The following is a 59,692-nucleotide window of genomic DNA, read 5'->3' as shown; positions in this document are numbered from 1 at the left end:
AGCCAAAAAATTATTTGTAGAAAACAGAAACAATTCACTAAGCCTACCATACCATAACTGTGAAAATTTAACAAAATTTCCAGCACTAGAATCCCTGTAAATTTGATTGTGCATTTGAATTTCCATCTTTCTCATGACAGGTGTCTCAGTGTCAAAAAGTTGTCAGTAAATATAAGTTCTAATAAATAAGAATGATCTGAAATAATTTCAGTAAAGATCTGAAGACAGAATCAATGTAAAAATACTCACTGTCTTGTTTGCAATCTGCAATGCTCAGGCTTGGCAGGAAGTCCTCGCTGCCTGTCTTGTTGTGTTCACACCATGGAAACTGACTCCGCCTGCTTCATTAAAGCCCACCAATCAAAGTCAGCCTCACTAGGTGGGCGAAGACTGTCCGTCTACTGGCACTGATGCTATTCAGCCGTTCCTGTGTGCTTCTGTAGTTCAACTGAGGTCTTTAACAGGCTGTTTGGAACTCTATTTGATTAGAAACCATGAAAATTAAAAAAACAAACAAAAAGATCACCAGTTCCCAAGATACCATGGAGGAGATAAGCTGTTGATAGCCAGCTTGGAGTAATGAAAACAATGTGTGCCCCTCGTTTTCAGCACACTACCATTGTGCCTCTTTTTTTTTTTTTTAAAAGAAGTATTTACTTAAATTTAATTATTATTTATTTGGCTGCCTTGGGTCTTAGTTGTGGCATGTGGGATCTAGTTCCTTGACCAAGGATTGAACCTAGGCCCCCTGCATTGGACCACCCGGGAAGTCCCTGCTATTGGTTTTTGTTTGTTTGCTTGCTTAATTGTTGGATAATTGCTTTACAGTGTTGTGCTGGTTTCTGCCATACAACAATGTGAATCAGCTATAAGTATACTTATATCCCCTCCCTCTTGAGCCACCCTTATCCCACCCTTCTAGGTCATCACAGAGCACCAAGCTGAGTTCCCTGTGCTATACAGCTGCTGCTATTGTGTTTTAATTCATCTCTTACCAATTCTCCCACCCCAGCTAAGCTCAACATACAGAGTAGACGCACAGTGACTTCAAGTTTGAGCTGGCCAGTTTGCCACTCTCTTACAGATATACTGCTTATGGGTGACCCCCAGTTCAGGATGCTGTGATTTGATCCTTTTCTATCTCCCTCCAATTTGAAAGAAGATAATAACAAGCCTATATAAATTTTACTCTTAGTGCTTTAGGGTCTATTTACAAGTTTAATCATGTGGAGCAGGTACAATTATGATTCCTACTTTACAGAAGAGCAAACTAAGGCCACAGTAATCAAGTAACTCTCCTAAAGTTACAAAGCCAGTCGTTGGACAACTCAGTAGTTTGGCTGCAGTAGCCATGTTCTTATCTATTCTGCCAATGAATATTCAGGACTGATTTCCTTTAGGATTGACTGATTTGATCTCTTTGCTGTCCAAGGGACTCTCCAACACTGCATTTTGAAAGCATCAAAGTCGCTTGCCAAGATAAATCAAAGTCGCATGCAAAAGCAAGTGAAGTTTAAGCTTTCCCCACCTGGGAAACAATGCAGTTCCAGTCTCAAATCAATATTGGGAAAGAGACAACACAAGGAGATAGAATGGTGATATGGGAGCTGGGTGTGGCAGGAAGGAAATTAACTCTTTGTTAAATGCTTTTGTGCATCAGATCTTGTTCTAGGAGTTTTATGGATATTATTAATCCTAATGCCAAGTCTGAAATATAGGTAGTTTCCAAGCAAGGAAACTGAGGCTTAGAGACCATAAGCCTACTTAGACCAGGTCTGTCTACTTCCTGTTGGGAGCTGAGTGTGAGAACATTAATCAGACTCAGTACCTAGTGGTGTTATTGTCAGAATCTAGGTCTCTGGGAAGTTCTGGCGTTCCTTGCACTCAGGTCTGGGAGGGTGAGAGTCAGGGTTCATTTGTGAATTCTGGATCACATGTTCCCTTCCTCCTATAACCAGCTTGTAGGAGCTTTCATGGCTGTCCCTAGTAGTGCAGTGGTTAAATAATCTGCCTGCCAATGTAGGAGATTTGGGTTTGATCCTTAGGTTAGGAAGATCCCCTGGAGGAGGGCATGGCAACCTACTCCAGGATTCTTGCCTGGGGAATTCCATGGACAGAGGAGCCTGGCAAGCTGCAGTCCATGGGGTCACAAAACAGTCAGCATGACTGAGTGATTAAGCACACACATGTATTCTAGGAGCTTTCCTGGGGTCTCTTTGTTAGGGAGCAGGAACTTGGTTGACATCTGGGACCATCCCTAGAATCAAGAAGAGAAGGATGTGCTGGGTCTAGGATTCCAGCTTTTCTGCTGATCAGCATAAGCTGGAAATGTGTGCCAATCCAGGGTGAGATTTATGAAAGCTTGTTCTAGGGAGACAAGATTTGCAGACTGGCTTTGTTTTCTCTAAGGTGCTAATTTGCCATCGTGTATCCTTCAGAGACCACCTTCAGAGACACAGCTGTAGTTCTGCTCTCAGCCTCTCCTGTTTCTGCACAACTTGTATGTGGGTCTTTGTAGCTTCATCATATGCTGACTTTTGTATGGACTTCACTTCCACTGAGTAGCCTTTGTCCAGACAGTTCATCTTCCCTGTCACCTCCTGTAGGCCTGCCTCAGGCTCAATTCCCTTAAGGAAGTCTCTCCCATTTGCTCGTAAAGGCCCAGGGTGTCTAAAGAGGCATTGCATGATGCCTTGTTGGGTTCCCTAAACCCTGCTCTTACTTTTAGAAACAGTCACTTTATCAAACACCCATCAAATAAACGAGTTTGAGGATGATACATACTTCTTGTCAGGATCCAGATCAGAAGGACAAGATTCTACAAGTAAAAGCAATACCCCAGCATGGAGGCCAGAATGACTGTGTATAAAGTGAAAGACCTAAATGAAAAGGAGTTTGAGGCCAGATCCTAGAAGGCCACAAACGCCACATCAGGACATCTGGACCTCATTTCTCCCTGTGCACAATAGAAACCATTGACAGTTTCTGAATGGGGAAGTAAGATGATTACAAGTCCAACATTTTTAGAGAAGTAATTTTGTCACAAGGTGGTATAATGTCTTCTGGGGTGAGGGCACCCATAGAAGAAGGAGAAAGTTAGAAGGCTTTAAAAATGCATATACTTTGAGAAAATGTATTGCTAGGGATTCATCACAAAGAAATCATTAAAAACATGTACAAAATTTAACTTTAAGAATGTGCACAGAAGTGTTATTTCAAAAACTATGAATTATAAATAACCTAGTTTTCTAATAAAAAGGTATTAAACTGTGGTGTTGGAGAAGACTCTTGAGAGTCCCTTGGACTGCAGGGAGATCCAGCCAGTCCATTCTGAAGGAGATCAACCCTGGGATTTCTTTGGAAGGAATGATGGTAAAGCTGAAACTCCAATACTTTGGCCACCTCATGCCAAGAGTTGACTCATTGGAAAAGACTTTGATGCTGGGAGGGATTGGGGGCAGGAGAAGAAGGGGACGACCAAGGATGAGATGGCTGGATGGCATCACTGACTCGATGGCTGTGAGTCTGAGTGAACTCCAGGAGTTGGTGATGGAGAGGGAGGCTTGGCGTGCTGTGATTCATGGGGTTGCAAAGAGTCGGACATGACTGAGCGACTGAACTGAACTGAAACACTATACACCCTTTTTAAATGATATTGTATATGTGTATTTATTAGCTTGCTAAAAAGTTAGTATTATACTGTTGTTGTTTAGTTGCTAAGTCATGTCTGACTCTTTTGTGACCCCATAGACTGTAGCCCACCAGGTTCCTCTGTCCATGGGATTTCCCAGTTAAGTGTACTGGAGTGGGTTGTCTTTTCCTCCTTCAGGGGATCTTCCAACCCATGGAACCCACATCTCCTGCATTGAAAGGCAGATTCTTTACCACTGAGCTACCAGAGAAGACCTAGTATTATACTGCTAAGTTAAAATAGAATATTAGAAAAATGATCAATAATGTAGTTTATATGTATTATTTGTTTTATGACAAAAAGCTTAAAAGAATATACATTGAATTTAGATTAGTTGAATGAGTGCCTATAACTCAAGCAAACAAAAGAGACTTTTTGTAATTGCCAAGGACAGAGATTTTAAGGACTTGATTAGGGTGGTAGCTGTGGAAATGGGAAGGAGAAATTGATGACACTGTAAGTGCAGAATCAGATAACTTGGCAGCTGGATAAGAGAGTCAAGTGACTATGAATCATAGTGTCACTGAGAGAAACCAGGTGTCTTGGACTTAGTACAAAGCCTCCTACATCTTGACTGAGTTTAGTAGGGGTGTTATCAATGACTGGAGCAAGCAAAAAAGTCCTGGAGACCGGTTTGGCAAATCAGAGTATATTTACTGAATGGATACAAACAAGTCAGTTGTAATATCCACAGTTCCAAGAGTCCATAAATCAGTCAAGTCTACAGAAGGTATTAAGACACTGCCAAGGAGGAAGGATGGCTAAGCCTGGCATTGGATCATGACTTTGGAAATTGGCTAAAATACTGAATAAAAAATTCTTTGTCTTCTCTCCACTTTTGAAATTTAGAGGCATGGGTGTCTGAGACCTGGTGTCTTCTGGAAGTGCATCACCTCTGAAGTACTGAGCTTCAAATTCCATTCTCTTACTGCAACCTTCTGCCTTCCCATTTCTGTCACTCAGCCTCAGGGTAGGTTCCTCCAACCCACTGAAATGACCAATGTTTTTCAGTTTTTCCTGGTTATCCATGTTATTCCTGGTATGTGTGTAGGCATGCAGATAAGAATTCTTTTTCCTAAAGCTGTATATGTGTGTTTGTGTGTGTGTGTGTAGTGTGGTCATATAGATATGAATTCTCTTTCCCTTAGATGCATGTGTATACATACATATGTGTATACAGATGTATAGATATCTAGGCATACATCTAAATATCAAGTGCTCACTATGCTTGCAAAATATTGTTCAATGCAATTTACATGCATTATCTCTTTTAATAGTCATTGAACTCCTGTGATATAGATGTTATTATTATTCCTATTTCACAGATTAGGAAGTGAAAGTGAAGTGAAAGTCACTCAGTTGTGTCCAACTCTTTGCAACTCCATAGACTATACAATCCATGGAATTCTCCAGGCCAGAATACTGGAGTGGGTAGCCTTTCCCTTCTCCATGGGATCTTCCCAACCCAGGGATGGAACCCAGGTCTCTGGCATGACAGGCAGTTTCTTTGCCAGCTGAGCCACAAGGGAAAATATGGAATATGAGGGTTCCCTCATAACCCCAACCTCATTAGGTAATTATTTAACAATTATTTAACCCCTCAGTTACAGGGGTTACAAGTCTGTAAATTGCCCTAGGCCTTAGAGCTAATAAAGGTAGAAGTGATTGGAGCCCAGGTCTGTCTGACACAGCCCTCTTAATTACTGCATTTACCTCTGGAAAGATATCTGAAAAATATGCACCACATTGTTAAATAATTACCTAATGAGGTTGGGGTTATGAAGGAACCCTCATATTTGATATTTTCTCCTTTGTTTTGTTTAGATCTCTATCTAAAAATTCCGTATTTCTCCATTAACATCAACCCCTTCCTTTCTTCACTGCCTCTGGCTAATTTGCTCTCCCAGGTCCAGGCCCATGTAATCCTTCTCTCTGGCCTAGTTTCTAGTCTGGCAAACTTTCCTTGGAAAAGTTCAACAGACTGACTCCATGGCTAAGGAGTGGATTCCAGTCACCTCAGGGCTCAGAAAACTTCCAGCGTCCTCGGGCAGATCTCCTGACCATCCCCCAGATTTTCACTCTCCTCATTTTTGCTTTCACTCACACTGTCGCCATATGTCTTTTCTTTTGTTTTCCATTAACTGTCTTAAAAGTCTACACATATTATCTTCGTGTCCTCATCTCTTTACCTTACTGACCCCTGCCTTCACTGCTCTATTATACTCAAGTTGATTTAAGGGTTAACAAGACCTTCCTAAATGGGAAATCTCATAGCCCTTGCTTTAGTCCGTTCTGTTTAATCAACCATGTCAATCATATTTTTAAAACTCCTTTCTCTCTCGACTTCTGCAAAGCTTCTCTTTCCCATTTTCTATCCTCACTTTGACCAACCTCTCATTTTCATTCACCACCTTCTCTTCCTCCTATCTTCTTCCATGAATGTGATGCTACTGGGAATTTTATCTTCTGCTTCTGTTCTGTGTAAACCCTCTGTGCCAATTCCTTGCATATTCTCAGTACTTTTATCTCCTAATAAATGACTTCTGCCCAGGTCTCTACAATTGAGCTTCAGACCAGTATAGCTAGCCACTCAGAGGTGTGCTGGCTCTCTAGAGGGGACAAAGATCACATTCTGTAGTGTTTGCTAATTCCTATAACATGAGGTTCTCACTGTGATGAGTTCAAGCCATCCATGTGAAATCACTGCAGATAGAGTTGGAAAATGTGCACTCTCTCCAGCAGGGATAAGTTTTAATTTTAAATTTAAGTAATTTAACTTTTTTTTTTTCTTCTACATTCTGTTATCTTCTACGGGACTCAAAGATTTCCAAGTTTCCAGTTATACACTTTCAGTTTTATTGAATCCCATTGTTCCCTCCAGTTTCGTTGCTTTAATCAGGATGGGTTAGTTTCTAGGCCAAGGCACAGCCATCACCCAGGGACTTCCCTCCTCGGCTTATCTGTATCACAGTCTCTTTTCCGTGGACCCTGTGCAGTAAGGATACCTTTCACTTCCCACCCCTTCCAAGAAGAATTAAAAACTCACTTCTCAGAAACCTCACAGTCCTGGACTTACCTACATAGGCTGGCTCACTAAGGTGTCATTTCCTTAGCCTCCAGGGCTAGTCATCCTTGAAATGGTACCTAATATACAGTTTGCCCTCAATAAACACTGTTTGAAAACACTACTGAGTACATTATTACTATTTATTCCAATATCTTGATTGAAGATACAGTCATCAGAGTTAAGAAGCACTGCTATGTTAATGCGGAGAAGGCAATGGCACCCCACTCCAGTACTCTTGCCTGGAAAATCCCATGGGCAGAGGAGCCTGGTGGGCTGCAGTCCATGGGGTCGCTAAGAGTCAGACATGACCGAGCGACTTCACATTCACTTTTCACTTTCATGCATTGGAGAAGGATATGGCAACCCACTCCAGTGTTCTTGCCTGGAGAATCCCAGGGACGGGGGAGCCTGGTGGGCTGCCGTCTGTGGGATCGCACAGAGTCTGACACGACTGAAGCGACTTAGCAGCAGTAGCAGCAGCTATGTTAATGAGAAACGGAAGTAAGAATGAAAAGGTAAGACATGGCAAAACAGCTCGAAACAGAATCAATTTATAAACAGAAGTGAATTTTTTCACCACATCAAAACAAAAATAAGGGACTTCCCTGGGGGTCTAGCAACCCACTCTAGTATTCTTACCTGAGGAATCCAAGGACAAGGATCCTGGAAGGCTATAGTCCATAGGGTCACACAGAGTTGGACACTACTGACTTAGCATGGCATGGCATGGCTAGGGGCTGGTGCACTGCAGGGGGTGAGGGTTCAATCCTGGGTTGGGGAACTAAGATCTTGCATGCCTCATAGCATGGCCAAAAAAAATTATTTTTTTAATTCTTTGAGCTCTTATATTAAAAACAAAAACAAAACCCTTATCAGACCCACCTTATAATCTGTATGTCTATGTTGACTTGCCATCCTTTTGGAATCTGAGGCTTATTTATTCATTTCACTGGACTAGGGTTGCCAGAAAAAGTATAGGAAGCCTAGTTAAATTTGAATTTCAAACAAATAACACATAACTTTGAGTATAAGTAGGTTTCAAATATTGCATGCAATCGACTTATACTAAAACCTTTTTGTGGTTTGTCTGAAATTCAAATTTAACGGGGTGTCCTGTGTTTCATTTACTGAATCTGGCACCCCTACGTTGGAAACCTTCTTAGGATGTTAGCCTGCTAAATGCTAGCCACTTTAACATCCTCAGAGAGTGTGATCTGATTACAATGAGAGAAGGCATAGAGCTGGCATTGAACAAAGAAATAAATTATTTCATACTAGCCTTCAAGACCTGCTTTCAAAGCCCACCACCTTTTTAGGTGGGATGATGAATCTTCTGATTTTGTCTTCTAAATCTTCACCCAGTCTTCAGGGCAAAGGGAGGAGGTCCTGAGAGACCTCTTGAGTAGGGTATCATGTTCCCTTTTAGATTAATATTCTGGGGCAGTTTGTATCATAGGAGTTTATTCCAGAAGTACAGGAAATTGTCACTAGGCTGAGATAGGTTAATTTAAATTTGCATCTATTGTTAGATTTAAGTGTCACAACTTCTTTAAAGATAATACTGTTAAATACCAGTGTGAATGCTTCTCCCATGCCAGGTTCTGTCCTAAGTATTTCATGTATATTTCCATTTCATTTTCACAAGGTGCCTCTGACTAATGTATTTTGATTAGCTCCACTTTACTGATGAGGAAACTGAGAAGCAAATAGGATAAATAACATGCTGAAATTCACGGCCACTAATAAGCATGAGAAAAGAACTATAATCCATGCCTTCTTATCCAGTGTGTGTGTACTACATCAATTCAGTCGTGTCCCACTCTTCCACACTATGGATGGTAGCCTGCCAGGCTCCTCTGTCCATGGGATTTTTCAGGTAAGAATACTGGAGTGGGTTGCCGTTTCTTTCTCCAGGGGATCTTCCTGATCCAGGGACCGAACCCATCTTATTCAGAGTCCTCCTAAAATAAAAAAGAAAATAAATTTCATCTACAGACCTGTCAACCTTGCCAAAAATAAAAAATACAAAGAATTAACTGCTCATGAATTTCAAATTATTTTTTCTCTGCGTCTCTCATTGAAGCTTTAAATGAATAGTATTAAGTTAGAAAGTGGATTGAGAAAGCATTGAAAGGAAGGGATTTCAGTTAAACCCCATGAACTGGGATGGCTCCTTTTAACACCGTTTCCCCCAGTAAAAGCTCTTACTGATTGCCCTTCACTGTATTTACACAGAGAAATGAAACTAACTCAGGGGCGGGTCTTCCAAGCCGAAGCATCTTCCACATAATTTCTGAGTTGGCGTCCAATACGGTAATACTGCCGAGCGGAAAGCGGGATACGCGGGCCATTGCGGATCGCAGATGGAAAGAGCAGCCAGGGATTCAGTGAAATAAACAAAACAAGGAGTTAATGAAACTTGGAAAGGTCTGATCAGAATAGAGGCTGAGAATAGGAAGTGGGGATGCAACACCTGCCCTCTACACGTGGGGGTAGGTCCCCGGGTGGGGGTAGCGGGTAGAGGGATAAATTAATCCGTGGGTCCAGCTTGCGGACTCCAAGCCCTGGGGGTGTGCGGCGTGCGCGGAGCTCGCCCGTCCCAGCGCCCGGATCTGTGGGAGGCCGGCGGCCACACAGCTCCTCCCCGTCCCTCCTCCCGCGGCGCCTGGGCAGGCCAGGGTCGGGGCCAGCAGACTGCCTGGAGCTGAACGTGCGTAAAGCCGGCGCGCAGCCCCCCGCCCCGGCGCCCCGCGGCCGCGGTGACGCGGTGCCTGCGGACGACAGAGCCAGCAGTGCTGGGAGCGAGCAGGCAGCAGGCGGGATCATAAAGCCTTGTCCCGGTGCCCGCGAGCAGTTCACCGCGGCGTCCGGGTGAGGAGGGACCCCCGGGCGGGCCGGAGCCCCGTGCGGCCGCGGGCTGGGGGTGGGGTGAGGGTGGGTGGCTGGGATGTTGGGGGATAGGAGGATGGGGTGAATGGGAAAATGGGGGTGCTGGGGAGGCTGGTGCGCTGGGAAGATAGGGAAGATAGGGATGGGACGATGTGGGTGCTGGAGGTTGGGGGACTGGGACTCAACCCGCACTCACCCCCAAGCTGGAGCTGGACCCGCGGTCCCCGCCGCCCTCCTAGCAGCGCTGGATCTTTGCGGGGAGGGTGATGGAATTTGAATTCAGTTCTCCCAGACACACACACACACACACACACACACACACACACACACACACTTTGCGGGGAGGGTGATGGAATTTGAATTCAGTTCTCCCAGACACACACACACACACACACACACACTTTGCGGGGAGGGTGATGGAATTTGAATTCAGTTCTCCCAGACACACACACACACACACACACACACTTTGCGGGGAGGGTGATGGAATTTGAATTCAGTTCTCCCAGACACACACACACACACACACACACACACACACACACACACACACACCCTCCCTCTGGGGGAGTGTTGCTCCTTCCGGAGCCCAGTGCTGAGAAGCTGCGTAAGACCAGAATCAGAAAAACAAAGCGGTCCCGCCTCGACTCCCTCACACACTAGGGACAACTCAAGAGTTCTAGGCTGCGATACCCTGAATAAGGGAGAGGCTTTTTTTTTTTTTAAGTCAACGGAACTAGAAAGCAGGGAATATATTCTCTTTCCCTTCACCCCCTGGAGCCTCTCGTAGACCTTTCTATCTCTGAAAACGACAAGGTCAGGCTTTCATTCAGACCTGTATTTCCCGGGAAGGTTGCGGAGGTGAGAGGAGGGAAGAGGGAGCGGAGCGTGGCTGCCCTTGAAGGACTTAGCTGATCATGTTCTAGACGGGTTTATGTTAACAGATCAGTCTTGCAAAAATTACCTTTGACCTCAGTAAGAATGCTGAGCCAGGAGGTTGGTCTCTTTGAGTAGGAGCTGGAACTGCTTCAAAGTGTTGATAGTTACGGAAGCCACAGTACGTGGTCTTGGGCTAACACCGAACTCGGGGATCTGGGCCTTAAGTATTGGCCCGGACCAAACGAAGGGGAAAGGGCAGGGGAGGGGAAAGGGGAAAGGGATGGCTTTCTGGCCACCAGAAGGCGCTGGTGAGCTGCCAGCATTCTCCGATTTCCTCGCGAAGGGCTTTCTGGTGGACCTGCTGAAGCTGGTGAGAGAGCCCCGTACTTGGCCTTTTCCCGCCGTCTCTGCTACTCGTCGCATATCGGCGCTGAATATCAGCCCCATCCTCGGCCATTTGTGCGAGAACTCCTGTCACGGCTGAGGTGACGATGCTTTTCGTGTAAATGGGCCTTCTTACTCCAGCCGTTGAGGGTGAAGGACTAGCAGAGCTGAGGGGGGCAGTGGTTACTTTGGTTCAGCCACTCCTTTTACGCGGGCTTCCCGGGTGGCTCAGTTGGTACAGAATCCGCCGGCAATGCGGGAGACCCGGGTTCAGTCCCTGGGTTGGGAAGATCCCCTGGAGAAGGGAAAGGCTATCCACTCCAGTATTCTGGCCTGGAGAATTCCATGGACTGTATAGTCCATGGGATCTCCAAGAGTTGACTGAGCGACTTTCACTTCACTCCGTTTACAGCTGAGAAATTATCGCTGAGGTGTGAAAGTTTGCCCAGCATCTGGAGGAGTTTCCAGCAGGCAGAACCCTGGGCAACTGGTTCCTCATTCCTCCTCCACTGTGTATCTGTACCTTTTAAACTTCAGTGGCGAGGAACACGTGTTCCATCACCCAGTTAGCTTTGTGATCCAATACAGTTTACCACCGTCTTTGAGGCTCTCCGTGTAGAGCATCAAGGAAAGAGCTAACTAGGTACCTGGGCAACTGGAGTGGGCCCTGAGAATGCCAGCTGGTGTTAGGAGTCTGTATTCCTTACCTTGACATCTTAGAAAATGGACATTTCCTGAAAACAAAGACCATCCTGAGGTTATTTAGGATCATTTGGAGGATCAGCCTGAAATTTTTTTCAAGACCCTTTTGATAACTGAGGCCAGGCTTCTTGAGACACTGAGAAATTTCCATAAACGTGATCACTGAAGACAAAGTAAGGAGTAAAGAGAAGCTGAAGGGAACATTTAGCTCTAAAATCATACTGTTCCAGAATTTCTAGATTTTTTTTTTTTTTGCTTTCACTAAGAAAGCAACTCTTTTTCTTATTTAGAAAGGCTAATCATATCCATTTGTCAGTATTTTCAGCAGTAAGGAAACTAGTTTAAAAACATAAAAATGTAAGTACAGTCAGCAGTAACTGCTATGAAACGGTTGTGAACATGCAGAAAATGTAGGCTTTCCTTTTACCAGAACTTCCAGAATTTTGAGAAAGCTTTGTAGTTTGAAGGGACAGGCCATGGATTCTTACTGCCTTTCTCTATGAAGCCAAGCACCTGTTCAGAGTCCTGTCCTTTGCTCCACGTTACAGGAATGACTCATAACACACTAATAGACACAGTCTAATAGTCTATATATATAAGCTTGTAATTAAAAAAAAAATAAACATAGCAGTTGAGGAGAAAGAAAAACTCTGCCATCTAAATAGGTATCAATTGAATTAAGTGGGGTAGTTGATTCCTAGTACAAACTTCATTCATTCCTTCATTGACCTCAAGAAATCTTTATTGAGCACCAACAACATGTCAGGCGCGGTGAGTATAGCAGTGCGGTCTCTTTTCTCATGGAGTTCACTTTCTAGAACCAAGGGATGAGCAAGGTCAGTTTGGACAGGACTAGATGTTTTAAAGCAAATGGGAAAAAAATGCTGTAACAGAGTACTGGTATGTGTGTGTGTGTATATATATGTGTGATGGGCTTCTGGATTGGGTTTTTAAAAGAGACTTTCCTGAGAGATGGCTTTAGGATGAGCCTCCAGGGATGGACAGGCAGTTCTGGTGGAGAGAACCACAGGCACACAGGGCTGGAAACTAGCTTGATTTGGTCCAGGCATAGCTGAGGGCAGTGAGTCTGCAGAAGGGAAGGAGGAGGGTGGCAGAGGCATGAGGCTGAATCCAGGTCGGGCAGAGACTTGGAGGCTGAGGTGAGCAGTTTGGACTTTGTTTCAAGTGCGGTGGGTAGCCTTGAGCGGAGGCAAGACTTGGTAGATTTACATTTTTCTCAAGGGTTCCTCTGGGAGTCTGTGGAGGATGGGTAATAGGAGGAGAAGAGGAGAGGTGATGAAACTATCTCCAGGTATATTTATTATGGAGATTTACCAGAGTGTGGGAGCAGTCTGTATTTTGGGGCAGTATGGGAAGTCACTTCATGTTTCTGTCTCAAATTTCCCATCTGCATAGTGAGATGACATTGCTCTGTGTGGTCCACTCATCTTGCAAAAGCAAATAAGCTAATGAATATGTTCTTTAAAGTAAAGCAGTCTTATTTGCAACGCAGAAATAGAGACACAGACATAGATAACAGCTGAATGGATACCAAGCAGGTAAGGGGGCGAGTGCGAGGAATTGGGAGATTGGAGTTGACAGTATACACTATTGATATAAAATAGATAGAATAAAATAGATATAAAATAGATACTGTATATAAAATAGATAACTAATGAGCACCTACTGTAGAGCACAGGGAACTCTACTCAATCCACTGTGGTGACCTGAATGGTAAGGAAGTCCAAAAGGGAGACAATATATGTATAAGTGGGTTTCCCTGGTGGCTCAGCAGGTAAAAAATCTGCCTGCAATGCAGGAGACACAGGAGGTGCGGATTGGATCCCTGGGTCAGGAAGATCACCTGAAGGAGAAAGTGGCAACCCACTCCAGTATTCTTCCCATGGACAGGAGCCTGGTGGGCTTTAGCCTGGTGGGTTACAGTCCAAAAGGTTGCAAATAGTTGGATGCGACTAAGCACAAGCACCTGTGTATAAGTATGGCTGATTCATTTTGCTGTACAGTAGGAGCTAAGGCAACATTGTAAAGCAGTTGTACCCCAATAAGAATTTAAAAATGAAGTAATGTAAGATTTTGTTACTATTCTAATATGCTAATATTATGCTACTTTGAATTCCTTGTGCTTCATTTGCCAAAATTTTATACCAGTTTCAATGTCTTTTTCTTTATTCTTTTCAATAAATATAATTTACTAAACATAAAAAAATATTTTGCTCTGCTCAGGGTGTTGAAAAACCTAAACCAAGAATTACTAATGAAACATACCATCATAGAAGGCAGGGAAATTAATGCTAACATGATAGCCAGTTTGCTTTTTAAACATATTCCATCAAAAATTTTAATGTGAGATAAAAGGTAGTTTATTAAACTGATATTCAACATAAACTAAAATTCAGAAATGAGCAATGATGGTCAAAAAGCACCAACATCCAGTTATAAAATATATAAGCCCTAGGTATCACATATAGCATGATGACTGTAGTTAAAAATACTGTATTGTATAGCCAGCTTACTTTTTTATTTAATTATTTTTTATTGGAGTATTGTTACTTTATTTATTTATTTTAGCCAGCTTACTTTTAAAACTTTAATGTGATCGGATAAAATTCAGAATAGAAGCTAGACATGGAAACTTTTTTTTTTAATTTAGCAGATTTATCTTTGTGCTGGATATGGCTGGGTACAAATATGTTTGCGTGCAAAGATCTGTTGCCAACTGAAAACCTTTACATGACAGCAGAATTTCTGGAGGGGGCTGGGAATCAGGGCTGAATAGGATTATTTCCCTTAGCGAAGCAGCCTCTCTCAGAGGAAACTCTTGAATTTTCCCTAGTTGATCACAGTTTCTGGGGGCCAGGCAAGAGTTTCAAAGTTGTTTACCAGCAGCCAGACAGTTGAGAAAATCTGTTTCTCTTCCCTGCCTCATTTTGACACGCAGCATACTAGAAAAAAGGTGTCTGTCAGAGGGAAATAGAAGCCTTTCCTCATTTACATCTTGTGCAATGCAGTTCTTAGTGACTTGGTGGTTCCCCAGTTAGCTTCCCCTTACCAGACCTTATTAATTATTGATTGGTCGGCTCATCTGAATATCAGCTTCAAGTGGCCAGACTGGTGATTCAAATTGCAGACAAGATGTGACTGTAATTCTAGAATCTGTACGCTTTCTCTCCTGCGTTATTTACTATCAGAGTTCCTTAGGGTTGAGGGTGGTTAGGGCATCTTTAAGGAAGATGTTACAGTTTCTCCCAGAGGCCACAGCATCTTCTGTTTAACTTATATAATGCTTTGAAATATTGGATTAGGTGCTCTTCTTTAAAAATCAATAGGTTTTACATACAAATATGATTTTCTGGCTTTAACTGAAAAAAAAAAAAAATGAAGATCTGGTAACTTGAAGAGGTCATTCCCACATTGACAGCAGCCAACTGGGATACACCTGGACCCTTTCAGATGACCCCATCTACCGCAGCCCCCACCACTAGTTTCTCTATTATACAGGGTCCGTTGAGCTCACTTAAGTTACCTAACTGGGAGCCCTAGGGTTAGGGCTATCTAGTCTGGCCTATCCAATTCACATTCACCCTTATCCAACGCAGGAATTCCTTCTCCAGCATGCTTGATGGTGTTCCGCAGATGTGTGCTTAAACTGCTCCTGTGATAGAGAGAATGTGGTACTTGTCGAAGAGCTCCAGCTAAGAGAGTTCTACAGTCTGGGTCCACGTAGGACTCATCCCTTTTCCATAGAACTGTAGCTGTCATGTGCCATCTGGGTTTCCCCAGCGTAAACATCCCTGTTTCCTTCAACAGCTCCTCATGTGACTTGTTGCCTTGTTCCCTCATCTGTCTGGTTATTGCTGGGTTATTGTCCCTTTAAGTAAACTTTCATTTGTCAAAGCCTTTAAAGCTCTACTAGGTCAGTGAGATGTGGTTTAACTAGCATGGAATGTACCAGAATGCTTCCAATATGGCTGCAAATGGCCCAGAGATCTTAGATAACTTAACCGTTTGTGATTTGAAAACCACAGAGGGCAGCAAACATCTGGATATTTGCAAAGTGGAGGCAAATGAGCTCCCGTGTTCTAAATATGAGTAGAATCACGAAATTGGTTTCACAATGGGGAACTGCTGCTGCTTTTTTTTTTTTTTGGCCATATCTGTTTTCTTAGGTTGTGAAATGATTGCACAATAATTGTATCAGCTGTGCCCAGGATAAGAGGCTTTAGACTTTTCTGCAGAAGTGACTTGCATACTATACATTTGTGATAATGTCCATATTAAGTTTTGATTCTATTAGCTAATATGGTAGAAATAAAACAAATTAGTAGAGCAGGTATTGTGTTTTCTCTTTCCTAGTTTCAATAATAATAAGTATAAAGTAGGAAATGTTTGCTGATGCTTTTAAATGGAATTGTATATCTTTACTAAAGGTGAAAACTCAGAGTCCAGCTACACCCAAGGACCCCTACCTTTTTCAGCATCCCGGTATGGGACCAGTTAGCTCTGGTAGAATCCTTTTTTTATAGCAAACTCTCTCTACATTGTAAGGAATACATCATAAATTACCTGATTATGTTAAAAGTTCTTCCTTGTATTGACCAGGCATCTACCTTCCGATAGCCTGTTTCAGAATGGAATAAATATTCTTTATTATTAAAGAATATGGTTTATTATTAAAGGATACGGTTTCACCCACATCCTTTTATACCAACGTCTCTCTATCTCAGCATTCTTTGCATTTTGAGCTATAAATGTCTGTGTTGTGGGTCTGTCCTGTATATTGTAAGATGTTTAGCATCATTCCTGGTCTCTGCCCTCCAGATGCCAGTAATAGTCACCTCTCAGTTTTGACAACCAAAAATGTCTCCAGACATGGCCAAATGTCCCCTGGGGAATAAAGTTGCCCTGGTTGAGAATTGCTGCTGTAGTCTGATGTTCAAGCTGCCTTTAGCCTATTTCAGAATGGAGTAAATATTTTTCTTCATCAAACAAGGATATAGTTGCTTAAAATGTCACTTATAGAAAAATAACTGAATATAATCCCATCTATGGTATTCTTTTACTGTTTGACATCTGTAGGGCTTCCATGTGTGTTGATTCTTCTAGAATTGGAATAAATGAAGGGGCATACCATTTTTAGGATTTTACTTCCCTGTGTATAATATTTGCGTGCTGTGCCTATCTCAGAAAAGTAGTGAAAAGATCAAAGGATATGGACAGTTGAAGTCTTGCCAGATTACCATCCAATAATCAGGATGCCTTTTATACCCCCATTAGAATCTCTGGTTTTGCTTTGGTAAATTTGGCACTGTTAAGGAATAAATAAGTCCTGTGTTCCCAGCTTTTTGTTTACTAGTTATTGCTGTCTGTCCAGTTACATCTTCCTCAAAGAAAAGATTATATTGGCTGGTGGTGGTGGTAGTGGATTTTCATACATTGTGATTGTGAAGACTGTGTGTCACTTTGGATTCCCTGTTGTAAATGTCCAAAGTCAATATTAGACTTTTCAGGATCCTAGTTGGTCAATGTAAATACATTTCTAGCTAAGCTGTATCCCACAGTTGAGAAAAAGGCACTTTTCTGCGAAAAGAGGACTGGGAGAAATGAAAGACTTCTTATGAATTATTCCTCTGTGTTCAGATACTAGAGCCTTATGGTCATCCTCCCAAAGGTCTTAATGACCATCAGAAGATAAAAGAAGCCAGTGTCCCAGCACCCCAGTGACTTAGAGCCAATTACAGTCGATCTTTGTTTGGAAAAGCAAGAAGCTCTGTTTTCCTTTTAGCAACATGGGAAGCTTTTGGTCATATTTACCTAAATTGTGTGACACCTCCACAGAAGATGGGTGGCTTCTTATAATAAAATCACATAAAAGAATAAAACAGCTTACTTTAAGAAATAAAGCTAGAGAAGTGAATCAGAAACCAGAGGAACATTGTTAAGGACCTCGCCCACCAAGTACATAGAAATATGAGAAATTTAAAAAGATGAAGGGTACTGGACCTTTAGTGGGAGCAGCTTCATTCCATTTGGGGGAAAATGGACAAGAACCCCTCCATGGGGTTTCATGTGCTTATGGTTGCTTAGTACTCAGTACGTGGTGCTCTGTAGATGTTTGAATGGGTGGATGGTTGAATGAGTGGTCTGGTGGATAGGCTGTTGTGGTTAAGTCAGCACCGTCAAAGGTGAACACACAGTCCTGTGGGCATTGTGGGAAGGGGTGGGGCTTCTGGGCAAGGGCATCATGGGATGATCCCCAACTAGATTAACTGGAGAATAAGATGAAGAGCAAATGCAGTGATGCATACATATCACATTTGGAATTCACTGATGAAGAATTCATGTATCTGTGTAAATCTAAACCAGCACATACACTGAATACTTAGATACACCTGCCTGCTTAGCAAGAGGGCTCAGAGTTACAGTTATTTGTCTTAAAGTAGATGGGTTCCCTGGTAGCTCAGACGGTAAAGAATCTGCCTGCAGTGCTGGAGAGCCGGGTTCAATTTCTGGGTCAGAAAGATCCCCTGGAGAAGGGAATAGCTACCCACTCCAGTATTCTTGCCTGTAGAATTCCATGGACAGAGGAGCCTGGTGGGCTACCGTCCACAGGGTCACAAAGAGTCAGACATGACTGAGCATGCACACGCACACACACACACACACACACACACACATGGTTTTCCACACTGTTTCTAAGTGTATGGTTTTGTCTCATCTCCTAGATAAGACAGACCCATGCCTGTGCCTGCTTGCCCATTATGTAGCCCAGAGTTCTCAACTGGGGGCAGTTCCTCCCTGCTGCAGAAGTCACTTAGCAATGTTTGGAGACATTTTTGTTTGTCACAAGGGAGGGGGCGCTACCACTGGCATCTGGTGAGTAGAGGTCAGGGATGCTGCTAAACACCCTACGATACACAGAACAGACCCCATTCCCAGGAATTACCTGGTCCCAAGTGTCAATGATGGGCTTCCCAGTACCTCAGCGATAAAGAATCTGCCTGCAATTCAGGAAACGTGAGTTCGACCCCTGGGTCGGGGAAGATCCCCTGGGGGAGGGCGTGGCAACCCACTCCAGTATTCTTGCCTGGAGAATCCCATGTACTGAAGAGCCTGGCCGGCTACAGTCGATAGAGTTGCAAAGAGCTGGACATAACTGAAGCGACTGAGCACGCATGCACACACAAGTGTCAGCAATGCAGAGGGTGAGAAACCTGATGCTGCCGGAGCCTGCAGCACTCATGCTGTGTTGACAGCTGGGCAGGACACAGTTACCGGCTTTTGGATCACTGGGGTCTTTCTTAGAAGATAATCTCGAAAATCTAATCTACTTTGCTTCCAGTGGAGCTAATCTTGTTTCTGGGGAAGAAGGGAAAAGGGCACTCTGCCGGCTTGATGGTTGGGTTCTTTGCTGGCATTTTCTCACCTCATCAACTCTACAAGATAAGGTTGTTTCTTTCATTTCAATGATTAGGTGATTTGGGTTCCAGATACCCAATAACTGGCCTGGAGTTGATCCTTCTGATTGCAAACTCAGGCCCTTCCCATTGTCCGTCCAGCTCTTCCCTGGTGGCTCAGACCGTAAAGTGTCTGTCTACAATGCGGGAGACCCGATTCAATCCCTGAGTTGGGAAGATCCCCTGGAGAAGGAAATGGCAATCCACTCCAGGACTATTGCCTGGAAAAATCCCATGGACAGAGGAGCCTGGTAGGCTATAGTCCATGGGGTCGGACACAACTGTGTGACTTCGCTTTCACTTTCCCATTGCCCAGGGGAACTTCCTGTCCAGATCTCCACAGGATCCACATTCTTCACTCCCCACCTACAGGGCAGGGCTCACTGCTGCTGCAGATCTGATGACTGGGTGATCAGGGAATGAGAGCTTCTGCTCTTAAAGTGGCCGCTAATTTACTGTGTTGTTCCTGCAAGTTGCTTCCCCTTTCTGGGCCTCAGTTTCTTTGTTTATAAAACAACAGAATTGGACTAATTAGTGTCTCCTAACCATCTGAACCAGAGTAGATTACCTCCATCATCATCTAGATCACAAAACTGGGCACACTTTTTTAAATTTTCAGACGATTTACATTTTTGTCTGTTCAGTGAGGCATGTGGGATGGGATCTTAGTTCCCTGACCAGGGATTGTAGCAACTGCGTCCCCTGCAGGGGAAGCCCGGAGTCTTAATCACCGAACCACTGGGGAAGTCCAAAACTGGACACCCCCCCCCTTTTTTTTTTGGCTCTTTGTTGCAATGCGTGGTCTCCCTCGTTGTGGCGTGCAGGCTTAGTTGCTCCACAACATGTGGGATCTTAGTCCCATGACCAGGGATCGAATCTGAGTCCCCTGCAATGGAAGATGGATTCTTAACCACTGGACCACCAGGGAAGTCCCTATTTTTTTTCTTTAACAGGGCACTCTTTGAAGCATGTTTCTCTTTTGTTTGTCATCCTACACTTCATCCCCACTCCGTACCCACGCAGGAACACACACACTCTTTTCCACACACTGGGACTCCCTTAAAAGCCTAGTACAGTGACTGGCTCGTGGGTCCTAACTTGAAATTTTGAAAAACCTACTCCAGTTTTCGAAACTGAAACCAAAGCATACCTTTCTCCTAAAATTAGTGCTCTAAAGCAAAGTCTTCAATCTAACATTATCCCTAAACTGGACCTAAAATATCTAAGGAAGTGGAAGTATTAGTTGCTCAGTCATGTCTGAATCTTTGCGACCCCATGGACTGTAGCCCTCCAGGCTCCTCTGTCCATGAAATTCTCCAGGCAAGAATACTGGAGTGGGTTGCCACTCCTTCTCCAGGCGAGCTTCCCGACCCAGAGATTGAACCCGGATTCTTTACTGTCTGAGCCACCGGGGAAGCCCAGCGTATCTAAGAGGGTAGCTTATTTCTGGCAGGAAGCCATCGATTTAGATTTAGTTGCTCAAGGAAAGAGCTAGGGTTTTGTTTCCTTTCTTTTTTCTTTCCTACTCAAGTGATGCTTGTTCATTATTGACAGATTAGAAAAGCATATGTGAAAAAGGAAAACTAAAATCACCTGTAATCTTGCCCCTTAAATGTAACCATTGAGAATATTCTGGCTTTATATTTATCTAGACTTTTATTTTTTCTATTTATGTATAAACTTGCATATTTAAGTAAAAGTAGAGCCTATATAGTGATTTTTTCTTTCTCACATGCCTCAGAGGGTGGGACTTGATAGTGAAGTCACTGAAACCTACCAGTCAGTGCGAGAGTAAGCCAATCTCTCCAAGCCTCAGTGGATTTTTTTTTTTAAACTTTATTGACATATAGCTCATTGACAATTTTGTATTAATTCCTGTTATACAGCAAAGTGATTCAATTATATATTCTTTTTCATATTCTTTTCCCTTATGGTTTATCACAGGCTATTGAATATAGTTCCCTGGGCTATACAGTAGGATCTTGTTGTTTATTCATCCTATATATGGAAGTTTGCAGCTGCTAAGCCCAGACTCCTAATCCTTCCCTCTCCCACCCTGCTTGGCAACCACACATCTATTCTGTATGTTTGTGAGCCTGTTTCTGTTTCATAGATAAGTTCATTTGGGTCATATTTTGGATTCCACATATAAGTGATAGCGTATCATATTTATCTTTCTCTTTGTGATTTACTTTGCTTAGTATGATCATCTCGAGGTCCATCCATGTTGCTGCAAATGCAAGCCTCCGTGTTTTATCTGTAAAACGGAGGTAACAATACCCGCCTAACTCTACTCCTTATTGTGAGGACTAGACGATACGTAAATTACACAGCTATCTAGTGTTGGCCTACAGTAGATGCTAAGTAAAAGATAATTAGTTATGCCTCATATCACCTTCTTTTTCTTTCTTAACCAAACCAATATTCAAGATTTGGATTCAGAAGGCCTGAGCTGCAATCAAAACATTTCTTTAAGAGTTTCTGCCTAATATTAAAGCCAATCAAAACCAAAATTAAGAAGGGGAGATGCAAGAAAACCAACCCCAAGTCTCTTCTCAGACACCTAGGACACTTTAATCAGGAGTGTTTGTTCACTCTTCAAGAATCTAATCCTCCTCAAGTCCCCTTCCTGTTCCAAGTAGCTCTGATTCAGCTTTTTATACAATGTAAAACTGATGCAAAATAAATATAAAAATCTTCTTTATTACTTAGTTGGCCTTGGCCACAGCATCAGTAATTCAGTTTCAGAAGGACTTCTCATCCAGAATTGCCTATTTCACTGTTAAACCTCCTGAGAGAGGACTGACTTCTACTTCCTTACAGTTAGAGAAAAAAATGTTTTACAAGAGAATAGTTGTCCCATTTTTATTTTAAATTCTAAGAAGCAGTAGCATTCCTAGAACAGAAATGGTTCTAACTGAATGGTTTGCGATGTAACTTCTGTGTTTAAGGAAGGAGATGGCTAATAATAATACCTAAGGGTGGGGAGGGGGTGAAACCTCAGAGCAAATAACACAGAAGTTACATCGCAAACCATACTTGATTCAGACCCAGGCAGTTGGGATGCAGGCACTAAAGTCCAAGAGGCCAGGCCCCGCCCACTTTGTGTGCAGTATTGGGAACCTAGTGCGTCGGTGAATGGGTTTCTCAGTTCTCTGATGGCCCAAACCAAAAGGAAGACAGTATGTTTCATCATCCTTCAGGAAGCATTTAGGAGTGCTTACTATAGCCTGGGACCTTCGTTAAGAACCAATAATAGAAAGACAAATGGGACCAGTCCCTGCTTTGGAGGAGCTCACATTGTTACTGGGGTAAATGGAGGTAACAATACCCACCTAAGTCTACTCCTTATTGTGAGGACTAGACGTTACGTAAATTACCCAGCTATTTAGTGTTGGCCTATAGTAGATGCTAAGTAAAAGATAATTAATTTTGCCTCATATCCCCTTTGCCCAGCACATTCAGGCCATGCCTCCCTCGAGGTACCATCTGCCCGCATTGCAGTAGAGGGCGGAGAGTACCCCGAGGGAGGCATGGCCTGAATGTGCTGGGCAAAGACGATCCTGCCTTCTGTGCTGCCAGTGGCTCTGCCTCCTGGCTGCGCCCAGATGGCTGAGCTCTGCTCGCTGAGCTGGGAGGTGTCTTCTCCTTTTTCACCCTGGAGGAACCAGGTCAGAGATCACCTCCTTTCCTGGCCCAGGGAAACTTTGGTGATGGTTGGTAATGGCTTTGTGTAGCCAACTGGGAAGATCTCATTGAGAAGCTAACATGGAAGCCAAAACCTATAGTTATTTGGGTATCAGAGCAAAGAGCCTTCCTGGAAGAGGGACACGGGTTCAGATCCCAAGGAGGAGTAGGGGTGCCTAGATGCCTGGAATGTTTGCTGGATGGCAAAGGAGGTGTATGGCTGCAGCGGGTATGTGGGTGAGTGTGCAGGAGGGGCTGGAGGAGGGGGTCAGATCTGGAGTCTGTCGGGTACACGCTGTAGAGCCCTTAATGTTACTTTAAGGCCTGTGGCTTGTGCTCTGTGTGATATGAAGTCATCTGGGGGCTTTGGGCCAGAGGAATGGCATTGTCACTCCAGCTGCTATATTGGGAATTGACCATAGGCTTTGGGGGAAACCAGTTAGAGGTTACTGCAAAATTCAAGAAGGAGATAGATGGTGGTGGCTTGGACCATTTCCATCACCCCAAAAAGCTGAGGGGGAAAATGTGCAAGGGGACAGATGAGGCACAGATCCAAGATAGTTTTTTGCTGATAAGATGTTAGCAAAGAGTCTCACTGTAATGTAATTTATTATTACCATGTTCCACTGACATTAACGGTTCCACTGACCTCAGCTTCTGCAATATGATGTTTTTACAAATATAGGGAAACATTAGCCAAAACATTGAGGATTTACTATGTGCTTGACAAGCCCATGTGTATGGTTATGATATGTGATTGTTATAATTATTACAGTTGGATGCTCTTCTTCATAACCTGACTAGACCGCTACAAATTAGGAAACTAGTGGCCAACAACCTAATATTCCAGCCTAAAAATGTTATTTCTGGGCTCTGCAATCCAGCATGACCAAGACCTCTAACACCCTAGTACCTCCCCAAAACCTATCATAGAAAATGCATGTGCCATTTTTTTCCAAACGTCTTCTCCCTTCATAACCCATGGAATCATGTTACTAGTCCCTTAATCTCAGTGATTGGTCAGCCTGTTTAAGTCCTATTTATTGCATGTCTGTTTTTCCATGTCATTCTTTGCCTTAAAGAAGGTTAAGCTGAAACGGCAGCTCAGCTTCGGAGATGTTACCATCCAAATTGCATGTGCTTTTCTGCCTCTGCACCTGCCTTGCATTGGTTTATCCTTTTGACTGGCAAGACCTGAATCCAGTTGCCTATATTGAATCCCCAGGTAAGAGGTATATTTGTTCAAGGGCTTGAACTATCCACCTGTTGCCAAATTCGAAGTGGCCGCAGAGAAGTTATGTGTGGGATTGTCTAAGAAGATGCTGATGGAGATCCTTAATTCTCCTGAGGGAATGGAGGGGCCTCAGTCTTTCTTCTTCCTACTGAACTGAGAGAAAGAAGTGCCTTCTTCTTCAACATCAGGACTGCAAGACAGGGACTTCCCTGGTAGTCCAGTGGTTAAGACTCTGCACTTCTAGTGAGGGGATATGGGTTCGATCCCTGGTTGGGGAAGTAAGATCCCCCATGCGGCATGGCCAAAAGAAAAAGACTGCAAGACTGCTCAGAGGACGCCTTTTCAGACAAGCTGGAAGCTCAGTTTGCAATCACTGGGGAGAAGGTCCACGCTGCCTTTTTTCTACATGACTGCCATGCCCTCTGGGTACAGTAACACATCTCCCCTGGAGTGCGCTCCAAGGAAACCCCAAAACTGCCCCCACGATGGTGAAGAAGAGGCAGGTGTCTTGATCAACAGGTGTAGTCCTGGTTGATGGTGGGGAGTCCTGGTTGATGGTGTTAGAAGATGGTGATTTAGAGTTTGGATGCAGAGGGAGACAACCTTTTCTATCTAATGACAGATAAAAGCAGGGACCAGCAGGCACTTGGAGTTCCAGATGAGAATGGATGTGCATCCCTGCTCTTTCTTACCTTTTGTGGGGAGGGAAGGAGAGGAGGTGACAGAGGATGAGATGGTGGGATGGCATCACCGCCTCAATGGACATGAGTTTGAGCAAACTCTGGGAGATAGTGAAGGACAGGGAAGCCTGGCATACTGCAGTCCTTGGGGTCACAAAGAGTTGGACACGACTGAGCGACTAAGCAACAGTGGCAAAAGAAAGGAGGCGGAGGCTTGGCCAAGCCCAAGAGTGGTGGCCAGAATGGGACAGCCATCTCCAGACAGGGACATCTATGACCCCTAAAAGGACCTTGATTGCAAAGTGATTCCTTCTGGAGTCTTGAGAATTCTTGCTAATTCCAGAGAGTTGGGCTCAGGAATTTTCTTGTCTGCTCGGGTAAGCGGTGTTGGTGGCCTCTGAAAGGTACCATACTCTCTGTACCCACTGACCCGTGCACCTAGGGAGACATGGCTTCTCTGGGTCTAGCTGTGCAGTGTTGACGGGTGACTCCTGACTGTGACATTCACCAAAGATCTTTCATAACACAGTGCCTTACAAATCTGGCCCTACTTCATAGCTGGGGAAATGAACACAACAGCGGAAGAGAGACTAGGTCTTCTATGTTTGCATAGAAATGGCCTCTTATCTCACAGGTCCATTCATGCAACAATACTTTCCAGAAAGGTGAGGCATGAGTCATACCTCTTTGGTGACTAACACAGAGGACTCATAATCGAGTTCAAGAGGCCTGCAGCCTGATTATATTCATTCTCTCATTACCTTACCTGTAGGTTGGAGACAGGTGGCATCTTACACGATGAGCAGATTCTTTTACATCATGTGCTTTATACTGGTACAGGGTGGGAATTTCAAAACATGTTCCCTATTCCCCCATGTTTGAAAAAAACTTGAAAGCTGTTATTGAGCCAGCAGAAACTTGATTCATCTGTCATCCCAGCCCATTCATTCTAAACACTCAAAAAAGAATGCATGAATATGTTTTAAATTATTAGAAATAGTTTATTCAATAAAAGATGAAAGTAATATATGATTATTTGTATCGTTCGTACTAAATGAATACATAGAAAATATGGTCATATAGCTAAAAGGTTTATCAGCATGGCTAGAGATGTCCCATTTGTTAATGGAGGACATAAAACCATAAAGAGATGGTCATTTTCCTCACATTTGTACAATCCATCTCCAACCCCAGAAACAGACATTGGGACTATTTGATAAATGAACATCACCAAAAATGTATACTAAGATTAATAGCATACCATAGATTCTAATGCTCCTATTAAAATGAAGTTGAAGAAAAATAGGAAGTGACATCTAAAAGTTCTGAACCATAAAACAGTATCATCTGGAGAGTGGCCACGCAACCTGGCAAGTCCCCTACCTGTCTCCCTTTTTTCATGAGGTGTGCTGATTCATGGCTAGAGAATGGGAAATCCAGAATCCTATCCATTAGCTATGGGCTGCTGAACCTTTTCTCTTTTTTAAAACTTTACTGAAATATAGTTGACTTACATGTTGTATTTAATTTCTCCTATACAGCAAAGTGAATCAGTTATACACACACACACACACACACGTGGCCCTCCAGCCACAGGGCCCTGGAGACCTATACTCAAACCCCAGGTCAAAGATTTCTGAGACCTTCTCAGGGGTCAGGCATCCTGGAACTGGCAGCCTTGCAGTGTCACCTTGACCTGGGCTCCTGAATGCTGGATGAGGCTTTTTGGTAGAGCAGGTTTTAGAGGACCAGGTTACTCTGAGGTGAGTGGAAAGGTTCCCAGAGCCTGGGTGGAACTGACATCTCATAAGAGGAACCTTGTGCAACATGGAATCTCCCCATGGCTCTAGAACTGAACACTCAATTCCAGAGGTAGTACCTCCCAGGCAGCTGTGGGTTCTCTGGAGCTCCTCACCAAACTGTGGTTTGAGTCCCTGTAGCCACACCATGGTTCCTGTGGGTGGGGGCTACAGGAGAACCCAGGCTGCTCATCACAGGCCTGCCCTTCTGTCCTCCGGACTTGAAGTCTTGCTATTACATCATGAAGGACCACTGAGCCGACAGTCTTAAATGGGAGAGAAAAAGCTTTTTGTAATTCTAAACAGACCCTAAAATGTTAGCCTTATAGGGAAAGCTTTTTAAAGAATTGTTTCAGAGGAAATGCCTTGGATTTTGTAACTATACAGAGAAAAATGGTATGATCTAGTGTGCGTGCCTGCTAAGTTGCTTCAGTCTTAGCGTCTGACTCTTTGTGACCCCATGGATTGTAGCCCGCCAGGCTCCTTTGTCCATGGGCTTCTCGTCTGCCTCCTTCAGGGGGTCTTCCTGACCCAGGGATTGAACCCGCATCTCTTATGTCTTCCGCACTGGCAAGCAGATTCTTTACCACTAGCAGCCCCGGGGAAGCCCATGATCTGGTGTAGATCTGCTAAAACTCCTCTTCGGGCTTGAGTTTGGGTAACCAGAGTTCGCTAACTAGGGTAGGGACAAATAACCTCAGTTGTCTGCCTGTTATAGGTGGTGGTCATAACACACCTGTAAGTCAAGTCAGGACATGAGTTTGAGTGAGTTCTGGGAGTTGGTGATAGACAGGGAAGCCTGGTGCGCTGCAGTCCATGGGGTTGCAAAGAGTTAGACACGACTGAGTGACTGAACTGAACTGGTCAAGTCAGGCTACCTTGATTTATATGATCACTTGATCCTTACAGCTGTCCTGATGGCTGGCCAAGTGACTGTATCCCCACTTTACAAATGAGGATCAGAGAAGGGGGTAAAGTGCCAAGGACAGAGCAGCATAGCTTGTAAGATGTGCAAATGGAACCCAAGATAGCATCACTTGGCTCCAGCACCAGGGTCCATTCATCTCAACCACTGCCTTCCTTGGAGCTATCTCCTACAATTCGAACATGAATTGCTGACTGTGTGTCAGGCCAGGTGGTCTGGTACCTTAGCCCAGTGCTTCTGACAAAAGGCACAACTTTTCAGATTCAGTAGGATTGAGATGAGGCCTAAGAGCCTCATTCCCAATCTTCCATTTGATGCCAGTGATGCTGGTCTATGGACCAACTTGAAGTTGCAAGGCCTTATGAGTTGAAAGGCTCATCACTGGCAGGTGTTTCACACACCAGTGTGGAGGACGTAAATGACCTTCTTCTCATAACTCAACACCTTTCTGAGAGATGCCCTATGAAGTCAGATGCCATACATAACATAGTTCGCCGTGTCTATGTGGCAGAGGCAGAATGTGATAGAAAGCATGAAAGACTGTCCAGCAAAGGAATCACCTCTCACAGTTTAGAAGAAGAAATGGAGCAGGTTAGTTGAATCTAGAAAAGTGAGTCAGATGCATTGATATGTGGTCTCATCATGCTGAAATTAAATGTGGACTTGATTGTGGGTTAGAAAGAACAGGTGAGACTTCAAGATGTGTTGAAGGGTTTTGGCGCCAGAGAGAGAAATTATTTCCAGAATGGGTGGATAAAAGAATATATGCCATAAAGCACTTAACAGAGACAGAAGAGACCCAGTGACAGTGTAAAGTCATTTACCCAGTGACCGGTCATTTTCACAAATATTTATTGAACTCCGATCATTGCGGCAGACATTGTGTTAAAGATCCGAGGATACAAAGATATGGATGCAGCTCTTAGGAGATACTCTTAGGAGACAGAGTAGTAAAACATAATTTTAGTCTAATGTGATAGGAAGGAAGATGAAAATATATACAGGGAATTTATTTAATACTGAGGGTGAAATGATTAAGTCTGGGGAATCAGAGAAGGTTTCAGAGAAGACCTGACATCCAATCAAGATGTTAAAGGTTGAATAGGAGTTTGCCAGGGGGGTTTCAAATGCAGGGAACAGCATTTACTAAGGCGCAGATGCAAGCAACAGCCCACTGTGTTGCTCAGGAGCACATAGAAGGGAGGTAACTCACAGGGAAAAAGAATAAGAGAGGGAAGCAATGGACCTTCAGATTACCGAGGGTTTTTCTCACAGTGCCCAGAACCTGGGGTTTAACTTGTACACCTATGAATCTCTCTGAGTTTCAATCCCCCAGTAGAGAAAAGAAGCCACCCCACATTGGAAGGCATCAGAGATTTAAATATAACCTACAAACTGCCTTCCAGAAAGATTCCAAAACATGCTCTCTTCAAGGGAAAACAACTGGTGGAAGGAAGGCATTGAAGGATTTGAAGACTTGCCTGGTGAGATTCATACTTTAAATCCTTCCAGAAACTGTGTGAAGGACACTGTTGAAGGGGTCAGGATCCAAGGTGAACAGGATGTTCAGGAGAGATGGTGACTGTCGGGTCAAAAGCACTGAAGGTGTAAGTGAGACAGGTGAGCTAGCAGGGCAGAGGCATACTGGAGAGAGAATGCTAAGCTAAAAACAAATGTTAGAAATTGGAACTTGGTTGGATGTAGATGGCAGGGGAGAAATAGTTAGGAGAGCAGCATGATTCCTAGGTTTCTGACCTGGGATCCCCAAGCTATGGAATTCTGGAGTGGCAGGCTGTGTGGTTGGAGGGCGAAGCTGGGGATTTGGGAGAGAGTCATGTAATTTCACTCTGGACCATGGGCTTCGCTGTTCCTGTGGGAAGGTTGTCAGATGCAGATATCCAGTGGGAAGATGTGAGCCCAAATCTGAAATATCAGGGGTAAAGTTCATATTTAGGGAAAACAGATTTAGGAAGTGGTCTTTAATATGCTCTGGATAGGAGTAGCAGGTAAGAGCAAAGATACAGGATTAGGAGGTGAGGCTGATCTTAAGCATCTTAGGAGAAGAGGGATGTCGACTGCCGTCTTTTTCCTCACCCAGTTCTTCACATACAGAGGGTCTTCAATAACTATTTGTGTATTTTACTAGTTAGTGAAGAAATGAAGGCCAAAAACTATGGGTGGTCACTTGATTCCCTCCAAGTTTCTTGGCATAATCAAGTCTGGGGAGTCATGGATGACAAACGAAATAATATTGACCTGTTTTCCAGCATGGGTCAGTAAGATACAAGCTCTGATGGCTGCTGCAAACATTGGTCAATCTAAAATCCCCAGAGGAAATGGATCTTATTCCGTCGGTTGTACAGACCTGATGTTTGATTACACTACTAAGGTAATGTTTTAATACCATCTATCCTTATATTCTAATATTGAGTGTGGCTATGGTCCATAAGAAGGTTTTGAAAACTGACCCTGCTCTCACCTGGGAATGACTCATTTTGTTATTGGTATGATTTCATGGCAAGTCTTTGGCTGGTGAAGCCATTCCTCAGGTCACTGCTGTCTTCAGATTAACTTATCTATAAACTCAGTTTTCCCCCCTTTTCTAATGTCTGAAACCAGGCTGCTCATACTTTCTTTTCATTCAAAAAGCATATTTTTCTCTTTCTATTCCTTTTGACTATATTCAATCACCCTGGCAACTTATCAAAAAAAGGCTCTCTGGACCTCTTCACCCACAATAGAGGTATTTGGGTCCCCACTAATTAAATATGCAAAACAGCTGTTGGAATAGGTTTGAGAAGCAACTTGACTAAAAGCACATTCACTTCCTTCCTCTACAGGGCACCTTCTTGCGTTTGTATTATCCATCTCAAGATGATGATCACTCCGACACCCTCTGGATCCCAAACAAAGAATATTTTTGGGGTCTTAGTAAATTTATTGGAACACACTGGCTTATGGGCAAAATTATGAGCTTATTCTTTGGTAAGATTTCTGTTGATCCTGCTTTGTAAGCTCTAGACTACACGGAAAGCTTGAAAACAGCAAGAGTTTCAGGCAGTTAAAGATCAAAATAGATTGTCTCCAGTCTAAACATCTCTTAAGATGACCAAGTATTTCTTAAAAGACCAGGTAACTATCAGAGAATCAAGGGCTCTAGTTTTGTCTGTTTTGAATATGACAGGGTGGGTGGAGGGAGTGAAGGTATCAGACTTTCAGACAGGCTCCAACATCTTCCTATGGGTGGTCAGATTTTTCCTTCTTCCATTCTCTGTGGGGGCAATAATGCAATGAGAACAGCAATTGGGCTGATGTGACCACTCCTTTCTCTACTATGTGCTGAAGTGTGTTTTATAGTTGGGCAAAGAGACAAAGAAGGCAGAAGCCACCATACCTCTCTATATCCTAAACCAAGGAGTGAAAGCTAATTTCTTATTTATCATAAATGAGGAAACTCCACTCTCATTCCCATAACCACCCCCAAGGGGCCAGCCTCTCTCACCAAGACAATCCGATGTGGATTCATCAGTATGTCTACAATTCATTAATATTGGCTTTTGTCCTTCTTTATCTGTCTCACCCTCTTGACCTGGTGTTAACTACATCTTCAGATTTCCCCCTCAAAACTACCTACACCTTTTGGCATTCGTTTTAAACGTCTCCTTGGAGTTTTCTTAATAGCCCACTTTACATGAGAAATGATGGACATAATTACACGTCTTTATGATGCTGAATAGTTTATAGGTCACTGCTATAGCAGTTATTACATTCGGTTTCTGTGGGCACATCTCCATTGTGTTGATGAGAAAGTGGAACACAAATAGTTGATGATAATGATGAGAATGATGAGAATGATGATAATGATGAGAATGATGACCATAATAAGTGAGAAGTGGAGGAAAAGACCACAGCCTCCATTCTGAGCCCTTTACTATGTGACTGGATAGGTGTGCTTTACATATTGTTGTGGTTTAGTCGCTAAGTCGTGTCTGACTCTTTGCGACCCCATGGACTGCAGCACGCCAGGCTTCCCTGTCCTCCACTGTGCCCTGGAGTTTGCCCATGTTCATGTCAGTTGAGTCAGTGATGCTATCTACGTATGAAACTGAAGTCGCTCAGTCGTTTCTGACTCCTTGCGATCCTGTGGACTGTAGCCTATCAGGCTCTTCCATCCATGGGATTTTCCAGGCAAGAGTGCTGGAGTGGATTGCCATTTCCTTCTCCTGGGGATCTTCCTGACCCAGGAATCGAACCCAGGTGTCCTGCATTGCAGGCAGGGAAGGCCATCTACGTATATTCCCACTTAAATATGATTCTCACCAGCCCCCCATGAGAGAGCTCTATTTTCCTTCATTTTACTGAAGAAGACTCTGAGGCTCTGCGAGTTCTCTTGACCTGCACAAGGTCAGCAGCTCCTCGGTGGCAGAACTTCATCCAAAGCCACATCTGAGAGTGAAGTCTAAGGTCTCTCCATCTTTCTCTTGACCTTGATCAAATTAGAGTGGGAGGAGTTTCCCATTTGAAGATTCTGAATCTCAGTATAATGCTCCTGAGGTTTACTGGTTGTTTGGTTTCAGAACATTCCCTTTGAAATTTTGCCAAGATCTGGGATTGATGATAAGGAGCAGCCTTCCTGAACACACCTCTCAGTAGGAAATGTCTCACCTCAAGTTCAGAGCTGACAATGAGAACTGATAATTCATGATCCTATGGTCTTAAGAAAAAAACAAGTGGTTCATGCCCATGCTTGGTAGTTTCTAGTAGGAGACTTTTTTTACATGAATTTACTATTGATGCATAAAAGAATAAATTCCATGGGTCAGGTTTTTATACTCAGGAGATGTAAGTTAAATTAACCAGCGATATTCAAGTCAGAAAAAGACACTCATTATCACCTCCCACTGCTCTCTAGGTCCAATGACAACTCCTGCAGCCTGGAATGCACCTCTGAGGACTGGGGAAAAATACCCACTAATTATTTTTTCTCATGGTCTTGGAGCATTCAGGTAAAGTGTCAAGAGGCTGAACAATTTTAGCCTCCAGGGATCAATGATTGAATGCATTCCCCCTCAAAAAAAAAAAAAAAAGAGAGAGACAGCAGATTTTGGAGTGTCAGGCTGGTCCTTGTCCTGGGAGGACTTAGAGTTCCTTCAGAATTAGCTGTGATCTGCTAATCAGTCCTTAGCCCTGTCTTTTCCTGCCTCCAGCCCATGGAGACCAGCCTCACAACAAAGGAGAGAGGCGGTTGTAATTTGGGTGGTTGTCTTTCTACATAACAGTATTTACACTCTCAAAATCATTCACTGTATTAGTTCAGGTTCTCCAAGAAATAGACACCATGAGTAGATTAGCTGTGAAAGGCATGTACTGGGAAATGCCCATGAAGGATAGAAGGGAAGGAGCAGAGAAGATGGGGAGAGATTTCAGCCTGTGATGCAGGCTGGACAGTTAAGAAGGAGATGGGAAACAGAAAGACTGGGTATGAAGGGTATGAATGTGGTACAGTTCTAAGAAAAAAACTGGGCCAGGCTGATGGAGGGAGAGCTTGACCAAGATTTGCTCATCAGAGTTCTGCATCTCATAAGAAGGGACCTATGGTAAACACATGCCATGCCCTGTCACTGGAACCAACCTACAGGAAGCCTTGCTTTACTTGGACCCACTGGGGCAGGAGCTGGGTGGGCTCTAGTCAAGTATGGTCTCTGGATCATGACAGGTAGCATGTTTTCATGGCTACCACCCCATCTACTTTTTTTCGACATTTTCTCAACTCCCTTCCCGTCTTCTGCCTCAGGTTTATAAGAATTTTAGAAAAGAAAAAGTGGCTTTTAGCTGGTTAAAAAAAATCAGGTAGCATCTGCAATGAGAAATTTTCACTGGTTTAATTGTAGCCCAACTAGTTATTTGATTCCTATGAGACCAACGATCGGCATCTCAGACTTCAAGGACCACATTCAGCCTGCTCCTGCATCTGTGTATAAGCTTTCATCAAAACACCAGCCACACACATTTACTTTCCCCATTGTCTCTTCTAGTCTTGTGCTACAGTGGCAGAACTGAGTCTGAGACAAATAACGTAAGGCCCGCAGAGCTGGAGGCAATTACTCTCTGGCTTTTTGCAGAACAGGTTTTGCTGACCCCTGTACCAGATAATTTTCTCTTCCTGACTTGGCCTTCCATCGTCAGGAGAAGAAAGCATGCTACTCACCTACCTCCTTTTTTTTCTTTATGGCCATTTACTCTGGGATACATAATAGGCAGGAGTTCCCTTTTAATCCAGTGGTTAAGACTTTGCCTTTGAATCCTGGGGGTGCAAGTTCAATCCCTGGTCAGGGAGTTAGGATGCCACATGCCTCGTGACCCAAACAAAACAAAACAAAAAACAGAGGCAATATTATAATGAATTTAAAAAAGACTTTAAAAATGGTTCATGTCAAAAATAAAAAAAAGAATACATGATCGAAGAAGATTGTGCAGAACCAAGATGTGGAAGGATTCTAAATGTAGTTGCTTATTAGCACATGACTCTTGACCCATCTCACCCTGTCTAGCCATTTACCTAACAGCTGACTTGTGTTTGGTATTTCCACTGTTTTAGACATGGTTATAAGCACTGAACATGTGTTAACTTACTAAATCTTTATAATAATCCCACCAGTTCCCAGATGTTATAACATCGCCCTTCTGCGGGTAAAGAACCAAGGCAGAGAGAAGATAAGTGATTTATCCCAGGTAGACAGCTCGTAAGTGAAGGAGCCAGGATCCAATAACCTGCAGTGGTCAGAGTGTAGGTCCTGTTGTCTTAAGCATCACGTTGTACAACCTGCCTATGTTACGTATTTTCTTATCATGACCTAGTAACTGGGACTTCCCTGGTGGTCCAGTGGTTAAGACTCTGTGCTTCCAATAGGGACATGAGTTCAATCCCTGGCCAGGGAACTAAAGTCCCCATGCCACTTGGTGTGGCCAAAAAATGGGAAAAGAAAAAAAAAAAACCAAACCTTATAATTATTCTAAAGCCAAAACGTTATTATCTGTCCCCGCCGATGAGGACAGAAATGGAGTAATGCAAGTATTTAAAGTCGTATAACTAGAAACAGGCAGAGCCAAGATTTAAACCCAGAACTCTCAAAGGCAGTATTTACCATCACTGCAGCAGTGTTTCTCAGCCTTGGTACCCCGGATGCTTGGGACTGGATCATTTCCTGTTGTGAAGGTAGTCCTGTACATCACAGAATGGTTTTAGCAGTATCTCTACCCACTGGATGGCAGTAATATACCCCCCCTACTCCTGATAATGAAAATACCTCCAGACATTGTCAAATATCCCCAGAGGACTAAAATCAGCCCCCTTTGAGAACCACAGCCCTATTCTTTACCCCAGGGCACGCCTACAGGGGGAGTCCTGCCATCCAATTCCCAGGTTTTATTTGTGGATCCCTTGTGATTGTGACTGGTAGTTGAATGCTTCTCTCATTTTTGTTTTGAAGGACGATTTATTCTGCTATTGGCATTGATCTGGCATCCCACGGGTTTATAGTTGCTGCTGTAGAACACAGGTATGTCACTTGGTATGTGGCTGAGCTCTACCTTTCCTAAAGGTTTATACAAAGTACTGTTAGAGGGAATTCCTTGGTGGTGCAGTGGTTAGGACTCATTCTCACTGTCAAGGACCTGTGTTCAGTCCCTGGTTGGGGAACTAAAATCCTATAAGCTGTGCTACTCAGCAGGAAAAAAACAATACTGATAGAATTGTCAACTATGATTACCCATGACTGAGAAAAAAAGGAGACTGAATTAGATTGTCATGTGTATAAAAAAACAGCTAACATTTCTCGAGTTCGTTTTCATATACCATCATTGGGTTCATCGTTGTGTTCATTAAGTGCCGTGCTCATATACCATCTCATTTAATCTTCTTAACAATCCTTTAAGATGTTACTATCACTGTATCAAGGGAGGCTGAATATGAAGCTGAGGAAGGGTTCAGTTCAGTTCAGTTCAGTTCCATTGCTCAGTCGTGTCCAACTCTTTGAGACCCCATGAATCGCAGCACGCCAGGCCTCCCTGTCCATCACCAACTCCCGGAGTTCACTCAGACTCACGTCCATCGAGTCAGTGATGCCATCCAGCCATCTCATCCTCCTGCCCCCAATCCCTCCCAGCATCAGAGTTTTTTCCAATGAGTCAACTCTTCGCATGAGGTGGCCAAAGTACTGGAGTTTCAGCTTTAGCATCATTCCTTCCAAAGAAAGAAGGGTAATTTGCCCCAAACTACACACCTAGTAAGTGGTGGTGCTGGGATCTGATTCGGGAGAGAGTGTTCAACTCCAGGGTCTCCCAGAATTATGAAGACAGAGTGCCTTCTTCACAGGCAACAATGTCTTTTTCTTAGAACTCCCTTGGGGCCTCTTTGATTAAAATAAAAAAAAGCAGAGTGGAAGAAGGGAAGTCAGAAAGAATCAAGGATGGGGGTGAGGAACACGAGTGACATAAGTCATTGATTCTGTTTCTATCGTAGAGATGGCTCTGCGTCTGCGACATACTATTTCAAGAACCAGTCTGCTGTAGAAAGAGGCAGCAAGTCTTGGCTCTATCTCAGAACACTGAAGCGAGGAGAAGAGGAGTTTCCTTTACGAAATGAGCAGGTACGTTGAGGAAGAGAAGAGGTAGCGTGCTGACCAAAAGATGTAGGCAAAATGATGACATTTGTTCATTTAATTATCTTACATAGGGCAGACTGTGCCCCTAGTTCTCCTTACTTCCCATTCCCAAAAGATATGTCAGAAGGTTCCCTGAGTAATCAAATTCCCTTAATGAAGTACCTGGGTCACAGTAAAAACAAAGACCAACACGAAAATCCTAGGAGATGACTGAATATTCAGAATTCTTTTGTGTTGGAACTGAAGTCTACTTTTTACTGAGGTGATGCTATGCTATGCTATGCTAAGTCGCTTCAGTCGTGTCCGACTCTGTGTGACCCCATAGACGGCAGCCCACCAGGCTCCCCCGTCCCTGGGATTCTCCAGGCAAGAACACTGGAGTGGGTTGCCATTTCCTTCTCCAATGCATGAAAGTGAAAAGTGAAAGTGAAGTCGCCTAGTTGTGTCCGACTCTTAGCGACCCCATGGACTGCAGCCTACCAGGCTCCTCCGTCCATGGGAGTTTCCAGGCAAGAGTACTGGAGTGGGGTGCCATGGCCTTCTCAGACTGAGGTGATAGAGAATATTATTAAGAGTTCAGGCCTTAGAATGCAACTTTCTTTGTTTGAATCCTGATGCCATTACTCTGCAGGTGCAGTGGGCTTATCTTGGACAAGTTACTTGTTCTTTTTGTTTTGTTTCCATGTTTTAGCTGTTATGAAATAATGAACATTAACAGTATCTCATATGAGGCTTTGAGCAAGACCAAGTGAATAAAAGCATGTTATTTTCTACCTCTGTGCCAAGCTTCATGGCTTCCCAGGTGGCTCAGTGGTAAAGAATCCACCTGCAATGCAGGAGACCCAGGTTTGATCCCTGGGTTGGGCAGATCCCCTGGAGAAGGAAACGGCAACCCAACTCCAGTATTCTTGCCTGGGAAACCCCGTGGACAGAGGAGCCTGGTGGGCTACAGTCCATGGGGTCACAAAAGAGTTGGATACAACTGAGCGACTAAACAACAAGCCAAACTTTATAGAGGATGCTTTCACATGTCTTATTGCATTTAATCCCACCTGCGTTTCACTGAGGTGGACATTATTATACAATAAATGGAAGCTCAGAGAGGTTAAGCAAATCCTTTGAGGACACACAGTGGGTAAGCAACAGAGCCAGGATTTAGACTAAGTGATAAGTACCTGCAAAGCTGGTGCCTGGCTCATTATGCTAGGCTGTGTTCTATAGGCAACCAAATTTCGTCCTGTGTTTCACCCTCTACACAAGCTTTACATGTCACAGCTCTTTACTTTGTCATGTCCTACTTCTAATCATCCTCTTAGTTACGGCAACGAGCAAAGGAATGTTCTCAAGCTCTCAGTTTGATTCTGGACATTGATCACGGGAGGCCAGTGACGAATGTACTAGATTTAGAGTTTGATGTGAAACAGCTGAAGGTGAGCTTAAAAAAAATTCATTTTCCCTTGGCCTGGACTTCTTTGTTGCTCTTATTATTGTCTGTTTTACTGCTATAATACAAGGTACAACATGATAAAGGGCTTCAAAAAAAAAAGAGTACTGGGAAAGTATTCCAAGAGTGAGAAATGCATTAGGTTGAACTACGTGTACAATTGCCACCAGCCACCTTTGATCTACAAAAAAAAATTGGCAATTTCGTGTGTTCAATATAATATCAACAGTGGAAGTATTGTAATTTCTTGGGCAGCTCCTGCATCTTTTTGAGCTTGATCCTGAAACACTGGTCAGAAGTTTTAGACAAAATGCTGGGGTAGGGTGGAAGCACATCCCAGCGGATAGTGTGCTTGAAGACTCAGAAGTGTGTGGGAGTGTGGAATACAACGAAGGGAACAAACTAAGATGATGGTCTGTCCTCTGGACTGTGAGTCATTTGTGCCACTCAGCTAGCCACTCCTGTCTCCTTGGCTTTGGACATGTGGTCCCCTTGGTCTGATGCCTCATCCTCCTGACGCAGACCTGCTTAATCATCAGCCTAAGTCAGGCATCTCCTTATCCATGAAGCTTGCCTGGGCCCCACTGCCCATCTGGACTGGGCACACATGCTCCTTGGCACCTCCTTACCTCATCTGCATTGTGTATCTGTAACTCCTTCCCAAATAGACTAGGAATTCGTGGGAAATGAACTGCAGTGCCTGGCGCAGAGCAGGTGTTCAATAAATACTCAGAGTACGGACAAATTAATGAATGTGGAGTGCGGGAGAGGGAGCGATCAGCAATGACATTGATGATGCAAGTGTGGGTGATGAAGAAAGCCATGAAGTTCACTTCTTTATTTGAGGTTTTTGTTTTTTTTTTGTTTTGGTGCTGAAACCAAAGAAGTTTTTGTATATATATAGATAAAACTTATACATATGTTTTATAAGTATATATATAGATATGTTTTATAAGTATATATATAGATACGTTTTATAAGTAAATATATATAACATGTTTTTGTATAGAAGTGTTCATATATATAGGCATGTATGTATACGTACACATGTGTGTGTGTGTGTGGGTGTGTGGGTGCATGTGAGTGTGTATATATCTCTTTTCTAAGAATCAAGGTACTTAACCATGCCTGTGAAATAATAATCTTGTGATTCACAAAATCTCTGCCTATCCTCTGAACAGCCTGTGAGATACTTATGCATTTATGTCATGCTTTTTTCACATAGGACTCTATTGATAGGGATAAAATAGCAGTTATTGGACATTCTTTTGGTGGAGCCACAGTTATTCAGACTCTTAGTGAAGACCAGAGATTCAGGTAAGAGAATAAGGCTGAGAGAGAGAATGTTAAGTTATTGCAACAGGGGGAAGTCATAACACATGTGATATAGAATGTATCCAAGTTCTTAGTGAGGAAGAGACCTTTTGGAGTTCACAAGTCCATTCTTTTGCCTCCATAAAATCCTTCACATGAATTTTCCTAAACAGAAACATCTACTTTGGCTATTGAAAATTCTCCCCATCTCTGTTTTTCCTCATTATTATTTATCTGTTCAAGGGCTTATCATTTTCATTTGGAAATTTATCTTTATATATACATATTATCTGTGACATAATGATTGTAATAATAATGTCATCTTATACTATTTTCTAGATTCCCCAATTGGCAGGGCATTTTTTTTAAAAAACTGTTTTACATTTAAAAAAAACTGTTTTACATAACTCACATTTGCACTATCTCAGCTCCAGGTTTTCATACATGAAATTTTTACTGAGAACATACCACCCACCTCCAAACTTTTATTCTTTGTATCTCAGTTTTGACATCCTTTTCTCTCAGAAGTTGATTCCAATTCTATGTTAGATGGGCAGGGCATTTTTAAATTATTATTTTTTCCATCTTTAAGGTTGAGCATGGGCTAAAATTACATAGCTACTGGAATGAAAGTCAGGACCCCAGTCTTCTAACTTGAAGGAACATTTTCTTTCTTGAACCGTTTCATCCCAAACTGATGAGATCACATAGAATCAACCATGTAGAAAGTAGGATCATTCGTGAAACTTTAGCTCACATTTCTTAAAAGCTATTTCAACATAAGAAGATTCTCTTCGTTCATCCATTTAGCACATAAAATAGAGTCTCCAAAAGGCCAAGAAACATTGGATAACTTAACTTTAAAGAAAGAGAATGAATTGCATTTTCAAATGATATACTCCACATGCTTTTCTTCAACTCTCCCAGGGGAAGTATCTTTACACATAAAGGAAAGGGTCTAACTGTTACTCAGAAAGATATAATGAAAATGAGAACACGGCAGGGTCCAGAAGAACTAGAAAGACAGGGGCAATCGTGCATAGACTGTATCTTTTCAGATAGACACCCCACAATTTTATAGAATTACTTATTTTAAAATTGATCTTGAAGGATGACAAAAAAATTTTTAATGTTTCTAAGGGTTGTAATTCTCAAATGCCTCCTAAAGAAAATGGTGATGTAATTACAAGTTTGCTGCCTTGCAAAGCTAATGATATCCCCTTCCCACACTGAAGGGTAATACCTCTTCCGCCCAGAGAGATCACCCATAACGAACTGGTGAGGTGTTTGTCTCTGAATCCCTGTGATATTAGAAATCCCTGCATGCGGGCAGCATTTAACCAGCCCTCTTCCATCAGGTGTGGCATCGCTCTGGATGCATGGATGTTTCCCGTGGCTGATGAAGTATATTCCAGAATTCCTCAACCCCTCTTTTTTATCAACTCAGAACGATTCCAATACCCTTCTAATATCATAAGAATGAAAAAATGCTTCTTACCTGATAGAGAGCGAAAAATGATTACAATTAGGTAAGTATCAGTAAGTGACATTATGTCATCTGAAACAGAAACCTGAAACTTGGATACACAGTCAGTGAATATCATTGAGTAGCTAGTCTAGAATTGTTCAGTTTGTTGTTTAGACTTGGAATAAGGGAGACTGTTAGGTAATCTCAGTTTCCAAGTGCATTTAGACTTTCTCTTTTTAAAATGCACTTTTTTTGAGTAGTGTTCGTATATATCGTACATATGCTGATAATTAAAATTTGCATCAGGATGCATGCTACTTCTGTCTGAATATAAGAGCAAGCCTACACATTTCTAGGACTGGGGTAGGGGGAAGTATTCCATCATTAGGCTTGGCTTAGAACATTTTTTTTTTTTTAAGTAAGATGATCTGCTGAGATCTGTACTGTGTTTACTCATTTGGTAAGTATATGAATTTATTAATTCCCAAAGCTATAATGGGATCCCTTTGAGGGTTGACAATATACTTACATCGTGGATAAAAAAGAATTCCCATAGGGTTTTGAACTTGTAGTGAGATGTTACAAAAACTGGGCTTCTGCTTCTGTCTGAACCTGATTTACTCAGAAGGGCAGAGAAGAGGTGCCAGGAAGTAAACACACACTGTAAAGGCAATAAACACTCTGGAGACAGAATGGAGGGCTGTTTTCTAAGTGAAAGTGAAAGTGTTAGTCGCTCAATAGTGTCTGACTCTTACGACTGCAAGGACTGTAGATCACCAGGCTCCTCTGTCCATGGAATTCTCCAGGCTAGAATACTGGAGTGGGTAGCCGTTCCCTTCTCCAGAGGATCTTCTCAACCCAGGGATCAAACCTGGATCTGCCCTTTGCAGGCAGATTCTTTACAGTCTTTGAGCCACCAAGTAAGGTGCTCATAAAAGGCTGCTTAGAAGAAATGGTGGTACAATGGGTCTTAAACAATCAAAAGGCTTTAGATAGATGGTGAGAAAGGACCCAGATATTTAAGGTAAGGATGTCAATTTAGCTTATTGGTATATGCAAGTCTGTTTAATTCTAAAACAGAAATAGTAGAGAATACTCAGCCTTCCTTATTAGGCTATCACTCTCTCTGTTTTTTCCCTTCTCTGCCTCCCTGTCCTGACTTCCGTTTACTCTGACTTCTGCAGTCTGTCTTCTGACCTTGGGAGTGAGCTGAAACTGGCTCCACTAGGGATACAGATGGCTGTGTTGCTATTGGCAGCGTCAGCCCTTGTCTCTGCATCCCTGCCACCTGTGGACTACCCCCATTTCTCCTCCCGTGGGTACCACGACTCCATTCTCCTGCGCTTCTCATGTCCTGCAGACGGCTCCCTTCTTTTCTCCTCCACGCACTCCTTCTCTTCAGGCCCTCTCTCCACTGCAGGCAGCATTCAGGGCTCTGCTTTCAGCTGTCTCATGGCCCTGACTGTTTACCTCCTCTCTACTTTTGACTCGAAGTTTGGATTGGGATGTGGGAAACACTGAGCAGAGTTCTGGGCTCTATACTGAGTAGAGATAACTGAAATAATAGGGGTTTGCTTAAAAGTAGCAAAGTAAAGAGGAAGAGTGACATTGAGTGGGGCTGGAAAGGTAATTTTTGTTCTGTTCTGTTCTTTTACATTTTCTTGGCTGCACCACATAACACGTGGGATCTTAGTTCCCGGGTCAAACTCACGCCCCTTGCATTGGAAGCAGGGTGCCTTAACCACTGGACCACCAGGGGAATCCCTGGAACGGGTGTGTTTTAACCTTTAGATATATGTGTTTGGTCACAAATTGGAAAAGTACAGAATTTGTATTCAATGTATTATCAATGAAATCTATGGAGGAGCTGAGACTGCAAAGTGAGAAAAGAATTGGTCTGAAAATAGAATCTTGAGGATTTAGGGGACGAGCCAGTGAAGAACAGAGTAGTTCAGGCAAAGGAGGAAAGATGTGATGTCAAGGAAATAAAGTGGGGGAAAAATGCAAGAAAATCAAATGTCAAATGCCCAGAGATAGTAAAAACTGTGCATTGAAAGTGGCTGTTCTATTTGATGTTTGAAAGTGAAAGTCACTCAGTTGTGTCTGACTCTTTGCAACCCCATGGACTATACAGTCCATGGAATTCTCCAGGCTGGAATACTGGAGAGCGTATCCTTTCCTTCTCCAGGGGATCTTCCCAACCCAGGGATTGAACCCAGGTCTCCCACATTGCAGGCATATTCTTTACCAGCTGAGCCACAAGTTCATCAATTAGCAATATTTATGAAGGGCTTTCCAGTTTAAATAATACAAGGCAAATTTTTGCTTGTTTTTTAATCTACTTAATCCAAGGCTGAAATACAAGGTGTTTTGCTCAACAGCAAATAGAGATCCAGTTAAGTGTGGTGGTAAGGGGGCAGGATTCTGGCTCTGGGTTTAAAGACCATCAACATAAAAAACATTCCATCTACTCAAATCAGAAGTGACCTACAAAGCAGGAATCATCTCTTCTAAAACCAAGATGCCAAGCAAGACAGGAATCTTTGCCTTATTTGTCTGGAGGGAAGGATGCTTACATACTTGTAAGCATACTAAGTCACTCAGTCATGTCTGACTCTTTGCACCCTCATGGACTGTAGCCCACCAGGCTCCTCTCTCCATGGGATTCTCCAGGCCAGAATACTGGAGTGGGTTGCCAAGCCCTCCTCCAGGGGATCTTCCAGACCCAGGGACTGAACCCCCGTCTGTCTCCTGCATTGGCAAGCAGGTTGTTTACCACTAGAACCACCTCTCATACCCCTAAATGAACAGTCTTGTGACCCTTGAGTACATCTAGGGAGATCAGATTTACAAGTTTTGTTTCCTTGGGTTTTGGCCAGCATCTTTCCTGCACCTTAACTACAAAAATAATATTGTCTAACAAAGTGATTTGCAGATAACTCCTTTCTCTTTCAGGGGTTCCGTCCATCAGAATTTTGTTGACTTCACTTTTGCCACTGGCAAAATAATTGGCTACCTATTCACACTGAAAGGAGACATCGATTCCAATGTAGCCATCAGCCTTAGCAACAAAGCTTCCTTAGCGTTCTTACAAAAACATTTAGGTAAGATACGGCATCTTCTTTCCTGACATCGACCGGATGATTCTCAGGACAAAACTGTTTATTTTAACTCATGCGCATGTGCTCAGTCATGTCTGACTTTTTGTGACCCTGTGGACTGTAGCTCGCCAGGCTCCTCCGTCCATGGGATTCTCCAGGCAAGAATACTGGAGTGGGTTGCTATGCCCTCCTCCAGGGGATCTTCCCAACCCAGAAGACCAAACTTGGGTCACTTGCATTGGCAGGCGGGTTTTTTTTTTTTTTTTTTTTTTTTTACCACTGAGCCACCTGGGAAGCCCTATCTTAACAGCGTAAGTCCTATTTTAAGGTTCCCAGTTGGTTTACAATGTAACACTGCAGTCAATCAGCTGGAAAACAATTTGTGATTTTGTGTACTTGTGTCATAGGCAGCAAGCCTGCCTGTTAGAGCTAACAGTGTTTCGGTGAAGCCAGGCGGGGATTTCCATGCTCAGACAGCACGGGGCCTCAATCCTCTCATTCAGATGTTGCAGCTACCTCGTGCTCACAGGGGGCTTGTCGACTCCTTAATCCTGACGTGGTGTGTGTGGTTTGTGAGGCTAGGATGCCCCCTAGAGGCACTGAACTGTTTAATGCTCTCAAAAGTTGAATATGACGTTTCTATATTGCAGGACTTCAGAAAGATTTTGATCAGTGGGATCCTTTGGTTGAAGGCGAAGATGACAATCTTATTCCAGGGACCAACATTAACACAACCAACCACCAAGCCACTCTGCAGAACTCCACAGGAACAGAGAGACCAAATTTAGATTAAAAGAGCTTTTTAAAAAGTTTTGTTTACAAACTTGTCTAAAAGTGTGTGTGTATATGATTTTAGTGTATTTTCTCAAATAGCTCATATTAAAAAATGTAGGCTATACCACAGTAGTGACTGAAGCTTGTATTACTCTTTTTCCCTTTAAATTTAGAAAAAGACGGCTACATATGAAAATCATAGCAGCCTAAATTTTAGTTTTACTAAAGTGATCCTTTTTCACAGTAAAAAAAACTGATTTTACATTAGTTCAACAGACACATATAATAAAACAGGCACAAGGCCACTGAAAATGTGTTACAGTGACCTACAACTCCTAAAAATATAATAAACAGATTTTCTTGCCTCTTTTTTTCTGTTATAGGCTATAGAATCGAGTTTTAGCATCATGGTCTGCTATGTAGGATGTGGCAGCACTTCCATTTGACCTTGGGTCACAGTAAGAAAAGGTAGACCAGGTGGATAATAAAGCCACTGCTTTACCGTGGAATTAGCGCTAGAGCACACTTTCAATAAGACGACCACACGGGGATGGAGGCTGGTGACAAAACAAAGGCAGCAGATTAAAGCAACTTGGTGATTTGCTTGCATTCACTGTGTTTACCTCAGAGACATTCTGTTTACTAAAGAAAGGTGCATATGAGTGGCCCTCGATTCCAGCCATCACACATAAAGTTACTGATTCAACCCTAGGCTGCGAAGGATATAAAGGGAGAGAATATAGGCGTGTGTATGGCTGACACATTTTGCTGTCCAGCAGAAAAATTAACACAGCACTGTACTCCAATAAAAATTAAAAACATGAAAACAGGGAAAGTGAAAAAAAAAAAAGATCAAGATTCAACCTTGAAGAAATTCCAGTTTTGCTAACTTAAAAAGGCCATAACTTTTACTGCTTCATTTTCCATGAGATTTAATGGATCTTTTAAATTTTATGTGGAGTAGTAAAAGGAGAAAAGCACAATAAATGGAGGTGAAAAGATCACTGAAAGATGTGTACGCTTGCGCCTCTGGGAGTCATGGAAAACGTGTTTTGTTTCCCAAGCGGTATAGACATTTCTGCCACTCATCAGCCAAGTGTATTTGGGTCTAAGAATGGTCTTGTTCCTATGAATGCTGCATAATTAACTTTCACGAAAGCCAGTGAGAACAAGGGTAACCAGTACTTAGTAAGCAAGCCTGGTTAACTATTCTATGCCTATTCCTTTTGCCTTGTTAATAAGTGACTGCATTTTCTGATTTGGCACTCAGGCCTACCTTAATGTTTTAATGTGCAAAATCACTCATTTTGAGAAATATAATTTCTCCTATAACTGTTCAGAGTAAATATTTTAAAATGAAGAGTTAAATTCTTTATCATGAAACAGATGGCTTTCTATAATCTGGCCTTCATACATCTCTGAACTTTGCTCCCAGGAATTAATTCACAGCTACAACTCCTACATGAATGAGCCAAATATGTTCATTCATTATCCTAGGAACAAGCAATATACTAATCTACTTCAATTACACGTAATGTAAAACCCTCTCCTTTTTTTACTTATTGAAATTTTACCCAACTTTTAAGGTTTTTAATTCTCCCTCTTCTCATCAGGCTTCAGAGTTCTCATAACGTTTCATACACACCTTTTTAGAAATGATGTTCCATTCAATAGCAGCTCTTTAAAATCCTGTTTGTGGCACAGGCTGATGCAAAAGGATCCAATGAAGTTTAAAAAAATATAACCTACCATAGTGTATACTGAGCCTCTTTCAGGGAAAAGAAGGAAATAGTTATCAAATGCCTACTCCTTTCCTGGCACAATAAGTTATTTCTAATCTTAAAAACACTGCAAGAAAAGTTTTATTATCCCCATTTTACAGCTGAGGAAGATCAAGGCTGAACAATAATATAATATCCTGCCCAGGTCACATATCTAGTAAGCCGCGTACAGGTAAGGTCTATTTCCTAATGTTAGGATTTGTTTGCATGCTGCTACCTATGCAAAGCCTTGTTTTAAAAGCATGGGCTTTGAAGTTAGATGGGTCTAGGTTTGCTCAAGCCTCTCAGATTTGCTAGCTCTTTGACAGGCAAATTATTTATCTTCTCTGAAAAGCTTCAACTTTCGCACCTATAAAATATGGGTAATATTAATATGCACCTCAGAATCAAGGATTACATGAAAAAAGTGCATTGAAAGGACAGTGAGGGACTAACACACGAACGCTACCATTTACCATTACTATGTATCCCCTAATTGTAGAACTGTGGTTTGTTCCATGGCCACAGACTTCCTCTAGTTTCCTTCTTTGCACCTTAGGGCCTCAGGAACTGAAGCCCTGCCCCTGCAGCGGAAACTCAGAGTCTTAACCACTGAACTGCCAAGGAAGTCCCAGATGTTTTCTTTTTAATGAAATGAAATTATACTTTTCAGGACAAACTTTATTCAAATTTTGTGTCATATTAGTATACTTCTAAATTCAAACAGAGTATTAGTCAAAACCAGAACAGCAAAGCTTCAGAAACAAAACAAAAATTTTGAAGGAGTTACTGCTAACAAAGCCATCCCCCCAAGTAGCATCATATACTATGCTTGTCAGAAACCTACAATTTTCTATTTTAAACTATTATTCAGAAGAAACCAAAATACTCCTTTTTTTTGCAATGTGAGTAATGTGTTAGCCCAACTGTTTAGCCAAATAAATCCTCCCAACTGATTAGAAAGAGGACACATTTAAAGGGAGAGGAAACATCTCAACTCCATATATACAGAAACAGCACTATAAATACACCACACAGGCAGTTTCAGACCTGTTTTGTTTTCAACACAAAGTTTTCAAAAATGACAATATCTTGTATTTACAAGCTCTCAATTTTCTCAAATATTTTTGTTGGTCTGGTTGAGATGGCACTTATTTCAGAGCAGCTTTGAACTGACTGACCAGACTTAATCGATCCACAGTTAAATCTCCATCATCTCCAGGCCTCTTTTCTGAAACAAAAAGAGAAAAACCTCAGGTTGAGAAAGAAATGTGAAAATAAGAAAAAAAAAATGGGGGGGAGGGACACGGTGTAGGGGAGAGTGTGTTGTGGCTTACAGAATCTTAGCTCCCTGACCAAAGACTGAACCTATGTCCCCTGCAGCGGGAAGCATGGAGTCCTAACCTCTGAACCACCAGGGAGTGCCCAAGAAGATTATTTACGTGGGTGCTACCATGACAAAATTCATGTCCTTTAAAAATGGGGAGAGGGAAAAGATGCATATTCTAATTACTACAGGGAATTATTCCCACAGATATGATTTTTTAAAAATATTTTAATCCTCACACTGTATCTATTATCATACAAAGTTTCTCTAAAAGATTATGAAATTGGCATATTTTATATTTTACTTGGATGATGTTCAGAGAAGGCAATGGAACCCACTCCAGTACTCTTGCCTGGAAAATCCCATGGACAGAGGAGCCTGGTAGGCTGCATTCCATGCGGTTGCTAAGAGTTGGACACAACTGAGCGACTTCACTTTCATTTTCATGCATTGGAGAAGGAAATGGCAACCCACTCCAGTGTTCTTGCCTAGAGAATACCAAGGACGGCAGAGCCTGGTGGGCTGCCATCTATGGGGTCATACAGAGTCGGACACGACTGAAGTGACTTAGCAGCAGCAGCAGCAGCAGCAGCAGCAGCAGAATGATGTTGGCAAGTAGTTCTTTGTTCTCTTTCATTAGTGCATACTTTCACATAACACTAAAGTCATCAAGAGCTGATTTCATTCTCCACATGCCTCAATATTGAGAATCCCTTGGACTGCAAGAAGATCCAACCAATCCATCCTAAAGGAGATCAGTCCTGGGTGCTCACTGGAAGGACTTATGTTAAAGCTGAAACTCCAATACTTTGGCCACCTAATGCAAAGGGCTGACTCATTTGAAGAGACCCTGATGCTGGGAAAGATTGAGGGCAGGCGGAGAAGGGGACAACAGAGGATGAGATGGTTGGATGGCATCACCAACTTGATGGACGTAGGTTTGGATGAATTCCAGGAGTTGGTGATGGACAGGGAGGCCTGGCGTGCTGCAGTTCATGGGGTCGCAAAGGGTTGGACACGACAGTGACTAAACTGAACTGAACTGAACCCTCAATTCTAAGAACCAGTGTGCCTCTTATGAAAAAGATCATGCATTAACCAGGAACATCCAACAAACTCAATCACCATATAAACTAAGAAATCTCCAAAGAAATTCCAAGAGATTATTTAACAAAGATCACTTGAATGTCTGTATCTGAATAAGTAGATGCAAACCCTGACATGACCAGATATTGGAATTATCGAATACAGATTTTGAAGCAAGAAGTTCAACAAACTCCAAACAGGATAAAATCAAGTGTCTACACATAGCCCAGGAAATCACCTATCATATAATCTTAACTGAAAAATACAATTTATGTGTGTATGTATGATGAAATCAACCATGTTCAAAATATATTGCTGATATGTTTATATCCCATATAAACAAAAATTCTTAAAATCAAACCGATTAATCTGTCTTTGGATGGATGTCTTACAGGTGATTGCTACTTTCTCCTTTTTAACTTCACCATTTTCCCAGATTTTCTGCATCAAAGGTATTTTATCAAGGTCACAAAAAACAAACAATTTCCTTTTTTTTAATCCCAAAATGAAAATCAAGGAGGAAAACATTAATAAGTAGTTTTCCCAAAGAGATACAGGGCATAAAATCCAGAAACATTGATTGTGTTGTTGCTGTTTTCCATTGCTGTTATTGCAAGTGTTTTTTCTTCCATTATTCCTAAATACAAATGCTTAGAAAGCAGTTCAAGTTGAAACAGAGCAGGACCCTATGGTCCATGCCCCACTGTGTCCTCAGCCTGCCTTTTGTCTGAAAATCAATGCAATCAGAAAAGTGAGAAAATGCAGAAATCAAGGAAAACAGTCAAAGGAGACCAAATAATAACAATGTAATTATTAAGCATAGTCAAGGACCTTCTCAAGGGCTGTAGATAATATGCTGAGCCATATCCTGTGAGCTGTGTTGCAGAAATACCAGACAGACAAATTAACTACATGATGGTCAGACTGTAGCCATGACATAACCTGACATAGCTGGCCTCAAAGAAATGGAAACAAACTGGCCCAGGAACTGAAGATCAACTGTACCTAAAACAACCAAGATAATTCTGGTCAGACCACTGATGACCAGTTTCAGGATGACTGCCAGAGATGACTGTGTTGTTTCTACACGTAGTACCCTCCTTCTGTCTATAAAAGCTCTTGCCTACTGACTGTCAGTGGGGGGAGTCGGCCTTTGGACAGACATCTGCCCTCCCCTCATCCCAACCCAGATGCCGGGATCTGAAATAAAGCAAACTTTCCTTTCCACCAACCCCTGGCCTCTTTAATGGTTTCTAAGCGGTGAGCCGTGGGACCTGCACCTTTCAGTAACAAAGTCACCTTTCCAAATGAACAACAGTCTCACTAATAACTGCTTAAATATACTCATACCTCAGACGGACTCTTATCCAACTTGGGTATACCATTCCAGACATTCTCAGGGTTTACCACCTCCTCTATGCCATTTGAAAGGTCCAAAACCTACAAGAGAAAAAAAGTAATAAAAACTGGTAATTCCAACACTGTCACTGATTTATGTTAGTTACACAGTATCTTTTTTCAAATGAAATACTTTAAAAGGCAGTTACAATGATCTTATTAAACTTCAACATTACATTTCAACTCAATGGTACATCAGTCCCAAAAAACATATCTTGAGTATCTATGCCTAAACATCAAAGATGGATGTTCTCAAATTCTCATGGTGTAAGTCTGCACATTCCTAATCCTTCCCCCTAGAAATTCTTCATTAGCCAGCCAGCGAGGGCAAAGTCCAGGAATCGATATTTAGGAAATGTGGCAAGGGATTCTGACACAGGTGGTTTTTCAAACCACAGGAAAAACACCATTTACTGAAGGTTTCCAGGAGATTTTACACAAGGGAATGATAGAGTCAGATTCTCATTTGACAAACAGCACACTGGCAATGTGGAGAAACAACTGATGGAAGACTAGAGGTAAACCAATAGAAGGTTATTAGAGGAATCTAGTCGGGGCTGGTTCCCTGGTAGCTCAGAAGGTTAAGAATCTGCCTGCAATGCAGGAGACCCAGGTTCAATCCTTGGGTTGGGAAGATCCCCCGGAGAAGGGAATGGCTATCCACTCCAGTTTCTTGTCTGGAGAATTCCATGGACAGAAGAGCCTGGCAGGCTACATGGGATTGCAAAGAATCGGACAAGACTGAGCAACTAACACCAACAGCTGTGAAATGAGAAACTTAACCAAAATAGTGGCATTAGGTATAAAAAGTTTTAACTGAGATAACAAGCGGAAAGTATGCAACTCTGTGACTGATAGGATTCCTGGGAGACAAAAGAGCCCTGAACGCTTAAATATAAACTTTTAAAATAGTTTTTGCATTGCATCAATTATCAGGGAGAATGAGGGGTAACTAATCTGTTCAATGGGATTTTCTAATCTGGTAAAGTTTGGTAAAATTTCCTAAACAATCTGCAAGTACATTTTGAGACAAAGGACTTCACTGCAATTTTACATACCTTTGTGCCCTCTTCAGCTATTTCCAAAATCTCACACTTAGACCACGTGTTTCTGAGACTTGACCACACAACACATTTGGATCCAACAGTAAATCCTTTCAGAGTGTACGTGTTCTCTGGTTGAGCTGCCAGATTGAACACAGCGAGAGTCAAAGCATATCTCTCAATGTTAGACATGCAAGCACAGCATTTCCCTAACACGCATTCACTACTCCCGTACCATCGATGTCATGGCACAGTACAACGTGTCCTGTCTCCCTAATTAACATGACCTCTATTTAGTTTTTACCACTGTACGTATGTGGACACACAGAAAGGGTGAGAGACGGATGAAGGAAGTATATGCACCATCACAGCATTCACAGTGGCCACTGCTTGGTGGTGGAATCATGCTGATTTTCATTCTCCTTAGTCTACTGTTTTCTCTGTTTTGTACAGTGTAATAATACTGTAATTATGCAACGATCTAATAAATAAAATTGACATTTAAAAGTCTAACATTGATTTTTTTTAAAAACCTCAAAGATAAGCCATTTTGTGTAACTTTCAAATATTATTACGTAGGCAAGAAAAAAGCAGCAAAAATAATTTATAAAAAACTTATTAAAAAGTTAATGGTAATAAGTGTTCTCCAATATTTACTCGCGGCTGTTAACTTTCTTGATTAATATAGGCTCCCTAACTCTATTCTTTTAAGTGTTTCAAAACAAACGGCAAAGTATATGTATGAAGAAAACCAGTTGTTTTAAAACTCTGCTAAAGTGATCCCCAATGTAAATTCATGCCTACATTAAGCTTGGCAAAGGAGCACTACATATTTTTAAAAACTGACCAAAAAACATAATGTCTTGACCTAGAGATGATTTGTTTACATTTGAAATGGGACTACTTTTTAGAGACATAAATTTTAAGCATTCTATTTTTAAAAGCAAAAATAATTCAGCATTTTGCACAGTATATAAAGTATTATTTCACATTAATTTCATCATGTTTAAAATACCCTTCATAAAAATCCAAATCTAATTCTCTTTTCAGGTTTTCAACTCCCCTCAAGTTATTTTTTTAATTCAATAAGAATTATTCTCTTCTCTTTAAGATAAATAACTGTTTTCCCCTAAGTTAAATAAAAGTGAATGGGGGGTCAAAAACTGCACATACCTGGGATATGATCTGGTAAGGTGTAATTGTGTTTCCTTGCATCTCTGTATTCTTCTTCAGAAAACAGAGAGGTCAGTGATGACATGGCATCTCTGTTTGTACATTCTGTAAATTCTTCTTTATAGATACTCATTTCAATCTGCATCTTGGCATCGCAAGTCTGTCTGCGCAGGCGCAGCCTACGCTCCTCATCAGAGCTTTCCGCACAACTGGATCCTCTCACGTCTTCAGTGCACAGGGATTCTTGGGCTTTCTGACTAACTGTTAAAGACAAAGGGTTTATTCTGTCCTCCAGACACAGCTGGGCTATAGGCAATTCTAGTTCAGGCTGTTTCTCATCTTCACAGTTGAGGGGCAGCTGCCCTGGCAATGGTGGCAGGGTGACCTCTGGGTCACAGCCTTGGGGAAGAGTAATGGTTGGAGGCACCAGGCCCAGATCTTCTTTCTCCTCATCCCCGACCAGGGAATGCTGCAACTCGATGGATTCCAGCTCCAGGAACTCTTTGGACTCGTCGTCAGGAGAAAGTGGTACCTCGAGAGAATTTAGTTCCAGGACCTCCTTTGCCTCGGTGGCATGTGGTAAGAATGTGTTAAATCCTGACATTGGGGACTTATCATCAAACTTTGCTCTGTCACCAAATAGGCCCTTGATTTTTTCTTCCAGCAACTCAGTGCCAATCTTATTTTTGCCTGGGTTTTCAAAAGCTTCAAAAATGTTATCAGTTTTGGGGTCATAGAATTTACCTGGTTGCGTTTCAAGGATCTTTAAGTCTTTGTTGAGTCTTTCCAAGAGCTCAGCTGTCTGGGATTCAACATGGAGTATTCTCTCTTGTCCAAGTTTACTGATTGATTTCTTAAGTCCAACGTCGGGACTGGGGAACCGGAGAGCTCCCTTTATTTCTGCATCATTTTTTTCATACCTCAGATCACTGCTACTCATACCAATCTTAGAATATTTCTTCATTTTCTCACTAATGCTTTCACCTTTGCTTTTCAAGTCAACGATGGCTAAAGGGATATCACAAACGTCCCTTTTGATGTCTAATATTGTTATCTCCAACACATCTTCTGTGACTATTTCATAAAAGTAGTCACATCCCTCACGAGGGCATGCGCCCTGCGAAATATTAAATCCTGAGAGGCAACATGGAAAGGCTTGCATGGGCACAGCCAAAAGCTCAGAAGGGATGTTCCAGAGTGCTTTTGGGTCCACGGAGTCTTCAATGTTTCCAAAGTCCACAAGCCTGATGGACACAAGATAATCTTCACAAATGCTGGTGACAAGGGCCCTATAATAATGCCCATCTTCTCTGTATCTCACTATGCAAGGATCTCCAATACGAGGGCAGTGGATACGACTTCTCTGATCTGCCGCCTGCTCTCCCGCAGTCTGAACTTTCACTTCTAAATGCTGAAGTTTCTTGGTATCCGCAAACTGACACCAAAAATATTCAGGTCCGTCGATCACCGTGGCATAAGCTCTAATCGTCTTCATCTTTGGATTATACCAGTTAAGAAACATAGAAGTGTCTACGTCTGTTTTGCTGACCGATGTGGAACAGGCCCCTTGAACTATTTGGGTAGAAAATTCTAGTTGAGATTTTTCACTGAATGCATATCTGCTCACCATATCTTCGGCTATGATCCCATGTTCATCAGCAAGAGTAACTTCCCATTTGTCTTGAAAGTGAACAAATTCGCATCTTATTGGAGCCTCATCTGTCCTTCGGGAAAAGTAATGCATCACTTCCTTATGGTTTAAAATCCCAGGAACCCCAAATCCCTTTAAGGAACAGGGAATGCACAGTCCTGGTAACAGTGCGTTAACATGGTCAAGTTTGCCTATTTTGTTTGTGTGAACCACAGAGACATTGCCATAATCTATAAACTGCACAGAGAGAAGGTCATTGGGTTGTGGTTCCTTGACCACAGCACGATACCATAAATTGTCTTCTGGGAAAACAGCACATATTACATCTCCTCTTTGCAAAGGTGGGCCTGCATAATATTCAGGCCTTGTTCTAGTATCATTTAACCTCTCTGAAAGACGATCAATTTCAGCCTCATCTTCTGTTAGTTGAATGTAAAAGTCTGAAAGGTCATTTATATGAGAAACATACACAGTTGTTTTAAATCCAGGCATTATGGCCTTTTTAGGGAACTCAGAAATTTTTAGAGGCAAACCTTTGTCACATGAATCTCTTAGTTTTCTCTCTGAAAGAGAGGCTTCTAGTTTTGTGGCTTTCAAGGAGGGCTCTGCCGAACTTTCTAATTTCTTATCTGTTGTTAATGGAGACACTTGATTATTTTTATTTCCCACAGAGTCCTGGTGCGGAGTGACTAAGTTTGTCTTTGTTGAACTCTGTAAAAATTTGAGTTCCCTACATGCTGAGCTGATCTTAGGTTTGTATGTTTCTCCTAAGAGTGCCATACTATCTGGTTTGTTCTCTGATTTACTTAAATACTCTGTAGGTGACAACTTCACATCTGCCTTTTTCACTTCAAGAGTTTCAGTTGTAGAGAGGAATGCTTTGCTTTTTCTTCTCCTTGTCCCACCTTTGTAGCCCCGGAGCCCTAACTTCTCGTTAATAGTAGCGTTAATTTGAATGCTATCATTGTACAGTTCAATAATCAGTCTTCCATCTGGATCTTTTGCTACGACCAGAGCCTTCAATGACTTATCTAAAACAGTCTCCCGAAACCACGCTGTAACTTCTTCCGGTATATGATCGGGAACATCAGATAACGAACATTTAATGGCTTGCATGGGCAAAAGTAAGACACTGTGCGCATCACTAGGCACTGGGCACAGATCATCACTTGTTACCACATGAATGTTCCCAAAATCAACAAAGAATACTTTATTTGGTTCTTTTTCTATGATCACCCCCCTACACCAGTTTCCATCAGTATACTTGGCAAGGCACAATGTGCCGGGGACTAAGTGAGATGTTCTTAAATGCAGCAAAACTTGACTTAATTGTGTAATATGATGGGACAGCTGTTCTAAAATACTTGCATTTCTTCCCAGCTGGCAATAAAATGTCCAAGGGTCATCAACATGTGTTATGTACACTGATTCTTCATTTCCGATTTTCATGTCATAGGTAGAATAGAAGTAAGAATGGAGCTGAATGGAGAACTCTAAAGGTTTCTGAAGTTTTACTGGTCTTGCAAGTCTCTTTTGTACCAAAAAATGGCATACACTCCGGAAAGGTGTTAGCAGATCCACCACATTAAACAGTTCATCATGAATGGAAGCCAGAGCAAATATTGTGCACTTTAATTCAAGATTGTTTTCCCGTGCATTATCTATAAATTCAATAAAAGCTTGGATTGCTTTTTCATCCCAAAGAAAAGGATTTTGTCCCATTGGCTGAATTAAATTATAAAGGCTGCACCTAAAAGCCTGAACCTTAGCCTTCAGAAACTCTTCAGTAATTGAATAAATATTCTTCACAGATATCATTTCTTTGTCCCCATAATCTACAAATATGATGTTGACATACTCTGAAGACTGTGCCCCGGTAATCAGAGCTCTGGACCATTTTCCATCCGCTGTTCGTTTTGCCAAACAAGCAGGAGTAGTTCCCTCGTGGGGAGGAGCTGTGTTGTTGCAATAGTCCTGAATACCACCCATGAGTGCTTTAAATCTCTGGGTGTTCCTGGTCAGCTGACACCAAAAATGGCCGGGATTTTCAATGTAAGATACTCTGACTTCGACTGTAGTTCCAACTTGCAGCTCTCCTTTACAAGAAGAGCCTGACTCAATTCCCAAGAAATTCTGTACCAGAGGAGAGTAAACAGACACTCTCTTCTCATTGTCCTGCACGAGTCCAGCTGAAACGTTTGTCATAGCTGCTGTGCCAGTCACTACTTCTGGAACAGCTGTAGTTTTACCATCTCTCACGGCTTTTTGTTCTACTTCCTTCTTGGCAGAAGATATTCTGTTACTGTCTGTGGTAAAATGGTTTGAAACATGCCCTGGAGAGTGGACACTTACGGAAAGACTGTCCTTTGTTTCAAATTCGTGGTACTTGGCAAATCCAGCTTGAGCCATCACCTTACTAATGTTTTCCTCTCCCGTTCTTGATTCATCAAGAATCTCAATAATATACTGATTATCCTGCTTATCAAGGACATGGATAACTAACTCTTTGTGGAGCACAGTCTTTTTAAAAAAGGAAATTGCCTCTTGGCTCCAGTGTTCTTCCAAAGGCCAAATATCGGCCAGGGTGCACTGCAGGGCCAATACCGGTAGCCGCCTAAACTGAGGGAGCAGCATCCTCACGTCATACCGGTTCACGTTTTCTGAATTGCCCCGGTCGACTAAGAACACATCCACATTCTGGTCGTCTAATCGGGTGACCATAGCCCGGAAGTAGCCATTTTCTTTCCATTTGACACAGCAAAGATCATCGGCTTCGGGTTTCAAGATGACACCATCCAGCTTACTGGCAGAGGCATAGAAACTGCACATTTTCTTCATCAGCTTGCTGAAGGTGCCATTGTGTTTCCTCAACCTAACCCAAAACTCAGAAGGATTTTTCACAAACTCCACCTGGGCGTCATAGAAGGTGTTCATCTTTAACCTGATAGAGGGTAAGGTGGGGAGTGAAATCTCTTCATCCATTTCTTCCGCAGAAGATTGACACTGAAAAGCTGTTTCCGGTTCTGCCTCCTCTTCTCTGCCCTGGCTCTGAAGGAACCGGTCAGCCAAGCAACAGGACTGTACTCCGAACACACAGTTAAGATTAATCCCATCTTCGCCATATAAGGTGACGTAATACACATGCTCGAAGGAACAATAAAATTCAATCTTTGCGTTCACTGCCTGGCCCAGAATCAGTGCCTTCAGGTCACCGACCTGGGACCGAGACCAACCTCTCCCACCATCCCAGAGTCCGTACAGTGCGCAAGGGTAGGTCACCACAGGCATCCGAAAATATTCAGGCAGCAAGTAGCGGAGGCTACTACAACTCACTAACTCCTTCCTTCCATAGTCGACGTGAAGCACCTGGGCACAGCGCTGGGGCCGGAAAGTCTCAAGCAAGAGCGCCCTGTACCAAAGTCCATCCAACCCGCAGGATGCGCAAGGAGAGCCAGGCTTGTCTGGGCTCTCCTCTCTCTCCTCCCAGGGGGCACTGGTAGAGGGCTCGTCCCCAGTCCCCGGGGAGCCCCGATATACCTGAGCCATGCTTTCGGAGAGGCGGTGGATCTCCTGCGAGAGGCTGCGGAGCTGGCAGTGAATGCGGTGGGGATGGCACACCTGGGTAACCACCACGGGCTCCGTCACGCCCAGCTGCAGCTGAGGGTAGAAGTAATCCAGGCCAGGCTGCTCCTGCCTAGGGGGGACTCGCGGGACCACCGGGGCCCTGGGGCCCAGGATAGGCGTTGCGGCCGAGAGGTAGCGCTTTAGCAGGGAGCGGAAGACGCCGTCAGGCACCTGCCGAGCCAGGCCGAGCTCCTGCATCTGCTGGGACAGCTCGGGTACCTCCAGGAGGACCAGGCGGTGGAGCAGCAGGATGTCCAGGACGCGCCCGTGCACTTCCTTGCCCTGCAGGTGCCTAAGGAAGTCCACAGCGCTGGCCGCCCAGTGCTGGGGCTCGCCCCCGCCCGCGCCGCCGCCGCCCACCGGCACCAGGCCGGCCAGCACGCAGCCCAGCACCTCCGACGGCAGGTGGAAGAACTCGCTGCGCCCGGGAGCCAGCGAGCCCGCCCCGGCCGCGATGGTGCGGCCCTCGTCCAGCAGGAAGACCCGGCTCTCCTGCGCCTGCCGGCTGACCACGCGGCCGCGGTGCCACAGCCTCCCCACCTGCACCAGGCACAGCTCGCCAGGCAAGGCCGAGGCACCGCCCAGCATCCACGGGCCACGCGCAGCCGCCGCCGCTTCCTGGATCTCCCGGCTCAGCCGCACGTACTCGTCTCGCCGCTCGCCCAGCAGCCCCCACAGCTGCACGGGAATCACCTCGGGCTGCACGTCCACGAAGGACACCCACAGCACCAGCGAGGCCCCCGGCGTCGGCAGCCCGGGCGTCGAGCACATCTCCGCCGTGCTGCCCGGCCCGGCCCGCGAAATCCCGGAGCCGCTAGGAGAGCCCCGCAGACGCGGGCTCGCCCGACACACGGACAGGGAAGGATACCCGGCCCGGCGCCCACGCCGCAACGCCGCCGCCGTCGCCGCTGGGCCTCACCTGCTCGCGCCGACTGGTAAGACCCGACGGCCAGCCCAACCGCCCAGGGTCGCGCCGCCGCGCAGGCATTTGCAGCGCGAGGAGCCCTGGCTTCCGGCCGCGGGCGGCGGGCGGGTCTGCGTGGGCGGGCGGGGCGGCGCCGGGCCCCCCGGGGGCGGCGGGGACGCAGGCTCCGGGCGCAGAAGGGGCCTCGGGGGAGCCGAGACGCGGCGGGATCCCGAGGCCACCTGTCGCTGCTCCGAGTCCCTTCGAGTCGCTTCGGTCCGGTCCGGGGAGCTGGCAAGCCCCAGACCTCGCGGGGACCTCCTTCTCGGCCGTCTGACCGAGACAGACGGAGCCCGACGAGCCCTGCACGGTGCGAGCCATTGAAGAACCGCGAAGGAGAAAGGGAGGCGCGAACGGCACTTTCGAGGAGTTGGGCCAGAACTCTGAGAGACCCGGGGCGCTCCCGGGAGCGGACCGTGCGGTGGCGCTGGCGTCCCCGGGGCGGACATCAGCTGTGCGCTCTCAGCGACGTAGCCGCGGAGCCTGTCGCTGATAGTCTCTGAAGTCTATGAACTTGTTGGATCGCCTGGATAGAGTTATGATGAGGGTTACGTAGACTGTTAAATGCTTTCTTCCCCACGATTACCCTGTGTGTTTCTTTGCTGTTTTATTTGCCCACTTTGCAGGCGTTTGGTCTCCATTTACGCACGGAGCTACTGTAGAACCAGACACCCATACACACTTGTAAAACTGGAAAAAAATCTGAATTTGTGGGTTATTCCAATGCCATTTTGGTGGTTTTGATTGTGTACTACAGTTGTTCAAGATTTGGGTAGGACTGGGTGAAAAGTGAATGGAAATTTCCTGGACACTTTTTGCAGCTTTGAAATTAGGTAGTGCTACCCTTTCAACTTTATTCTTTTTCCTCAAAATGGTTTTTGGCTATCTAAGGTCTTTGCTTTTTCCAATGTATTTGATTGAGTTGGCCCAAAAATTCATTCAGGTTTTTCCATATATTACAGAAAAGCTGTAACAAACTTTTTGGCTAATTCAGTGGAATATACTTGTCATTTCTGGGGGAAAATAATCGAGATTTTTTTATTAGGATTGTATTGAAGATAGTGATCAATTTGAGAAATTACATCTGAGCAATATTGAGTTTTCTGGTCCGTGGACATGGTTTCTCTCTGTGTTAACTGAAGTATTCCTTCTTTGTCTCAGCACTGTTTTATAATTTTCAGTGAACAAGTCTTACATGTAGTCTGTTAGATTTATACCTAAGTTTTACATGGTTTTTTATGTTATTGTAAATGATATTAACAAAAAAATTTAGCTTCCAATTTTTCACTGCTAGTAAATAGCACTATAATTTTGTGACTCCCAGGTAAAAAATCCAGCTGCCACTGTAGGATCAGGAAGATCCCCTGGAAGAGGAAATGTCCATCCATTCCAGTATTCTTGTCTGGAAAAGGAACGTGGCAGGCTACAGTCCATGGGGTCACAAAGAGTCAGACACGACTGATTGAGCACACACATGCACGCACATATAT

General features: G+C 43.3%; 2 protein-coding genes across 4 annotated transcripts; one reads left to right on the top strand and one right to left on the bottom strand.

Annotated features, from left to right (window-relative positions):
- Positions 1-9,492: 9,492 nt before the first annotated feature.
- PLA2G7 (phospholipase A2 group VII) lies at positions 9,493-44,224 on the top strand. Of its 2 annotated transcripts, XM_068960895.1 has the most exons (12): positions 9,493-9,629; positions 23,857-23,999; positions 29,680-29,801; positions 30,253-30,397; positions 32,325-32,418; positions 34,903-34,971; positions 35,934-36,060; positions 37,392-37,505; positions 38,745-38,836; positions 40,192-40,362; positions 43,257-43,405; positions 44,053-44,224. In XM_068960895.1, exons 2-12 carry the CDS (start codon positions 23,891-23,893, stop codon positions 44,193-44,195), a joined length of 1,335 nt encoding a protein of 444 aa, XP_068816996.1. In that variant the 5' UTR covers positions 9,493-9,629; positions 23,857-23,890; the 3' UTR covers positions 44,196-44,224. The 2 variants fall into 2 exon arrangements, with proteins under 2 accessions (XP_068816996.1, XP_068816998.1); XM_068960897.1 differs by lacking the exon at positions 23,857-23,999.
- Positions 44,225-47,137: 2,913 nt separating this feature from the next.
- TDRD6 (tudor domain containing 6) lies at positions 47,138-58,009 on the bottom strand. Of its 2 annotated transcripts, XM_068961117.1 has the most exons (4): positions 51,964-58,009; positions 50,806-50,930; positions 49,700-49,789; positions 47,138-47,167 (listed from the first exon to the last, which is right to left on the bottom strand). In XM_068961117.1, exons 1-4 carry the CDS (start codon positions 58,007-58,009, stop codon positions 47,138-47,140), a joined length of 6,291 nt encoding a protein of 2,096 aa, XP_068817218.1. The 2 variants fall into 2 exon arrangements, with proteins under 2 accessions (XP_068817218.1, XP_068817219.1); XM_068961118.1 differs by lacking the exon at positions 49,700-49,789.
- Positions 58,010-59,692: the final 1,683 nt, after the last annotated feature.

The sequence above is a fragment of the Capricornis sumatraensis genome, chromosome 22 (genome assembly GCF_032405125.1).
Source record: "Capricornis sumatraensis isolate serow.1 chromosome 22, serow.2, whole genome shotgun sequence".
Lineage (NCBI taxonomy): Eukaryota > Metazoa > Chordata > Mammalia > Artiodactyla > Bovidae > Capricornis > Capricornis sumatraensis.
Note: the sequence above shows the minus strand (reverse complement) of the source record. Positions and strands in the feature narration are given on the sequence as shown.

Excerpts from the sequence above, each read along its gene's own strand:
- PLA2G7 (XM_068960895.1), top strand. The coding sequence starts at position 23,891 with ATGTTACCATCCAAATTGCATGTGCTTTTCTGCCTCTGCACCTGCCTT. Across the intron at positions 38,837-40,191 it reads AGTGAAGACCAGAGATTCAG|GTGTGGCATCGCTCTGGATG; the intron begins GTAAGAGAATAA and ends CTCTTCCATCAG. Across the intron at positions 43,406-44,052 it reads GTTCTTACAAAAACATTTAG|GACTTCAGAAAGATTTTGAT; the intron begins GTAAGATACGGC and ends TCTATATTGCAG.
- TDRD6 (XM_068961117.1), bottom strand. The coding sequence starts at position 58,009 with ATGTGCTCGACGCCCGGGCTGCCGACGCCGGGGGCCTCGCTGGTGCTG. Across the intron at positions 49,790-50,805 it reads TAGCTGAAGAGGGCACAAAG|GTTTTGGACCTTTCAAATGG; the intron begins GTATGTAAAATT and ends TTTCTCTTGTAG. Across the intron at positions 47,168-49,699 it reads TGGATAAGAGTCCGTCTGAG|AAAAGAGGCCTGGAGATGAT; the intron begins GTATGAGTATAT and ends TTTTTGTTTCAG.